Raw genomic sequence first — 72089 nt, 5'->3', positions numbered from 1 at the left:
ACCAAGGTTCTGAGCAGCAGATCTTTGCGAACAGTGGACAACCGTATATTCAAAATGGTCAAAACCAACCGCTTTACAGTGGTCAAGTCCACCAACCGTATCAGTCATACCAACATCAATTACATTATGCTGGTATGCAAAGGCCCACTGCTCAAGCAATTCCATCGTACCCTGGGTATGCTTCACCTAACCTGAATCAACAGTTACCATTCGTGGCAACTTTAGAGTTACTCGATTTACACCGGTTAACCAACAATCCGATTGCTTACGCCCCTTGGTGGCCAGCGATTCCTCACAAACTTCCATCTGACATTCCTAAATTCAATGGAAATCCAGGTGAAGACCCATCGAATCACGTGATGACTTTTCATCTGTGGTGTTCATCAAACACCCTAAATGATGATTCGATAAGGCTTCGCCTTTTCCAGAGGACGTTAACGGGTCCAGCGGCAAAATGGTATATTGAATTACCTAGAGCCTCGTTCGACAATTTCAGCTCCCTAGCCACGACTTTCTTAACCCATTTTCAATTACCGATAAGGTATGAAACGGGAACAGAAATATTAACCAACTTCAAGCAGACAACTGCCACTCATATATCCGATCATATACATGAGTGGCATCGTCGTCATAGGATGGTGAAAACGTACATTCCCGATCAGCTGTTAGCTGAATGGTTTATAAAGTCGTTACTTCCTGCTATAACAGAAGATGTGGCAAAGGGGGGAGTCGTAACAGAGGAGCAAGTTATTGCTCGTGCACAATATCTAGACTTAGTTTATACTCAGTCTGGCACGCTCTACGACAAAATACCTGACGCCCCTAGACCGGAATTCACAATTCCTCCTCCTCCTAAATCAAATAGTGACTCTCATGCCGGCGATGGTGTGATTGGCACTACAAACGCGAAATCGACAAAGGCTTTGTCTAAGAAAGCCCGTAAGAATTCGGATCAAAATGCAAAAGAAGAAATTCTTGCTTCTGAAGTAAATGTCGTATCAGCAGATAAAGGCAAAGAAACCAAACAACCAGGAAGCAAGAAGAAACAAAACAAAGGGAAGAAGAAGAAACAGGGTGAGTCATCTCCTGGAAAAACTTCTTCAAACCCTCCTGGAAATAGGAAAAATCCATGTCAAATATGTGATGAGGATCATTGGACAAGGGATTGTCCATACAAAGCTGAGCTGAAAAGGTTCTTCAAAAGTTCGCAGACCTCAGCTGTGTTAACTGATCCATTTCCCAATCCAGGTCAAAATCTGGTTGGTAGTGGAAATGCTTCCCCGTCACAAGTGCTCATGTTGTCGGTTTCAAAACAGCAGAATGATGCTTTGATTTCGACAAGGAACAAAGATTACGGGAATCCGCAGCTGTCGAACGACAAAGGTAAAGATCAACCAAGTAGTTCGACAACAACTTCGACAAAAGTTGTACCACCCATCATTCCTGAATTAACAATAAAACCGCCAAAGGGAGTAGTACACAAGTCGACATTTAATCCTCGCGCCAGAGCGGCGCAGCATTATAACATAGTGGAAGATTTGGCCCAATCGCCATCCGCTATGTCGACTCTTGAAGTACTACAAAATTGCCCATCCCAAAGGCAGGATTTGTTATCGGCTATTGGTGGGGTTGATCCTAAGGATTCCAATCTTGTATCCTTCGATCACAAAGGATACAATCCTCAGTTACCAGCTCAACTAGCTTTCCTTATTCAAGTGAAAGCCCTCAACAAAACTGTTCACCGAACAATTATTGATGAGGGGGCATCTACATGTATTATGTCGATGAGTTGCTGGAAAACTTTAGGATCTCCAACCCTGTCGCGATCTTCGACGACATTGAAAGCATTCGACGGAAGGACTTATACCCCGTTGGGTATCCTTAATAACTTGAAGGTTGAACTAGGAGGAAAAACAGTAGAAATAGATGTTGAAGTCATCGATGGGAATCTAGACTACAACATCCTACTGGGAAGACCATGGATATATGCCATGGCAGCTGTAGTGTCGACTTATTTTAGGAAGATCGCATTCCTGTTTGAAGGAGGGATTATGATCGTCGACCAACAAGACTTCCTCCCTAATGGTTCACAAGTTACAGGAAGCATTCCCATGATCCATGGAAGCAACCATTCGCTTCAAGACATCGGAGTAGGCCTACTGAAAGACCCCACATTGATGGGAACTTTCGCACTTCCACCTCCATTCTATATAGGGGAAGTAGCATTGGTAAGAGCCTGCAACATGATATCTTCCACGAAGATCTCAGAAAACGATATCGACATGGATCATGCAATGGTTTTGCCCCCAAGCCCTATTGAAATATTGTAGCAATCAATGTTTCGGGCATGGGAGGCGAACCCAAGTCAACGCTCATCAAGCGTTTGGGTAGATAGGTCTAGAGAATATGGTACCCCATTAGATCCTTGGTCGAAAGTACATGGGACTGACGAAGGAATTCTACAATCAATGTTGATTGAGGGGCACCATGGAATGATTGCCACCATCGTTCCCTTCTTCCGGAATATGAAGAAGATACTCAACATGACCTCTATCACCCTTCAGTTTTTGAATTCCTATCAAATACTGTAAATACGGTGAACTCCGAGCGAAACTTATCCAATATTGAAGAGACTATAGCCATAAATATCTCGACTAAAACAAATGTTGTAGAGAATATTTATGTCGGAAAAGGTTGTTCCCCTTCAGAACTGGAAATATATAACGCTCTTTTTCGCGAATTCAGAGATGTCTTTGCTTGGTCATATGATGAAATGCCAGGCATTGACTCGAGTATCGTTGAACATGAAATTAAGATGTATCCTGATGTCAAACCAGTAAGACAATGGCTTCGGCAGGTGCACCCCATGAAAGCCGCTGCCATTAAAGAAGAAGTTGAAAAGCTCCTCCATGCTGGTTTCATCTACCCGGTTCCTCTAACCGATTGGGTATCGAATATTGTCCCTGTTATGAAGAAACAAGGGACAATTAGAGTGTGTGTCGATTATAGGGATGTAAACCAAGCTTGTCCGAAGGACAACTACCCTACACCCTTCATCGACCAGATAATTGATGAATGCGCCGGATGTGAAGTCTTTTCATTTATGGATGGATTTTCCAGGTATAATCAAATAAATATCCGCCCACAGGACCAGTCAAAGACTGCATTCATCTGTCCGCGGGGCACATTCGCTTATCGAAAATTACCCTTTGGTTTAAAGAACGCAGGGGCGACGTTTCAGAGGGCAATGAATTATGCCTTCCATGACATCAAGAACATCGTTCAACCTTATCTCGATGACCTTCTAGCTCATTCGCAAAAGCGGACTGATCATCCGCACCATTTAAGAGCGATATTTCTATGTTGCCGACACTACAAGATAAGACTCAATCCGCACAAATGTGTGTTTTGCGTCATTTCTGGTCGTTTACTTGGCTTTGTAGTCTCTAAGGATGGGATTCGTCTCGACCCTTGCAAGGTTCAGGCAATCATTAATTTGCCTCCACCTTCAAATTTGCTTCAAATTCAGAAACTCCAAGGGAAAGCAAACTTTCTGAGGAGGTTCATTCCAAATTACGCAAAACTTGCTAAAGGTTATACTCGTCTTTTGAAAAAGGATGTACCTTTTGTCTGGGATCAAGTGGCACAAGCTTCCTTTGATGCTCTGAAAGATTCTCTAGTAAAAGCATCATTAATGTATGCCCCGGACTATCAAAGAGATTTTAACCTGTATCTGGCTGCAGCAGATACGACCATTGCGATGGTTTTAGTTCAAGAAGTCGATGGAATTGAACATCCTATATATTATTTAAGTAAAAACTTAAATGATACAGAAAGCAAATATTCTTACGTTGAAAAGCTAGCACTCGCTGCTGTTCAAGCGATACAAAGATTTCGACATTATGTCCTCTTTCGGAAAACTACCATTCTGTCAGATTGCAACCCCATGACTTATATATTGTCGCGACAGTTGTTGGGGGGCAAGTATTCAAAATGGATAGCGATCCTTCAAGAGTTTGATCTGGAATTTGTATAATCCAAATCAAAGAAAGCTTTAGTTTTCACAGAATTATTGTGCGATCTCCCATCGTCGTCCAACGATGAAACATCAGAAGAGTCAATCGTGGACGAAAGTTTGTTTCTGATATCTGCAAGCAATGAGTGGTATGGAGATATAATAATTTATCTCCAAACCCAAAAATTCAGGCCTGACACCTCTCACTCAGAACAGAAACGTATACGATACCAAGCGAAAGACTACATGATCGTCGGTGATACGCTTTACCGTCGTGGTATTGATACAGTTCTGAGGAGGTGCCTAACCCATGAAGAGGCCGAAAAAGCCCTGAATGAGTGTCATTCAGGTGCGTGTGGGGGGCATCAATCTGGATATGCTACAGCACAGAAAATCTTACGAGCAGGATACTTTTGGCCAACCATGTTCAAAGATTGCATAACCGCAGTCAGAAGTTGCCATGCTTGTCAAATTTTCGATAGCAAAACCAGAAGACCACCCGCACCTTTACAGCCAATAGTTGTTGTTGGGCCTTTCGCCAAATGGGGCATCGATTTCATGCAATGTAACCCCACCTCGACTGGGGGGTATGGGTATATTATAGTCACCGTTGACTATTTTACCAAATGGGCCGAGGCGATGCCTACATTAGATAACACTGGTGAAACAGCTGCCCTTTTCTTTTTCAATCATGTAGTCGCCAGGTTCGGCGTACCACAGGCTATAGTTACATATCATGGGTCGCATTTTCACAATCACATGATGGTGGAATTAGCTGCCAAGCTAGGGCTATCTCACGACAGCTCTACCCCGTATTATCCGCAAGCCAACGGACAAGTTGAAGCAATCAACAAGGTCCTGAAGCGTATGTTGCAAAGTATGATCGGGGTTCACAAAAGGAGGTGGCACCTAATCCTGTACTCAGCCTTATGGGCTTACTGAGCATCGGTAAAGAACGCGACCGGGTTCACACCTTTCCAACTGGTGTATGGCCTGGAAGCAGTCTTGCTGATCCAGTGTGAAATTTCGTCTCTTAAACTCGCAATTGATCTCCTCCCCGGAACTTCGGAAGAAGAGGCCCGTTTCTTGGAATGAATCCAATTGGATGAAATCCGTCATGACGCCGCTTTGGCTAACGAAGCCCATAAGAAACGAGTCAAGGCGCAGTTCGACAAAAATGTCAAACCCCGTGTCTTCTCAGAAGGTGACTTGGTCCTGCTTTATGACCAAGAATCCGATAAATTGGAAGCAGGTAAATTTAATTCTTTATGGATGGGCCCCTATATTGTTAAACGAGTGTTAGCAAAAGGAGCCTACGAGTTAATGGATTATGACGGAATTCCACTGGCGCAACCCCGTAATGGGTTGTACCTCAAGCGTTACTATGCTTAAATAGTAACCTGTATGCTTTTGTTGTATTTTGTTTTCGCTAAAGAGTTTGTTTTGGTCGAGTAATCTCCCTTTTTACATTTATTGCAGATGTCAAACCTTCTGGAGACATGTGTTGGATATGCCGACGTAGCGAGTCATAGTTCGCGGAACCTGTCCTCCGCAGCCTGGGCCATTTTTGATCCAAGCGGCGAGTTAGTAAGTTTCATAGGTGTATGTATTGGGCAATCAACGAATAACATCGCTGAGTATAGCGCATTGATAGAGCTACTCTCTGATGCCATCACCCATGGTATACGTCGACTAATCGTCAGGCTAGACTCACAACTCGTAATACTACAACTCAATGGTATATATTCCGTCCGCAACCCAGCTATTTATCGCATGTTCCTAAGGGTTAAGACTTTGGAAAGACAATTTGATTTAATTCAATACCAGCATATTTCCAGAAACTTAAACACATTAACCGACTCATTAGCAAACTATGTGTTAGATAGACATTTGCGACATTTATAAAAAGAGACACATCATCAATGTTGTACATATGGATCATATGACTCAACCAGAATAAACTCCGAAAATCAAAATATATATATATATAAGCTGTTCATCGTTCATACATAATGTTCTGTAACCAAGACAAAAATCGGTCGCATGACCCAAAAACTCAAAAATGCTAGGGGGCACCCTAGCCTAGTGATGCTCATGATAGCACGTCACGGCCTGTGCAATCATGCGCAAGAGACGAGTCCATCGTCTAGGCACACCAGTAGTATGCCGCTGCAATTGTAAAGGTAACTCATCAATCCTCACATCGGGAATGCCGAGAGTAAGGCTCTCAACCTGCTCCTGCACAGCTGTAAGGGTCTTGGTCACATCAAGGTCATGGAGAATAACCCTCCCAGCAGTCTCCCCTGCTGGGGCAGTGACTGGCGCTCTCGGGCGAACTGCTGGACGAACTGGACCAACATCTGCATGCACACAGGAGTTTGATTAAAGTCTTGATAGAATAAAGCACAAAGACATTATAAATAAGAATAGTAAACAATAATATGGTCGAAGATTTTACCAATAGCGCCCCATTGTTCGCCATCCGACAGTACCAAGTCCGGATCACCTCGGAAATCCATACCAACATATGGATACTCAGAATAGACCATCTCCTGACGCTCGAACCACCTGAAGAAGGTATCAGTGAAAGAAATCTAAGATTGACCAGCATGCCTAGACATGTGATCAACCCATCTCTGCATGCGTGGCTCAGTGGGAGAAGGCAAGTTGAGTGCAATATACTGAGGCTGCATCAGTGGTATTTTCTCCAAGGCAAAGGCAGTCAGAATAGAACCAAATCCAAAGTTCTTCAGCTTCCCGTCCTTTACCTTGTTCAACTGACTTTTCATCTAAAGAAGTACTGCATCACACCAGTTAAATACTTTCGGTTGGAGACACTCCAAGGCGTGCTGCACATAAGATCTGTTGGCAACATGTAGAGATGCGCTACCGGCCATCCTACCAATAGTATACAGAATGGACCTGAGAGACCTGTCAGTAATCTCACGGATAACAACCTTGCCGTCTCTGCTCAGCTGGGATCCCTCCCTGCAATACTGGTGGACATAATCTCTCACGGAGTCATTCCCTCGGGCCGAACCAGACAAAGAAATGGGGGCACCCCGTCTCGACAAGCCAGTCAAGAAGTAAATGTCTACCACGGTCAAAGGGATGGATTTGCTCCTGATCTGAAATACTTGGTTAATAGGATCCCAAGCATCAAGCATATACTGCAGTAAAGAGATTTGTGCTCTCATACTAGAGATACGGAAGAACTTCAGCAGGCCACAGTTCCGCAGCGCGTTCACCGTGACAGGGTCATGGAGGGCAATCATGTCCTCTTCTTCATGTTCTCGTTCTCGCCATGTAAGGGTCATTTTGCTCAAAAGTCCCTGTAAAACAAACAAGAGAAAGAGTAAGATCCTGGATTTGATGAAAAGCTGACAAAATTTCATCAAAAACTGTGCAATAGAACTGCTTTTCTATGATCAACGCAATTGGCTAGTGTCCTACCTGCGTTGAAGGTCAAACTGCCTTTAGGCAGCTTGACATTCAACGCAGGTTTCGAATGGACTGCCTGCGTTGATGGCAAAGCGCCCTAGCAAAACCCCAGGGGCTCATGGGAACAGGAAAATAGGCACATAATGGAAAAAGGAAACCATGAAAAGAAAGAGCTAGAGTTTAGCTCCTACCTGGTCCAGACGGCACCGAAAATCGTCCGCAGAATCTCCCGGAATCAGCGGGTGAAAATCAAGGGGGAAGAGGCACCTCCAAAGCTCCAACAAACCAAGTTCAAATGAAATGGTAAAATGAGAGGTAAAAACACCTTTTAATTGCTTTTTACGTAGTTCAAAGCGAAATATTAGGGTTCTAATCTCATTTTCATGCAAATGTTATTCATTTCTAACTAGTTTGATGCAGCAATTGAGGATACAATACTATCTTTGAAAAGGGCAAAGCTATTGATGGTAAAAATCAAAAATTTGACCATATAGTATCGAGCAGTTTTAGCACACAGTTCATGCTCGTTAAAAAATAAACGCAAGATCCGAGCAGTTTTAGTGCATAGTTCATGCTCGTTAAAAAATAAACATAAGATCGAGCAAATGTTTCCACCCGTGTTTAAGCTCGTTAAAAAATGAACTATCCCGGTAAATATCCGCAGTGAATGTAATATCATCAGCCATTAAAGCCTTGGCCGTGTTTGCACCGTCACCTCCACTTTTCCATTGGCCGATCGTTCACCTCCATATGTTTGTTTACCCATTTTGAGGAACAGCTGCGAAGAGTGATTTCACCTAGCCATCCTTGTGACACTGCCGTGATTGGAAAAATTCCAACCTGTACCTGGAATCAGCTGCTAACCCTGTTTATCACTCGTTCCTCAAAAGACGAGTCTTCTTTAAGCTCTTTTCAACTGACCGTAAAATATGAAAAGATTGCCGAGTCCTTGGCCTTCCAGCTCGTTAAAGGGACAGGAAGAGCTATCCCTCCTCTATATTTTAATCTTTTTGGACCTGAGGGATTATTGCACAAAAAGATCGAGCGCTTGTTTTATTCGGCTCGTTAAAACTATCGAAAACTCATCCCTTCTGTATTGTTTTATACTTTTTCGGACTTAAGGGATTAGATGACGAAAAAGAAATTTTGGAGTTGACTTTATGTATCTTTTCAGACTCTCTAAAAATGAAAAGAACCAATTTATCCTTGTCGTTAGACTCGTTAAAATCATTAAATAGCGACAAGCTTGTCTTTAGACGAGAACGAGTTTCACTATCGCTAGACTCGTTAAAACATAGCGATGGGCTTGCCCGAAGGGCAGGTTATAGAACAAGCATATGTTATCCTCCTCAAGCTTGACAAAAATAAAGAGGTATTGGTCAGCAATGACTGGGGAAAAATTGGGAGAAACTAAAGAGAACTTTGATGGTAGCAAGTCGCTCTTGAACATGACACTTTTCCTCCGTACCACAATCGGGTTGGGTTGTTTCATTCACCGGTCACATCCATGGTCTCGCCATACCATCCATATTTGGGGTAATGCTACCGATCCATCGCATCAATGTCGCCACATGTTCAAGAGAAGTCGTTCAGAAAAGTCAACCGTGTCCCATCCACTACCATACATTATCCTTCATCCTTTCATGACCGCCACCCTGAATCATATGTCACAGATCGTTTTCACCTCCATTAAAATCATTAGCTCCGTTCCGTGTCACTGATATGGGATTTATTAAGGCCCTCCTTTGACGGATCGCTTCTTGTCGACATCAGCTCATTATCCAAGAAGTTGATCTAGGAACAACCCCTTCAGTACTTTGAAGCTTGCATGCCTCAATGGCAAGTTTCTCACTTCCGGCGATAGGTATACATCAATGACCTTCGACCGAAAGATTTTGCGTGGTGTTCGACGCCAAGTCCTTTATTCACACCACGTGAATTGTACTGCAGTACCTTGGGGGTCATTATCATTATCGGTGATTCCTCTCGCGCTTGTTAACGGTTTACATCATTGACCGGTAATCAAGCGATGTCTTTCCATGTTCGACTTCAGAACAATTCTCACATGGATCGACTTGTACTTAGAGTGAAGATCGAATGAGTTTGAAGACCCCGGATCTAGTTTCATCCATCCGGGCTGCGATATATATTCAGGAAAGATAAAGACATTGACATGTACATCATTGTAGCAGATAATCATCCTACTCAAAGGATGATAATTTCATCAAAATTATCAGTCTACCATCAGACGATTGTCTGTTCTATGTACAGAAAAATGAATTTATAAAGCTGAGCATGGGAATGCCCGCCTCAGCTAGATCATGAAAGCAGTATGAAAAATAATGTATTGTATTGTATTGTATTACAGGTCTCCTCACAACATTGGATGAACTTTGGATCCCCCTGATAAAGCATTTCACCCGATAAACAGCTTCATACTTTAGGGGGCAACTGTTATAGACATTTTTGTGCTTTACAGCATTGAGCATGAAATGTCCATAATCTAAGGGATCCAAAGTCCCTAAACATGTTGTTCCTACCCCTAGAGGAACAAGGCTAACAAACCACAGCAATTCACAGAAGTTCTCCGCCAGAAACTGCTCAAAAACAAGTCAATTCAGGATCATTTCAGTGGCTACACTAGCTGTTTGCGTTGAATGTCAAAGCCAACACTGGCTACCTACGCTGAATGTCAAAGGCAACACTGGCTACCTGCGCTGAGCGAGAGTGGACATGTGGCAAGTTCATTTCTCAAGGTGTCAGAACCCAGGAAGCTTCCAAAATGACACTTGCCTCAGGGAATTCGACTGGTGATGAGTAAGAGGTTCCAAATCTCCAAGTGGAAGCAAGAACCTCCAAGTGGAATCAAGAACTGACAGAGGGAGAGGACACTAGTCAGATCTCAAGCTGACTCATCCTCTCTCCAAACATCTATATATGGATCTCTCCTCCATGAGATCTAGAGGCTGGAATTTTGTTATTGCAAAGAATTGCTGCTGGTTTGAGACTGAGATCGTTGGGTGCTTAATGCTTTGAAGGGGGTGAAGATAGGAATTCCATTTGCTGGGAAGGAGATGCTGGATTGGAGCCCTCTGGGTTGTATCTCTTCCTGAACCTTGTTATTCGTCAATAAAGCTATCTTGGTTTCTCCTATATACTGATGTATCTTTGATGTATGATTGCATTAGTGTATTTGGTTTATTTCTAATCCTGAATCAGTTATGAATGTGAATATCTGTCTTTGTGTAGTGTTCTTCTCTTGTCGCAAGTAGCTGTTCTCTTGTGACCTTGCAGGAAGTTGAAGCTGGATAAGCAAGAAGGCAAGTAGCTGTGAACACCCAAAGAGAAGAGAGACCGGATTGAGGGACAAACGGAAGACACCGGTAAGTCTATTGATCTCTCCTCTTTCACATTTCATAAAGGAAGAAACCAGCATAGCTGTACTCGTTTGTTGCTAAGGCACTGTCACACCTTAGGTGGATAGGATCGTCCTGCATAGGCATTTTTCCTCACAACAATACCCCTCTGTGGGATGGGTCCTTGACCTTGCGCTTCATCAATGTGTTTCTCTCTCTCAATATGTGCTATGCAATGGGAAAAAAAGAAAATAGAGGTTGTTTGAATTCAAGTGGGAGCTCAAATGCTATGAGACGATAATGGGGGCAATGAAAATGGTCATAGTGAAGAATCGAGTGAAAACCCTCTATTTATAACAAATTATTGGAATAGATTGAGAATTAGAAAATAATAAAAATATTACTGACTAAATCAAAATATGACTATTGTGAATACTTTATTATATTTTTTGAGAGGGAAAATATATTCAAAATGGTCAAATGTATTTATTTAGAAAGTGGCTAAAGTAATTAACAAATAAAAATGATTTATTAATCACTTTGTGAGGATTAAGAAAAATATGAATTGAAAATAATTATTAAATAACGATTTAACAATTATCTCATAAGGAAAATAGGGGATAAATAAGGAATAATAAATAAATAAATATTTATTTAATTATTCCAAGGTGATTATGTCAAAAGTGATAAGAAATACTTATTTCTAGAGAATATTATATAAATAATGATTTATTTAATTATTCTCATGCAATTTTTGGATTTTAATGAGAAATAATTTAGGAAAATGGTTCACTAAATTATTTCCTATGTTGAAAGTGGGTTTTACCATGGTAAAATTCATCTGACCTGGTGTATTTTGATCAATATAGTAAGAAATGGCTAGGTGAACTTTTTTTGGGTCATTTTCAATAAAAATGTTGTGGGAAAGTGTTTATATGCCTTTGGGCTATATGAAAATCATCATAGACATATGGCTAAAGGAATGAATGAGTCAACAAATGTTTAAGAACTTAGCGCCACTGAGTATGGAGAAGAGTCAGCAACTGTTTGAATGCACAAATTGGGCTAATAGAGTCAATGGCAATGGTGATTGTCGAGAAATAATGAGTCAAGGAAGCAAGGATCATGATTGTGCAATATAATTAATGGATCTTATTTTGAATAGAAACAATCCACCTCTGAGCCTCCTTGCATGACACGAAGAATTCAATTAAATTGAATGCTAAGTGCATAATCTCTAATCACAGACTGGGAGAGCCATAACTGCAGTACAATCTTAGCTTTGTGGGAAATTAAAGAGAATGGAGAGCCTTGCTAAAGCATGTAGTTTGATTGAGAATTAATTCTCAGTATGGAGAAATTCTTAGTAGCCCATTCCTAGTGCTTATTGTTGTTGCAATGGCCAATCAGTTGATGTAATAGTAGCATGGAGAGCCTTGCCGGAGTACACAGATAGACTGAGAACTAAGCATTAGCATGGAATAACATCATGTGCACATTCTTCTATTTAAATCAACTGCAGTGACTAATAAGAGAAGTAACAACAGAACTAGAAACCATGTGTTTGAGTACACTCCCTGGCAGTGTGATTGTCTATAGAGACAACATCGATCATTGTGTTGCAATGGAACATAACCTTGGGTTGCAATTGTGAAATGTGGGGGAATGCAACATTATTGAGAGAGCTGTGTGTATTGATGAGTTGTTGGGAGAGCTGATAGTTCTTGTGCAGAAGAAGAGGACCAAAAGTTTATATGTGCCTAATGTACGAGGGCCAAGGACAAGGAACTACTGCAGATTGGACAGAGGGTGCAAAGGGGGTTGCGTATGAGTGAAGGTTGTTGAGCAGAACCATTAGAGAAATTTTGAGGTAAAAAAATGGGCCTCGAAAAAAAAATTACAACTAAAATAAAATTTATAAGAACCAATAGGATTGAATATGATGATGTCAAGCATGGGGGGTGATTCACCATTTTTGGAGTAAAAATGTAAAAAGACTAAAAAATTAAAAAAACTACTTTTTCAACTTGTATTTTGAGCTTATCTCCCTATTGTTTTACTGAAATTTTGAGCGGGAGCACTCATTAGATGCAAAATTCAATTCCTCATCCAAGGAGTACCCATGTTGCATATTTTTTTATGGTCCCTACGACATGAAAAATGAAAAATGCATGAAAAACGTGATTGCAATCACATTTTTTCATATAATTCTCATTTTTGGTGTAGCAAGGTCCATATAAAGTGTGCAACATGCATACTCATTAGATGAGAAATTAAATTATGCATCCAACAGGTTCTCTTGCTCAAAATTTGAGTAAAACCGTAAGGAGATAAGTTGAAAATACGAGTTGAAAAAGTATATTTTTTTATTCTTTCCCTCTAAAATTTGATGATGTAATCTAATCTTATTTTATTATTTCCACTATTATTTTATAATATTCCATAGGAGGCCCATTTTACACCTCAAAATTTCTCTAATGAGATGGATGAATGCAAAGGAGAACAAAGTGCCAAGTGGATGAAAGTAGAGCTGAAAACAGGGAGAGAGGCTGTCATTTACAGTGAATAATAGTTTCCTTATTGAGTGTGGGTTGGGGCCTACATATCTTGGAGTTGGTGCTTTCATCTCAGTGGATGTATGAGGAGAGATTGGGGGGTTGGTTACTCCTACAAGTTGGTGCTTGCAACAAATCCATGAAGTTGGTGCTTCTAGTAAGTTGATCAAGTGTCTGCAAAAGAAAGAAGTTGGTGCTTCCTACTAGTGGGTTCTAGCAAACAATATAAGGGATTTTGTGCTACCTGTGAGTGGTGGATCACAAAAAAATTCATGTAATAGAGAAGGAGCTCATATTTACATCATAATACAAACAAGAATTGGTAGTTTTTCTCCCGAAAGAGTTTCCACATTAAATCTCGGTGTTCATGTGTATGATGCTCATGGTGTTTACATTCATGTGTTGATTTATGTTGCTGCAAATGATATGTTGTTGATTGTCATGTGAATGAATTCCAAGTATGACTATTGAATGAAAATTGGAATAAAAGTTTAAATTAACCTTAATACTTATTCACACCTCCTCTCAGTGTTAAACATTGTTTCCAATAGGTGGAACTCTATGTAAGAGGACCTTGGACATCAAATTTATAAAGAGATGTATCTAAATATTCGAGCATCTAGAGATAAGTTGTACATGGTTTTTCAAAAACTCCTAGATTTTGGATGTTCGATGATGGAACCCTTGCACAATAAAATTTGGAAACAAAAAAATATGAAATCTAGATATCTGAGCATTTACAGAAAAATTATGCATGGATTGTAACAAGAAGCTAGATGTTGAATGGGTTGGATATTGGAGTAATGCAAGAGGAGGAATATTGAGCAAAGGAACCTTGAAGTCAGTGGATAGGAGATATAGATATATAGTCATCTGGAAGAAATTTTTACATGGATTTTAACAGATGCTTGGATGCCAGATGCTCAGAAAGTATGCCATAAGGAGGATATGTGGAGTCCAGTGAGCACTTCTAGACCTAATGGGTAGGTTTGTGTTGACATGGCATTAAGGTAAGGAACTCAATGATGTGGAATGGTGAAGTGTTGCTAATGTGGCATATTGATAAGGAAAGGTGACATGGGTTATAGCACACAATAGTGCTAAGGTATAATTTAGGTAGTATACATTATGGAATTTCGATGAGTCAAGGATATCCAAGAATCTAGATATTTAGATATCTGGATTGAAGGTAACAGGGATACTTGCATTCCCCCTAGATTCAAAAGTTTTTTTGTTTTAGGAATGTATCTAGAGGCATAAGTGTGGCATATTATGGGATTAAGGAAAATCAAGGAGTGGTTTGTTGTATTGTTTTCTTCTCAAAGATGTACGAAAAGAACCCACTTAAGACTGTGGATAACAAACGGTCTCAATAATATAAATGCTTGCTAAACATTATAGATCTGCAGTAGTTGATAGAAACAAAACCTGCCAAAGTCCTGATTTATGCCACAACCATAGTTAAACATAAAAAAATAAACAGTAATAACTCCAATCATCTAATGGAAACCAAATATACAAAGAATATATTTTATTATAACACCTGTGAAGGGAACAAATAAATGTTACCAGCCCCTTCTATGGGATGGGTTCTTGGCTATCCTCAAACGTCTTCAGCTTTTTGATAGAGTCTCTCTCCTTTATAATGTGCAAACCCAGCAAAGGAAATGTTTGAGCTCAATGGGAACTCAAAAGGAAGAAAAATGGTGGTGGACAATGAAAATAATCAGAGTTACAGCAGTGAGTGAAACAATGAAAATGATCAAAAGTGAATAATGAATGGAAAACCCTTCTATTTAAAACAAAATATTGAGTTATCCTCGAATAATGAGCAATAATAAAATATTATTAACCCCGTTCTTGGAATAACCACTTGTAATATTTTATTATATTTGGTTAGGAGGGAAAAGTATTTCAACTTTTATTTAGAAATAATAAATAAATAAATGATTTATTTATCATCTCAAGAAATTGGTTAAGGAATAATAAACAAATAATGATTTATTTAATTATTCCTAACGGATTTAGTCAAATTTGACAATGAATAATAATTAATTAGTGATTAATTAATTATTCCTAGAGAAAAATAAGATAATTAATAATTTATCTGTTGATTTTTCATAATTGGGTCAAATATGACAAGGAATAATAATTGAACATTGGTTTAATTAATTATTCCTAGAAGAAAATCAAATAAATAGTGATTTACTTAATTATTCTTCATGGGTTTAATTATAAATTACTTAACAAATGTGGTTTATTAAGTAATTTCTCATGGTGAAAGAAATTTTACTATGGTAAAATTGGCATTACATGGTGTACTTCGATCCATCTAGTAAATTAGGCTAGATGATCAATTTTTTGGTGATAGCAAGGTTGATGTGTTAGGTTTTGACATGGCCATGTGCAATGGTGACATGTGGGCATGGATGCCACATGCTAACCACATGTTAGCTAACTAAGCATTGTATGAAAGAGAAATGGGTTCAAAATAACTACCACATGTCTATCATGTAGCCATGGTATATATGTCAATGTAGTAATTTGAAGGTGAAATGTTCAATTAGGCATACCTTTGTATCCAGAGCTTAGACTTTAATGAATTATATTTCATTGTAAAGATATTGATGATATACGAAATGACTTTTAAGGTGGTTGAAAGAAGAGGATTTATTTTGATAACTCCACCTGCTTAGGAGGAATTAGGGGGTTGGGTATGTTTTAATGCTTCTTGACTCTTTATTCAAGTGTGTTGAGATGCATAACATGTCACAAAACCTTGATAAGGTAAACACAAATAACTTTGAGACCAAATTATGCCATAAACCATCATATTATAAAAATAAACACCTCTCAACATCCTTTAACACCATTCACATTTGTTACAAACCAATATATGCATAATAAACACACATTATTAGGGGTATGGTAGAAATGGCTAATTCATTCATTCAAGGAGGTAAAAGTAAATAAGATAAAGATGTTAAAAGAATTAAAAACAATTATTAGACATGATTAAGCTCTTTTATAAATTGTATTCATCCACACAAAGTCAAAACTTCATAGTAATTTCACATAATCCATGATAACTTTATATTCTCCACCTTAAAAGAATTATATTGTAACAAGAGGAATGACTTATCTTATTCATAAGAAAACTTCCAAGGAAACTAAATTGGTATGAGAAAATTTCCTCCAAACCGTAGGAAATCCTCTATGGATGTGAGCCCCTTGTTGGGTTATGAGGTTACTAAGAAATTGATAAGTTTAGGACTTGCGAGTCAATTTTCCCATTACAAAAAACTTTGAAGATCAAACAAGAAAGCCATTGTTGAGTTGTTCAATCAATCTTTCAACTAGAACTACTTTGATGCTCACTCTACCACCTAGGAAAACATAGGAAGCCACTCATTTTTTCACTCTCCAATACCCCAAGAATACTCTTTCTCTCTATGCTCTTCAGTACGTATAGAAATATTCCAAATCAATATCTACTTTTAGATTTCATCTCTAATAAAATGTCACTTTTTGTACAATAGATTCCAAAATGTTAGAAATATATAATGATTCAAAAGGATTTATAACTACTAAATCTTAGCCCCTATTATCGCACAATATTACCTCTTCCATACCTCCATGGATCATACATGATCTAGGTTTGTTTTTATTTATGAAAACACTTACTTTTCCCTTAGGAAGTGTATTTTTCTCATTTCCATATCCCGCAATTCATATTTCCTCGTTTTCATGATTGAATGGTGGGAATTAAGTGTCTCCTCTCCATTCCATTCTTGAGTCCATAAAAGAGGGATTTGGTTTCATGAATATAGTAGGAGTTAATAACTTGAGGTCATTTAAGTATTTCGTATTCAAATTTCCCTTTCTATTAGTTAGGCTCATAGGATCCTCATATAATTAGCATAAAGTTATTCAGTAATTGAATCTGTTCCATAAGAAACACATTCATGGTATATTAAATAATGCCTCTAATTTCATTAGATACTTATAAATACCTCCCAAAATCCCTTTGTTGAACTACCTTCCCAACGCATTTTAATATTAAATGAAAAAATCCCTCTTTTACTAAATATGCTTTTTCATACCCCACATTACCTATAAAACCTGTGATGCCATGCATACCCCCTCATACCTACAATATATTGACTTCATATTTCACATTTTAAAACCCCCTTTATGAATGAACATTATAAGATGTTGGTCAACAGGGTGAAGCCCATGTGCATAATTATTAGGAAGTGTTTATATGGATTTCCTCTTTGTTGACAGGTATTCTCTCCTGTAGGATTTCCCACTGACCTATGACAAATAGATGGTATACTTCCACAATTCCCTAATGACCTACATGAAAACAATCATAAAGTAAAGAGGAGGAAGAACGGACACAACTTACTTCTTAAGGTTGACCCTATATTTTCCTTGATGAGTGGATACTCCAAAGATTTTTTCCTTAGATATTGTCATTGGTAACCTTCAAACAGAGACCAAAAGGCATCCCAAGGCATATTATCCTAATTAAATAATTGTTAGCACAATAAATCACAATATAATATATAATGAAATGCATTAATTTATATATAACAAGTAGTCTGGAAAAATGGAGTCTTTTCATTAAAGAATATGCCTACAATATTTGTAGCACCTTCAAGCCCCTTAACATAGTGCTCCTCCTCTAAACAACACTCACAGTCAAGCTCACTACAGGAACTAGTGTATCACAAGGCTGAGCTCTTGTTAGTCTAGCAACATTTCCTCATTTTTTCAATGTTTTCTCTCATTTTGATTCATGGAAGATATTTTCTTTATATTTGAGTTGAAAAGGTAGAGGAATGAATATAAACAATTTTTTTTAATTGACCTAATATGTTCATGTCATCCTTATCCTTTACTTGATCCCTTTTTACCCTTCTAAATCCTAATATTCTCACTTTAGCAACCTTATCGTCCTCAACACTCTGTATATGTTCAATGGGAGCCTTTAACTCTTGCTTTCAAGGCCTTGAAAGCGCCACAATACTCTGTATTAGCACCTTAGGAGTATTGAAAAAATCAACTATGTGAGGTACATGCCATATTTGTGGCTTTCTTCTATGTTGATTATCTAATGGACTCAAGGGAGTCTCACATTGAGCTATAATAGATGCCCCCTCCTGTGTGAGGTTAGAAGAGAAATTGATGGGAAAAATACATTACATCAAGATATCGAGTGTGGAATTGGAGGAACCCAAGGGTCATGGAACTTATCAGTACATGCAAAATTCAACAACTAGATACATATGATATCATCATCAAGGTAGGTATTTGCACAAAAATTTCCTCTTGGAAAAGGAGCTATTTCTCTGTAGATATTTCCATTAGATATACTATACAATAGGGTTAATAGCTTAAAAGACTCTTCTAGGTATATCACGCAACATGCCTTGAATAAATGAAAAGAGAGGAAGATTTATGTACATACTTTTATCCCTTCACTTATTGGTGTGAGATATGACCAGATCAATTATAGAAATTTTCCTCTAGCTCCTAGATATCTAACTTCAATTGTTACCCCATATAGCCTACACAAAACAAAGTGAAGGAAACCAAACTCTGTTTTCAAACAAAGATCTGCTAGTGCAATAGATAGATCTAATAATAATTTTCAACCAAATTCAAATACATTATCAAATTATACAACATGAGACAAATATTAGGGAGGAATTCGTGAAGTTTGCATTAACAAAATAAATTGTTTACAATTATACCTTGGTGTAGAAAAATAGCTTCATGGATACCTTGGCGTATTGTCCTCCTTGGATTGCTTTCTATGATCAGGCTCACCACAACAATGCAAGGAAGTATTCTAGAGAAATCCACCAACATAAGTGTAAACATGTGTTTTTCTATCTCCCTCTCTACTGTCAAAGGGTCTCATTATATAGGCTTATCATAGATCTAGGATGGTGAATTTGGAAACTTAGGGAAGAGAAATTAAGATAAAGGCTTAAATTAGTAGCCCCATGCTAAGTCATCTTATCCTAGTTCAAACTCATCATTTTTGGAAACCAAACTCTAGAAGTTTTGAACCAAGTTGCATTGCTCCTTAGTAACTGGGATAGGGTAATGCAATTCTCTTTTGTTGAGGACATAAAGCGATGAAGCATGAAGTACAATTATCTAGGGATATTAGAATGACATCTAAACCCTCAAATAATGTGAGTTAACACTGTTAGAGTAGGTTAATTTATTAAGTTGAAAGCCTTCGAAATATCATTTTGTTGTCTTGGAGGGGGTCAAATTCATAAATGTTTTCACTATCATAAATTTGACCTGTCACTGTTTGGAGAGTCATGTTGAGTTTGATCATTTCTTTGGTCATTAAAGTCAGTCATGGGAAGGGGTATCTGAGCATTGAAAACTGTTGTAAGAAATTGTTGAGTCAAGATGTTGAATGTTGATAGGGTGTCTACAGTTAAAGGAATCATGTTAAAGCAATACATTCATAAATGTTCCAATTTGTTCCCTCTTCAGACATCATTACTTTTCCCTCTATTCTCATCCCCTTATTCCCTTGTTATATTAAATTCCTTTATTCCTAGTAATTCACATATCCCCTACACCCTAATCATTTCCCATACTCCCTACACTCATGCCAAGCATGGAGGGCTTCTACACTCTGCAATGCAATTTCCTCTTAAATTGACCATTTTAGTCACCATTTTCCAACACTGTTTGTGACCACATGGAAGAGAATTATAGAAAACAGAAAGATGTTTTTCTTAAAAAAAAACTAGAGCACAATAATCTCTTCCATATTTTCACAGGTGTCATGGATCGGGATATTTGATTGCATCTTCAAAGTCTAGTTTTCGGACTGCACAAAAACACTCTGTTTTAGTCACCATTTTGCAGAACGGTTTCCGACCAAATGGAGCCAAATTTAGAGAAAATTAAAGAGTTTTTTTCTCAATTACGAGTCAAATAATAAGAACCTCTTCCATTTTATACACAAGTGTCGCAGATTAGGAGTTTTGAATACATCTTCAAAGCACATTTTTTGGACTACACAGGTACTCTGTTTTAGTCATGATTTTGCAGAGCAGTTTCTGAGGCTCTGGGAAAAAAATTGAAAAAACTGAGAGAAGTTTTTCTTAAAAAAAATCTCATATACAAAAACATATCTCCAATTTTATACAGGTTTTATATTTTGGGAGTTACATGCATCAAATGGTGGCCTATTTTCACAGTTTCTGCTGATAGAATGAGGCGATGCGCACTCGCTATGTTGTCTGTGCCCAGACTATCTCATGTACAATGGATGGTGGCCACCTGTTAGGTTTTGAAGATGTTGGCGTGGGGTACATGTAGTGTCTATCTCACCTCCTTTAAATCTCACCACATGTCTCTTCCAGAAGGATGAATTTTCTAGTGATGTGTAGCTGCTACATAGGCTTTTGAAGAGTTAGAAATGCAACCTTTTTTGTGCTTTTGCTATTTCAGTCATTTTTATCAGTTCGAAGAATTTTCCATGATAATTTTTATTAAAATAGTTTGTTTTGGCTTTCAAATGGACAAAAATATGCTTTATGTTTTATGTTTGGAGGAAAATCATTTAAAAAACAACAGTTTACTATGTTTTTTCAGTTTTGAATCGATCCTCTATGGGATTGAAGATGTAGTGAACCTAAACTTATTTTGATCCATGTATCTATTATATATTTTCATGAATGAAGACAAAGAAGGTTGTTGTTGGTTTCTCAATTTCTAGGGGAGTTATTGCAGTTATGCTTGTGATTTGGTTTTAATGATCATGCCTGAATGTTGAAGGGGTTCCAGCCAATTTATGGAGATTCTTATGGTATGGATGTTTTCGGAATAAGTTTTCTCTCTCAGTTTGTGTTATTCTCTTGTATGTTTTCTTCATACATATTTAAAGGTGTAGGGGATAGCTATACTTGAATTCATTTTATATGCTCATGTTTGACTGAACGGGTATATTTCAGTTGCAAATGAAATATGTATGCCTTTGAAAGTATTGTATTTTCTTCTTGATGGTCATTGATCTGAGTTGCAGTGATAAAATGTTATTATTTCTGCTCTTTTGATAAATGTCTTGATACTCTTATCTTTTCTATACTACAATTTCGTTATCCATTCCGAAGTTGTACTAATTAAGCCTCCATATATGAAGCTAGTTGGAAATACATCAGCATGTCACAATAGGGAGATCACTATTATTGTCAATATTTTTTCTTAGAATCCTCTACCACCCCCATTATCAAAATCCAAACATTTTCAGAACTAGTCTTTGTATGCTATAGAGTCAAATTTTTAGTGTTCATTAGTTGAGGGAGTCCCCTCTGGCTAGAAAGGGCAATCTTCTAGCACAAAGTGGTTTGTGGTTACCTTTGTAGCCCTTTCCTCGGCCTGAAGGGTTTTTACGGAGTGATAGAAAACACTAGGTCCCCTTCCAACCATATGGGTGACAAACGAGTTGATAATACCTAATGTATGAGTTTAAAAGAGAAATTGATGGTAAAAATGCATTCAAATATGGTGGTTTAGGAGAAATGCATGGAAGGGGCCAAGAACCAAGGAACCAATTAAGACCTGCCCAAACAAGAAAGACCCAATCATAAATATATCATCTCCAAGGAAAGCATACCTATGATCGATATAAGAAATAACTCAAAATGGTCATCAAAACTATAAATTGTGGATCCATGACATGAAATAATAAATACATGGAAATGAAGGAAGAAGAGATCCATGCTATCAAGAAAGATATCATATCCACCAATAAGTATATTGTGGATATATGTCATAGTATACATCAATAGGAAATTAGACACATAGAAGAAACATGTCCTAGAGCGGTCCTTAAAGCACATGATATGGTACATACTCCATCACAACTTGGGAGGGGCACCAGATAAGAGTTAGATTCCCCCAAGCCCAAGGTATTGTTGCTAACCCCATTGGTACAAATATACATCATGTGAATATATGAGCTAATGTTGAGCATGGTATAAACTACTTGAATACCAACCCTTAAGTTATACTATTAATAGATGCAAGGGGACCCAACAGTAATAAAAATGGACCCCAAGATACCTAGCATAATCCACTAATGGTGAATAGATGAATTGTTTTTGAAAACTCATGAACTTGAATAATCAATGATCAATAAGGAGAATCCACTATCAATCATGGGGACCACTAAGGATTACAACCTCCAAGGTACTATCGGTTTCTAAACCCCACTTCTAGTTAATGATTTGATGTCGATAGGAGAAGATTCCATTGGAGAAATTTTGGGGTCTAAAATGGGTCTCCTAAGGAATATTATAAAATAATAGTGGAAACAATAAAATAATATTAGATTGCATCATCAGATTTTAGAGGGAAAAAAAGAAAAAAACTATTTTTTCAACTTGTATTTCCAACTTATCTCCCTAGAATTTAACTCAAATTTTGAGCAGGAGCATTCGTTGGATGTAGAATTAATTGCTCATCCAAGAATTATCCAATTTGAATACTTTTGATGGACCCTGATAGATGAAAAACTAAAAAAAAAAACGTGAAAAAACTACTTTTTCAACTTATCTCCCTACAATTTTACTCAAATTTTGAGTGGCAGAACTCGTTGCAATCACATTTTTCATTTATTTATCATTTTTCATGTAGAAGGGTCCATCGAAAGTATGCAACATGGGTAATACTTGGATGAGAAATTAAATTTCACATCCAACAAGTGCTCCTCAAAATTTGAGTAAAATTGTAGGGAGATAAGTTGAAAAAGTTGTTATTATTATTATTATTATTATTATTATTTAATATTTTAACATTTTTACTCCAAAAATGGTGAATCATACCCCATGGTTGATATCATCATCTTGAATCCTATTGGTTCTTATAAAGTTAATTTTGATTGCACATTTTTGTTTAAAGGCCCATTTTAGACCTCAAATTTCTGTAATGTTTGAAGGAGGGCCTTTATGTCTCCCTCATCATTCTACATGAAACAAACCAAGAGATGATGTGAATAAATGAAGCTGCGAAGTACACCTAACACAAGGTTGGATGACACAAAAGGTCAACAACGAATGCAAAGGGTAGAATGAGGTTTAGATGTCCCTTGAACATATAGTGGTATGACACAAAAGCGACTTAAAGAATTGACTAATGAGCACAACATGATATCTTAAAACAATGAAGGAGGCATTAAAATATGATCTATAATAAATGGAAGAATAACCAAATGGAGGAGTAAAATGACTCATATGTATGGTACAACTCCTAGGAAAATTTTAACTCATCTATAATAGAATGACACAAACATGTGGCATATTCATGGGTGATGCAACTAATGTTTCCATTCTAATTTTTAAGGCTTTAAAATATTCCCCCTTACCCTCCCCCACTCCTATTCATTTTTTATCTAATTTATAAATTAATTACCACAAAAGAGAAAACAAGTACACTTGGTATTATCCTTTTCATTCAATTTTAATGATCCCAAAAAAGAGATAAAATGATTCTCGATAGGGTGTCTTTCTCAGAAGGTTTGAATGAGCCCAAAAAAGAAGTAAATTTTTTTTTTGGTGTCCTCATTATTTTAATTAGTGAGAGAAATGGAGAAGAGTAAGCTATTCATCTTTCATTCATTAACAATCAAGTTAAGAGCACAAAGGAAGCTCATATTGAAGAAAAAAGTGGTATAAATGAGAAGAATTTAGTTTTAAGTCGATGGAACAACCTTAGTAAGCATGATGAATAAAAAGGGCAGGAAAGGTAAATTCAATCATCACAGTGGTCTTGAACTAGGAAAGGTGAGGTCACAAAGTGAAGGAAAGTGATGTAGTAAATAGAAAATGGATCAAATGTGGTTGTAATGGTAGTACAAAAATTGACGGAAAATAACAACTAGGAGGTATGCATAATACAACAGTATAAACAAGCATCAATAATACTAAAGTAACATAAAGATTATTGGGATCCTTTATGGGGTGTGGACATAACCTCATAGAAGAGAGAGAAATGAGGCTAAATTCAAGTCATGGTGGGTCTATAGGAGGCACCTTGTAACTATAGAAATATGTAACATAAACACCAAAATAACAATCGGGTGTTATTCTAGAGAATCCATGAAGATCTAGGCTCTACCACACAATTTAAAAAGTGTAATAAAGAGAGGTTAATGTCGTAAATAGCTAGGATTGAAACTAAGGCACAATGAAGATGATGTATAGGATTGATAATGCAATGTGGCTAATAGGGAAAAACCTACCTCTACATTCCAAGATCAAGAAATGAAGCTAAGTTCTAGTGGACACAATAACAAAAATTCCACGCTATCTTATAAAATCCATATAGAAAGACTACATCCATGGTTATACCTGATTTCCATAACTATACTTTGGAGGTTGCTGTAACACACTCCTCTCACATTTACCCAAGTTAACTAGTCCATTGGGTTAAACATGTGACTAGAGGCTACTATGATGTGATTAAACTCCCCAAGTATAGTTAAGGAAGTGGAACCGAAAAACACAACCAAACTGACCTTCCCTAAGAGCTACAGAAAATTCAGGAGATAACCAACCCTTCCAAGTGTTTAACCCCTGAGACAACTTATCTTTCTACTATCCTAGAGCCTCACTTGCTCCCATGACTAGGTATGCATGTGACCAAAGCCTTCTAGTCACTCCCACAACAAGGCATGCCAATGACTATGGAATTTTACAGGCATTTTTGAGCCAACAACCCCATATTTTGTGCCACTTTTTTAGGGTCAGGACTCAAGCCACTACCCAAAACCTCATGAAACTTTCAGAAATGATAAATAACAATGGAATGAAGGTACTAATGAAAACACTTGATCAATGACTTGAATGGACGCCTACTAGACATGACATGCATTCCTTCAAACATGTCACAAATATGAAATCTACAGGTCATAACAACAGATCTAAGCATAGGGTCTCATACTTATCTCATATTTGTAAAGAAGCATTATTGCCATATCACAGTTTCTGCATTATCATCTATTAGGTCATGTATACATTGTACATTCATTTATTGGAAATAATACTGAGAGGGGGGGGGGGGGGGGGTGAATCAGTATTATCACATTAATAAAACTTTTTCATTTCCATAATCAGATTCATATATGCTACTTCCACAACTTCTTATGATTAAGTTAATTGATCTTCAATGAGTGCATTAGAACATTATCAACCGTATTATCAGTTAACAGATGCAGTAACATAGAGTAGATCATCACACATAAGGCACACACATGGACACCATGATATAAGGTGGAAACCCAATGCAGGAGAAAACCACCTGCTGCAAGTCATCTCAATCTTCTTCTTAATAAGAAAATCCTTTTACAATATTTTGTACTGGTGCAGTCTTATACCAGTACGGGAGCTACAACCCCCTTTACTCTTGTACTAGCCGATCCATTTACTAGTACGCAGGCTACTACCTGCTACAATGCTCCAAAGATTTCCTCTAGCTCTTGTACTAGCTTAGATACTAGTACGTAGGTGTTGACCTACAATCTTCTCTCCTCCAGGTACCACGTTTCATCAATTTTCAGACTGGATACACTGAAGCACAACACATAATCTGAAAGGCCACATTTCATCCAATTTTCATACTGGGCCCAACAAAATTGAAGCTCATAATCAAACAACCATCTGAATTACCCAAGCACTAGATCAATACATATACAAGTGAGTCAACAATCAGATCTAGTCCATCAGATCACATAAAATGAGTCAATAAGAACCTGATCCATTCATCCATCAATGTATAAACATTTAATCAATCACTGCTGTTATCAGAACTTAATATCAGAAACCAAACATCACTTCAAAACCCAAAACACAACAATAAACAGGGGCAGCTAAATAGATTTTATGAGAGGTACGCAGCTTCACCCATATAACACCTGCGTAGAGGTACACACTGTTTCCAACTGCGTCCCTGCGTACCCACGCACTGTGCCTCGCCGACTTCCTGCGTACCTGCGCTCTGTGTCCAATGAACTGCCTGCGCACTTCCACACCTGCAGCGCTTCTGGTCCTGCGTATCTGCGCACCTGCAGCGCTTCTGCGCCTGCGTATCTCCGCACTTTTCTTTCACTGTACTTGCGTACCTACAGGTATAGATAATTTCAAGACTTCAAGAATGACCCAAACTGTCAGATCTACAGATCTAAACATGCGCCGAGGAGATATCAACCCATTAGTAGATCCGACTTGTAGTTCTCATGTTTCTCCTGATTTAGATCTAGCTATCTCTCACAAACCCATCACTAGAATTTCAGATCTAGCTTCTCTTAAGATCTTCTTATTTCACAAGTGTCTAGCCAAATGATCTCCTTTGCTTTATATAGGCAAGCTCTTCCTAAAATCATGGATCAATACCATAGATAACCAAAACATGGGGCTCAATAATAATAATAATAATATAAAACAATACCACGGGCCAAAACCATAGAATCAAGAACGGCGGGCTAAATACCACAGGCCAAACATAAGAAACCCCACGTGAGCGCGCTTCTCTGCCTTGAAGTGAGTGAACTGGGGGTATGCACCTCATGAACGGGATAACTGCGGGTATGTACGCACTTTATGTAAGATAGGCCTACGTGTACACACCTTCTGTACGGTGTACCTACGTACCCCTTATTTTCTTCAATATTTGAGAGCTGATCATCAATCTCTGCTACTGACCTGAAGTACTGTGATCTATCACCCATATGGGTTGCCATCAAGGACAATACTTTAGCCATAATGCCAACATCATTTTCAAATCAAAACATGATGAGAGCCATTCATTAATCTTGTCATAAAACATACTCATAACCAACATATAACCAACAAAAATAAAAAGGATATAACAGCCATAAAATCCACATATAAGCCAGTACATTTACACATACAATACCAAGGAGAAATTGTTGGACATTGGATAAACTAACACTCCCCGTGCGTTTCGTGGCATTGACTAACTGCCTCTCGTGGATCCTTATCTCTAGAGATGTGATCATTGACTAACACTTGCGGGTTTTGGTCTAACGACAATCGTGATTCCCAACAAGTGGTATTAGAGCATAGGTCATGAGTTCAATACACACTCGGCTGGTGTTGGGGGGGATATTGTTGGACATTGGATAAACCAATGCTCCCCGTGTGTTTCATGACATGGACTAACTGCCTCTCGTGGATCCTTATCTCTGGTGATGTGATCGTTGACTAACACCTGTGGGTTTTGGTCTAACGGAAATAGTGATTTCCAATAGAAAGAGCTCTTATTAATGAATTCAAAAGCCAACCAAGTTTGGGACTTCCATGAACCACCCAACCATAGATTGGCTAAACAAAATCTTTCTTTCAACCAATCACCCCCTTGCCATATTCCAAGCAAGCTAAAATGTCTGCTTTGCTATATAGTGTTGTTCATGCTCAAGCTCCCCCTGACTGTAAGCAAGGTCTGCAAAAAGATGTTCTACAAGAAGAACATGACTCTATATATCATAAATGACCTTCCTATCACCAAAAGACTCAATACATACATCCATCACCCAACCAAGTGGGGATATATCAGGAACTAAATACATTACATCTTCATCCCAGGCATAGTGGGGAAACCAACATAGGTCGTTACATGACCTGAAGAGATGACTACAATAGATAGAGGCATAATATTACATCATGAGTCGTGATATGACATTCATAACAGAGACCAATCACCTAAGATAAACATCAGCAACAACACTGTATGATCTGCTCCATAGTATCTGTCAACAGCAACTAGATCAGCAACTTGCATTAGTGCATGAATCATCAAGGTATGTCCGCATCAACAGAATTTCACATTCTATGTGAGAAACACCATAGCCATCATGATCATCATTTGGGAATATTTGCATCAATCAACATATGTACGAAACAACCTATCATCATATAGGTAAGAGCTCATCATCATCATGTCTTCAACAATGCAACTTTGAATAATCATCCCTGTATCCAGCCAACAATCCTCATCCATTTATGCCAAGAATGAAAGGAATCTTGCATCATAACTGTAATATATGATCTTTATGCATATGTCAACAGCAGCATATGAGTGACTCATCATCAAGAAGATGTGAATTTAAGCTAAGTGCATCTCCTTATCCTCATGAAAGTTACCATGTAAGCACCATTAGAGAATCAACCACAAATCTGATCCAAGAACCATGTGAACAACTCATAGCAAGATGAATCATTTATCTATGTAAGCATCATTACCAAGAACTATTACCCATAATGCCAACAATGCATTAAAAACATATGCTCCCCCTAAACTGGTGCCATCTGTCAGATCTTATCAGTAAGAAAAGTCAGCCAATAAATGCCTCAAGACAGATACACAGTTTCTCATTATATGACCTGCGTGGCTCCGCACTTCGTCTTTCGCTCCTCTGCGTATCCACGCACCTGACCTTCTATGTTTCTGCGTACTCACGCAGACAGCCTTCCACTACAGCGCGTACCCAAGCACCTGTGTCATCAGTTGGGCCGCGTACCTCACGCAGTCTTTTATTTTATCGCGTCGCGTACTTGTATGTCCCTCCGCAGGTTATCCTTCTATCGCGCCGCGTACCTTCGATCTTGCTACGCACCTCTTCTTCTGTCTCACTGCGTCCGTCCGCATGTGCCCTTTTGTTACGCCACGTACTTACGCACCAAGACCATTACTAGGCTGCGTACCCTCGCACTTTTACTGTGTATCACCTGTGTACCTATGATTAGAACCCAATTAACAGTCCTCCTCTGTGCCACTGATAGTCAGATTCTCAGATCTGATCTTGTGCTCGAGAGATCATAGCTTCACTTCCAACTTCACTTTCCCTACTGCCTTTCTTCAAACAATCATATACGCAATTGTGCAGTATCCAACTCGCGTATATACGTGACTTCCTTTTATGGAGTTTGCATATGAGATTCAAGACACTGAAGTTTTGTACTTTCAGCTCCCTCTGATTCTGGTATGTCTGTATGTTGTGCTGTGCCGCCACTTTTTGACTGAACTTCCTTTTCCTTCCATATCTTCAAGCATGATGATGTTTTCTCCTTTTGGTGTGATGTCCGTGCTTTGTTCCTGCATTCCTTTGCTATATGTCTAAGCTTGTTACATGCATAACATCTTACATGTTTCATATTCCTTTTGTAGCAATCAGCAGCTTTGTGACCATACATATTGCAAGCAAAGCAATATCCATTAAAGTACCTTGAATGTGATGATCTTTCTGCATAATGGTCTTGAACCCTTCTTCTTCTACATCTAGCTGCAACATGTCCAAGATTATGACATACATAACATTCAACATTATTCATAGGAGGAGTAAAGGATTTTCTTTGAGGAATCTCTTTCCTTGGTTGATGATGAGATTGATCTTTCATTTTTTCGTTGATCACTTTAGAGTTCCTTGATTCACCTTGTGAACTAGATTCACCTTCAACAGATTCATGGAAACCAAGACCAGTCTTTATAGCAGGAGACCTTTGACTACTAAGAATATCATCCAAGACTTTAGAACTATCTTGAAATCGTAAAAGCTTATCCTTTTCTTCTAATTTACCTTTCAAGATATTTACCTCAACCTGAAGCTGTTCTTCCTTTTCAAGAGATTGGTTTTTCATGTCTTCTTTAGCTTTTCTTCCTTCTTCCATTTATTGCCTTAGTTTGAGTATCTCCTTTTCCTGTTCTTCATTCAGATCCTGCTGCATTTGACGAATTCTGAAGGCACTTTCCAGCTGGGATTTTACGCTGATGACTTCGTTGTCTTGTTTTTCAATTGCTTGGTGTAGATCTTCATTCTGCTTCTTTGATTCTTCAAGATCTTCTTTTAGAGAGAGGATCGTGGCTTCAAGACTTTCATAATAACTGGATCAATCTCTGAGCTCCTTGATTGTTGTGTTCTTTTCAATGACTTCATTTCTTAGAGATGTTACTTCAACCTGTAACTTTTGATACTTGTCCTTAAATAACTTCCTTACCTTGCTTCCTCTCTCTTGATGAGCTTTTAGATCAGCAGTTACCCTTTCAAAAGCACAGTTCCTTTTGTCCAACAGATCTTGCTGAGTTCTAATTTTGTCTGTAAGACTTTTAAATTCTGCCTCAATTTGATATCTTTCTTGCTCACCCATAAGAGCAAATTCAGTAGTCTCACAGTCACTTTCTTCTTTTCCAAAAGGAAAGATAGCTGGAACATCAGAGGATAGCAAATTCATACCTGAAAGGTCATCTTCATTCTGAACTGATTCTGAATCTGAAGAGCTTCTTATACCTAATCCCCAATCGATTCTCCCACTGTCATAGTTCTTTTGAGATGTCTTCTTCTTCTTAGTTGCTTTCTTCTTAAGCTTCTTTCCCATTGTTCCACAGATCTCCTTCAAGCGATCAAGCTTCTACCAAAGGACCTGCTCTGATACCAATTTTTGGAAATAATACTGAGAGGGGGGGGGGGTGAATCAGTATTATCACATTAATAAAACTTTTTCATTTCCATAATCAGATTCATATATGATACTTCCACAACTTCTTATGATTAAGTTAATTGATCTTCAATGAGTGCATTAGAACATTATCAACCGTATTATCAGTTAACAGATGCAGTAACATAGAGTAGATCATCACACATAAGGCACACACATGAACACCATGATATAAGGTGGAAACCCAATGCGGGAGAAAACCACCTGCTGCAAGTCATCTCAATCTTCTTCTTAATAAGAAAATCCTTTTACAATATTTTGTACTGGTGCAGTCTTATACCAGTACGGGAGCTACAACCCCCTTTGCTCTTGTACTAGCCGATCCATTTACTAGTACGCAGGCTACTACCTGCTACAATGCTCCAAAGATTTCCTCTAGCTCTCGTTCTAGCTTAGATACTAGTACGTAGGTGCTGACCTACAATCTTCTCTCCTCCAGGTACCACGTTTCATCAATTTTCAGACTGGATACACTGAAGCACAACACATAATCTGAAAGGCCACATTTCATCCAATTTTCATACTGGGCCCAACAACATTGAAGCTCATAATCAAACAACCTTCTGAATTACCCAAGCACTAGATCAATACATATACAAGTGAGTCATCAATCAGATCTAGTCCATCAGATCACATAAAATGAGTCAATAAGAACCTGATCCATTCATCCATCAATGTATAAACATTTAATCAACCACTGCTGTTATCAGAACTTAATATTAGAAACCAGACATCACTTCAAAACCCAGAACACAACAATAAGGCAGCTAAATAGATTTTATGAGAGGTATGCAGCTTCACCCATATAACACCTGTGTAGAGGTATGCATTGTTTCCAACTGCGTCCCTGCGTACCCACGCACTGTGCCTCGCCAACTTCCTGCGTACCTGCGCTCTGTGTCCAATGAACTGCCTGCGCACTTCCACACCTGCAGCGCTTCTGGTCCTGCGTATCTGTGCACCTGCAGCGCTTCTGCACCTGCGTATCTCCGCACTTTTCTTTCACTGTACTTGCGTACCTGCAGGTATAGATAATTTCAAGACTTCAAGAATAACCCAAACTGTCAGATCTACAGATCTGAACATGCGCCGAGGAGATATCAACCCATTAGTAGATCCGACTTGTAGTTCTCATGTTTCTCCTGATTTAGATCTAGCTATCTCTCACAAACCCATCACTAGAATTTCAGATCTAGCTTCTCTTAAGATCTTCTTATTTCACAAGTGTCTAGCCAAATGATCTCCTTTGCTTTATATAGGCAAGCTCTTCCTAAAATCATGGATCAATACCATAGATAACCAAAACATGGGGCTCAATAATAATAATAATAATATAAAACAATACCACAGGCCAAAACCATAGAATCAAGAACGGCAGGCTAAATACCACGGGCCAAACATAAGAAACCCCACGTGAGCACGCTTCTCTGCCTTGAAGTGAGTGAACTGGGGGTACGCACCTCATGAACGGGGTAACTACAGGTATGTACGCACTTTATGTAAGACAGGCCTGCGTGTATGCACCTTCTGTACGGTGTACCTGCGTACCCCTTATTTTCTTCAATATTTGAGAGCTGATCATCAATCTCTGCTACTGACCTGAAGTACTGTGATCTATCACCCATATGGGTTGCCATCAAGGACAATACTTTAGCCATAATGCCAACATCATTTTCAAATCAAAACATGATGAGAGCCATTCATTAATCTTGTCATAAAACACACTCATAACCAACATATAACCAACAAAAATAAAAAGGATATAACAGCCATAAAATCCACATATAAGCCAGTACATTTACACATACAATACCAAGGAGAAATTGTTGGACATTGGATAAACTAACACTCCCCGTGCGTTTCGTGGCATTGACTAACTGCCTCTCGTGGATCCTTATCTCTAGAGATGTGATCGTTGACTAACACCTGCGGGTTTTGGTCTAACGACAATCGTGATTCCCAACAAGTGGTGTTAGAGCATAGGTCATGAGTTCAATACACACTCGGCTGGTGTTGGGGGGGATATTGTTGGACATTGGATAAACCAATGCTCCCAGTGTGTTTCATGACATGGACTAACTGCCTCTCGTGGATCCTTATCTCTGGTGATGTGATCGTTGACTAACACCTGTGGGTTTCGGTCTAACGGAAATAGTGATTTCCAATAGAAAGAGCTCTTATTAATGAATTCAAAAGCCAACCAAGTTTGGGACTTCCATGAACCACCCAACCATAGATTGGCTAAACAAAATCTTTCTTTCAACCAATCACCCCCTTGCCATATTCCAAGCATGAACGTGGGAATCACAAGAAAACCAACCAAGGATTCCTTAGGCTTTACTATAATCCCCACTAGATCACTAGGTCTAGACCCTCATCAATACAACTAGGATTTACTGTAATAAACACCAGATCACTAGGCCCTAAACAAGTAGGATGCCTCCAGATCTCTCCACCTACACTGTGAGGAATTTGGATGCCTCTAGTCTCTAGGCTTTACCGTATAACCTGCCATTCACCAGTTGAGGATTCCTAGGCCTAATTGAGACTCTAGTCTTTAGGATTTACCATATATCCAGCCATTCACCGGTTTAGGATTCCTAGGCTTGATTAAGACTCCACCCTCCAAGATTTACTATATATCTCGCCATTCACTGATCGATGATTTCTAGGCCTCATTAAGAGAACAAACCTTTAGGATTTACATATATCCTGCCATTCACTGGTCGAGGATTCCTAGGCCCATCGAGGTACACAAAATATGACTTTACCATAATCCCACCTTCTTTAATCCAGGGATTCCTAGGGATTGTGTTATTTTTTAGAGACCACCTCACTAAACTTCAATACCATCCGACAATATAGCTCAACCAAGTAAGAGAAACCACCATCACATAATGGATATTCAGAAATGGAAAGGCAAGGATGAAGAACATTATCACAACTAGAAAAACCCATGCCAATGACAACAAGAGTACCAAATAAACACATGCATGTACCATGCATGCCAAATCTAGAAATTAAATCACACATGCAAATCGATACCTACAAATAATCCTGTTGTAGTTGTTCGATGTTCTCTTCCTTTCTTGATCCTTTCTTCACTTTGACTTCTTTGTCCTTCCTTTGCTTTCCTTCATCCAATGCTAGAATGCTCTAAGAATTCTCTAAGTGTCAAAGAGTGAGAGAGAGAGAGAGAGAGAGAGAGCTCCAAAACTGAAATGACAAAAAGGTTACCAACTGATTCTCATAAGCCTTTTTATTAATGAGGCCTCCAATTTCTTCAATTTTCCATTATTTTCCTTCATTTTCCTCCTCACATGCAACCTGTGACCTTTCACCTTCCTTTTCTCCTAATTTCCATATTTTCCATAAATAAAATGTCAATTAATGCCTCTTTCCTTTTCAAATCCTTTTCCATTGCCATTGTCAATTTCCTCTTAGCCATAATAAACCAAAATGAACACCCATTAGGATGTTTTTCCCAACATTCAGCTTGGAATTTGTGTCCCATGAGATTGGTCTTATTTTTCCTTTATTAACTTTGTTACATGGATTTTTAACTAGGGTTGTTACAGAACCCTCCCCCTTGGGGGAACATCGTCCTCAGTGTTTAATGAAACCTATAAACCAACAAAAAATTGGAAAAAAAACATACTGCTCATGGAGATTTATAACACAACTTGTTGTATTTACAATGACCATTGTTGAAACATGACAAATATACTATTTACTGGAGATTTATAGCACAAATCGTTATGGTATTTACAATAGCATCCACATATACTTGTGCACATTTTCTCAAACCAACAAATAACCATATTGTATATGGAGCTTTATAAATCTAACTCGATACAATACAATGATATACACATATATACATATGCACATTTTCTTTAACTAGGAAATAAAAGGATATGATGCATGCATCTACAATAAGGGAATCCATAGGCCCACACCTCCACCCTCAAAAGTAGTACCAGGATTTTCCTCCTTCCCAGGAAGTCTAGAATCCATTTCCAAACTCAAAGTTGCATCCAATGTCTAGTGCCACAATCCTATGCCACTTTTCCTCTTAGTGAACAGTTACCGACTCATTTTTCCAGGGCACACTCCCGATGTGCTTCTGATTCCATCTGACAATTCTAATGAAAAAAAATACATTCCATGACCTTCCCTTCTATGCTAAATTGTCCCTTAGGAAATCCGGTCACCCCCTCCCATGTAGTCACTCACCTTCCAAGTTCCCCAACATCCCCTATCTCGGGCAATCCGTCCTCATCAAAAGTTCAAAAAACCAAGTCATATCCCTACTTCAAAAACATCATACCGGTCATAACATGCTCGTGGAAATCAATGGAAACTATTGGGTACCAATATCCCAGAAAGACCCTACTCTTGAAGTTATTTACCAACACACTTCTTCCTATTCCAATTCCTCGTGTTGTTGCTACTAATTTTTGTAGCCAGTTTCAACCACCCAACTAGGAATTTCCATGCTTTCCTGTACAAAGCACATAAATTACATTAGATTCAAAATAAATTCAAATAAATTAAATCATTCCTTATTGGTGGCCCATCAATAAGATACACTTGCATTTATGTTCACTTCCTGTCACAACAAGCCAAACTAGCTCTTGAACAAATCATCATGAATAAACATATCACATCTTGTTAGCTCAAATCACAACCACCATATATCAAATTCATGAATTGCATTCCATCATCATAAACCAGAATCATAGATCACATGTAACAATCATAAATCAAAATCATAGATCACATGCATAATAAAATTGAAATAAAATATTGATATTTATCCTTTAATCAATCCTTCACTTCTACCTTTATCCTTTGTCCTTTCTGTATGCACACTAGATTGGTTTCCACGCCCAAAAATCACCCAATACCTTCTCTTCAACCACGTATAGATACATAATGTACATCATAACACATACATCCATACACAACATACGAAACCACACAATGCATACACCTACACCTGATATACATCATGACACGTTCATCTACACCCAGTGTACAACACAACATATATATGTACATAGAGTACAAAACAACAAATACACTTGTAATGATGCCATGACTACATAATGCACATACATAGTACTACATATACACAACACAACATGTATGACATGCACATAATACCACATGTACACCAGTACCACCTATACACAACACCACCTACATAACGTGCACACAAAATCACATGTACATTGATATGATATTCACCCTATGAGTGACATCAGTTAATGATTTATTAAACTAAGGTATTACAGACCTATGTGCTGGTGTGTGTTCTGTGTTATTGAAACAACGGATCGATCAGATTGCCAATACACAGACAATAAAATGGAAAGACAGTAGAGAAATACAGTAAGCAACACAAAGACACAAACAATTTTAATAAGGAGTTCACCCTATTCTCCAAGGCTACGTCTCTGGTCCAGCTTTCAGTGGTGGCCTTGTTTTATTGTGTCTTTAAGCAGAGAAATTACAATACAGGGACTCAATGTGAGTTCTCCTGAAGCAGATTTGCTTGGTAGGGTGGTTTCTTGGATTCCCCAAGCCACTGGAGTACACAGACTCTTCTTCTTCCTACCAGCTCTGTGACCTTCTGGTCTACAGTGGAAAGAGCCAAATGTGATGCTCAGTCTAGATAGATTACTCTATGGAAGGCATGAATTTTCAATCTCTCTAGTGCTCGATGCTGCCGTTGGTCAGCTCAGCCCTCTGTCTCTTCTGCTTTGCTTTATTGTTCTCTTTGTTCAGTCCTCCTCTCTGGGTTCACTGTTCTCTGTCTCTTCTCGTCTCTTGGACTCTACTGACTTCACTGATTCGATTGTCTCTGTTCATGGCTTTAGCCATTCGATCCCTATGCCTGTTCGGTTCCTCTTTTGCCTCTGTCTCTTCACCTTCTACAACTGCACTTGGAGTTCCCTGTGTTCGGCGTCATCATGAATGCTCAGGGAGTGGCCACTTGTTCTCCTCTAAACGGCACTAGCATGCTTCGTTGGTTCATTTCTTCAGTTACACCGTGGATGCGTTCTTCCTCCACCGCAGCGGTCAAACGGATTCCAAATCCCTTTAATACGTAGCTTAATTCTCTATCAATTTCGCTTCCTCCCATCGGGCGCAATCTCAGCCGTCTGATCTAGGACCTCTAGATTCGATGCCATGCGCACGTTTCGCGCAGTTGACTTTCTCGATTGATAGCACGCGATCAATAACGGTTTTCTCTCACCTCTGCCTGCCACGTGTCGATCATTGTATGGAATCACTCGCTCTCATCCAAAACCTCTTACCGTTTAAGGGTGCCTTGATCAAAACCACCGGTTTCTATAGCATGAGTCCCACCTTATACATTTAACGCTTTTTCCTTTTTCCGCCCATGGTTTTCTGGCTCCCAATGCGACCGAGTGCTTGCGCTTCCCCATTTCAGCCTTGTTCGCCTAGCGATGCGGGATTAGTGCTAAGCGCATCAAATTCCACTTCCTTTTCCTGATCCGAGGCTCCAAGGGGCTACTTTGGCCTCCTACGCGGTCTCCATGGGCCTCGATCAACGCGCTTTGACCGAGGTCCTCATCGTTCCACGTTGGTGACCATTGCCACTGGTTCAGGGGTGTTTTTGATCACTGTTATGGAATTCTTTAGAGATTTTTTCAAGTTGATACAGTCATGGTTCTTTGACAGTCTTCTATGGATCCAATTCGGATCACGAACTTCCCACTAAAAAAGCTTTTGGACCACCAAAAGTTGGTTTTCAAGCATCGACTATGTGAGGGTATTGTTTTCTCACTTGTCCAATCTCAATCCACTTTACACTGCTCGGCTTTGAACCTTTGAGCCCAATCCTGAGGTACTCAACATCTCCCCTGCACGTTGTCCTCACCTTCCTGTCCAGCACTGTGTCTTCCTGCAACTCATTGAGGTATTCACGTAGTAGGTCATCAACAGAAGGCAATTGACTTTGCTCTTTAGGGTCCTCAATCATTGAAGGTTCAAACAATCTCAAGCAATCTGCATTTATGACTAGGTAGATGTGCATGTAAGTTGGTAAATTAAGGCGAAAAGCATTTTCACCAATCTTCTCAAGTATCCTAAAAGGTCCATACCTAATAGGCTTTAGCTTTTTACCTTCACCTTGCATCATGTCCTTGTTGATATACAGCCAGACTTGGTCTCCAACTTGAAAACTATGCTCCATCCGATGCTTATCATGCCTAGCCTTGTACTTGGCCTGGCTCTTTTCCAGCTGTTCCTGTACTGCTTGGTGGATCTCATGGATCTGTTCAATGAACCTAGTTTCCTTGTCCACATCACTATGTCCATCAACCATGGTATCTTTACCAAAGACAAAATCCAAAGGAGACCTTGGTGTGAAACCAAAGTAGGTCTCAAAAGGAGATCTCTGTGTAGAAGAGTGTTTAGCTCTGTTGTAAGCATGCTGCACATAAAACAAGTGTTCATCCCAAAGCTTAGGATGTTTACTACAATATCCTCTTAGTAACTGGATCACTGTCATGTTTACTACTTCTGTCTGGCCATCTGTTTGTGGATGAGAAGCTGTGCTTTTCTTCAACTTGGTGTCCATCAGTTCCCACAGACTAGACCAAAACTTCCCCACAAATCGGGTGTCTCAATCAGATACAAGGGAAGTGGGTAATCCAAAATGAACCCATACATGTTCAAAGAACAATTTTGTAGTCTATTCAGCTGTGATCTGTTTACTACAAGGTATCAAAATACACATTTTGCTGAACCTATCCACAACAACATATAGGTAATCATGACCTTTCCTAGATTTGGGCAGTCCTCCAACAAAATCCATGGAAACACTTTCCCAAGGGTGAGAAGGAACTGGCAATGGAGTGTACAAGCCTAGTTTTCTATTTTTGGGCTTGCTCTTAGCACACATGGCACACCCTCTTACATATCTAGAAACAGTCTCATTCATTTTCGGCCAATAGCAGAATCTTTGCAGCTGTGCAACTGTTTTACTTACCCCAAAGTGACCTGATATCAAAGAAGTGTGTGCTTCCCTAATTATCTTTATCCTCTCAGTTTGTGGAATGCAGAGTTTCCCACAATGGTACAAGAGTCGGTCCTTTATATGATAGTCCAATTCTTCTATTCTTTTGCCTTGACTCAAAGTTGCATATACATCTTTAAAGTCCATATCTTGAGAATATTGTTCTATGTAGCTTTCATGTAGCACAGAATTATGCTTAAGTATGGTAGATGCATTTATAATGGGTCTAGATATCATGTCTGCAACCTTGTTATGTATGCCCTTTTTATATCTAATGACTAAGTGAAACTGTTGAAGAAAACCCATCCACCTGTAATGTCTTGATTGCTGCAATTTAGTTTGGGAGTGTAAATATTGAAGTGGCTGATGATCAGTATGTATTACGGTCTCTTTTCCCATTAATTAATGTTTCCACTTTTTCACACTCTAAACTAATGCATACAATTCTTTATCATATGTACGATAGTTAACTACTGCAGGATTAAAAGTCTCAAAATGATAATATATGGGTTTACTATGTTGTGTCAACACTGCTCCCATGGGATAGTCACTGGCATCAGTTTGGATTTCAAATGGTCATTGTAGATCTTGCAGTGCTATAACAGGTGCTATACTTATTTTCTCTTTCAAGGTGTCGAAGGTTTTCAGATGTTTGCCTCCCCACTGAAACACGTTATTCAATCCTGTTAAAGCATGTAAGGGAGTTGCAATCGAGGAGAAGTTAGAAATGAACTTCCTCCAATATTGTGCAGCTCCTAAGAAGCTTCTCACTTCTGTAGCAGACCTGGGTTTAGGCCAGTTCAAAATGACTGCCACTTTATAGGGATCTATTTTCAATTCACCTCCCCCTATTATATGACCCAATAAGTTTAGAGATGTTTTGCCAAATTCACATTTTGAGAGTTTAACATAAAGTTTTACTCTTTTCAAAACATATAGTGTCTGCTTAACATGCTTTAAATGTTCTTCCCACGTTTTACTAAAATTCAGAATGTCATCCAGATACATAATAACAAAATCATCAAGAAAAGGTCTGAGTACATCATTCATTAATCTCACGAAAGTTGCAGGAGCATTAGTTAACCCAAAAGGCATAACCAGCCATTCATACAATCCCTACTTTGTTTTGAAATCAGTCTTCCATGCATCTTGCTCTGTAACTCTGACCCAATGGTATCCACTGTGCGAATCCAGCTTGGTGAAATAAACAGCTTCTTTCAATTGATCTGAAAGATCATCTATGCAAGGAAGGGGATAACGATTTTTAATTGTTATCTTATTCAATGCTCGGTAATCAATGCACATTCCCCAAGAGCCATCTTTCTTTCTCACCAAAATGATTGGTGACCCACATGGTGATGTGCTAGGCCTAATGAAGCCCTTCTCGAGCAACCCCTCCACCTGCTTCTTGATTTGAGCATTATCTAAAGCAGACAACCTATACATCCCAATGTTAGGCAATGGAACATCTTGCTGCAAAATAATATCATGTACTATTCCCTTTTTGGGTGGCAGACCTTTAGGTTCTTGAAACAAGACATCATACTCTGAAACAACCTTTTCTATATCAGCTTGTTGTTCATCATTACAGCCCTCAAATACATTGGTTTTATCAGGTTTCTTTTCCTTTACAATCATCAGTAAGAATTGTTTACATGAATTTATCATTCTTTTCATTTGTCCTAAGTTTATGAGAGTATAATTATCCTTGAGCTTATGATCTCTTACAAAGTATTCGATTCCTTCTTTAACCAGTATATACTTGTTCTCAGCTCTATAGAAAATAGCCTTTCTATCATACAAGTAAGGACTTCCTAAAACAATTCCACATATATCCAAAGGAATTATGTCTAACTCAACCTCATCTACAAATGTTGACCCAAAAGAAAACTTGAGTTTGCACTGTCTAGTCACTTGTAGTTGTGCTTTATCACTCAACCATCCTAATGGGTATGGTTTATTGTGAGGTGTAGTTGCTAATCCCAATTTCTTTACAATTGCTTCAGAAATCAAATTTACTTGTGAGCCACTATCAAACAAAGTATCAATCTTTTGGTTTTTGGAAATAACTCGAATATGGAAAAGATCATGTATTTTTCTCTCATTTTCTTCATCAATAATAGATTGAGCAAAATTACTAGTAGATGCCTCAAAATTCTTACCTTTTATACCTATGGCTGCTATAGTTGTTTCATCTCCCGAGTCTGACCCCAAATCTTTCTGAATAGTTGTAGCTGTCTTCTTCTTCTTACCCTCGGACCTCTTAGGTCTCAGCTCTGGATGCAGAATCCAACAATGCTCATCATCATGCCCCTCCTTTTTATAGTGAGTGCATGAAGCTTTGGCTTTCTTTGCAGTGTTAGTCTTCCTTGCTTTCCACTTATGCTTTCTTTTCTCCTTGCTCTAGCTTACAGTGGGTTGGGATGGTCCCCCAACTTCTGGATTGCCATTCTTTCCTCTAGCTTCTAGATGAGTAGCTTGTACAGATACCTCATCTATACTAGTGGGATTAAACATGAGGATGGTATGCCTCATGTAGCTATGTAGACCACCAATGTACTTCAAAAGAGTCTCTGGTGAGTCTAGTGAGATACCCAACATCAATGCTCTCTTTCTGAACTCTTGAGTATACCCTTGCACACTTTTCCCTTTCAACTGCCGAAGAGTTTGCCAACTCATCATGGCTTGTTGCATGTAGGCCAATGGATAGAACTACTTTTTGATTGTAGCAACAAATTCACTCCAAACAGAGATGGTCTTGCCATGTCTTTTCATATCAGCTTGGGTTCTACCTTCCCACCAAACCAAGGCAGTGCCTCCTAGGCGTAGGCTTGCCAGCTGAATCTTACTCTTGTCCGAGTTTATGTTTTGTACCCTGCAATACACATCAATTTGTCTAATCCAATTGTCCAATTTTTCAGCATTTAGCTGTCCATCATATATAGGCAAATCAAATTTAACATCTAGCTTAATCAAATATGCTTTCTTATTATGAACAGGGCTATTAGGGGGTGTGAGAAATTTTTCCTCTTTCACCTTTCCTTTGGAGTGGTCATGGAAGTGAGACTCATCTTCTTCTTTATCTTGTTTAGAGCCTGATGCATCTTCCACCTTTTGCTTTCTAAAGTCTTTGTACATTTCTTCAACCATAGACTTTATAGCTAGGAAACTCTCTATGAATTGAGGGTCTGGCCCTATAGAACCTTCCTCTGACATTGTCTTTCAAGGATAGACTCTCCCAATTTCAGGATTAGTTTCCACCAACTCTCCTTCTCCTAATTTGAGCTTTGATCTTGTGAGCATTCATAGCTAAACCAACACAAGCTTGTCTAACCTTACAACCTAGAGCTCTGATACCACTTGATCTGATATTCACCCTATGAGTGACATCAGTTAAAGATTTATTAAACTAAGGTATTACAGACTCATGTGCTGGTGTGTGTTCTGTGTTATTGAAACAATGGATCGATCAGATTGCCAATACACAGACAATAAAATGGAAAGAAAACAGAGAAATACAGTAAGCAACACAAAGACACAAATAATTTTAATAAGGAGTTCACCCTATTCTCCAGGGCTACGTCTCCGGTCTAGCTTTCAGTGGTGGCCTTGTTTTATTGTGTCTTTAAGCAGAGAAATTACAATACAAGGACTCAATGTGAGTTCTCCTGAAGTAGATTTGCTTGGCAGGATGGTTTCTTGGGTTCCCCAAGCCACTGAAGTACACATACTCTTCTTCTTCCTACCAGCTTTGTGACCTTCTGGTCTACAGTGGAAAGAGCCAAATGTGATGTTCAGTCGAGACAAATTCCTCTATGGGAAGGCTTGAATCTTCAAGTTCTCTGGTGCTCGATGCTGCCGCTGGTCAGCTCGACCCTTTGTCTCTTCTGCTTTACTTTACTATTCTCTGTGTTCAATCCTCCTCTCTGGGTTCACTGTTCTCTGTCTCTTCTCGTCTCTTGGACTCTACTGACTTCGTTGATTTGACTATCTCTGTTCATGGCTTTAGCCATTCGATCCCTATGCCTATTTAGTTCCTCTTCCACCTCTATCTCTTCACCTTCTGTAGCTACGCTTGGAGTTCCCTATGTTCGACATCATCATGAACACTCAGGGAGTGGCCACTTGTCCTCCTCTAAACAGCACCAGCATGCTTCGTCGGTTCATTTCTTCAGTTACGCCGTGAATGCATTCTTCCTCCACCGTGCTAGTCAAACGGATTCCAAATCCCTTTAATACGTAGCTTAATTCTCTGTCGATTCCACTTCCTCCCATCGAGCACGATCTCAGCCATCCGATTTGGGTCCTCTAGATTCGACACCATACACACGTTTCGTGTGGTTGACTTGCTCGACTGATAGCGTGTGATCAACGGCGGGTTTCTCTCACCTCCGCCTGCCATGCATCGATCATTGTATGGAATCACTCCACTCTCGTCCAAAACCTCTTACCGTGTAAGGGTGCCCCAATCAAAATCGCCAGTTTCCAGAGCGCGAGTCCCGCCTTGTACATTTAGCGATTTTTCCTTTTTCCGCCCGCGGTTTTCTAGCTCCCGATGCGACCGAGTGCTCGGGCTCAGCCCTGTTTGCCTAACGATGCGCGATTAGCGCTAAGCGTATCAAATTCCACCTTCTTTTCCTGATCCGGGGCTCCCAGGGGCTACTTTGGCCTCCTGCGCGATCTCCATGGGCCTCGGTCAGTGTGCTTTAACCGAGGTCCTCGTCGTTCCACGTTGGAAGCCATTGCCACTGGTTCATGGGTGTTTTTGATCATTGTTCTGGAATTCTTTAGAGATTTGTTCAACCTGATATAGTCATAGTTCTTTGACAGTCTTCTATGGATCCAATTCGGATCATACATGACACCACCTGCATAATATGTACACAATGCCACATGTACACTGCACCACTTGTATAATGTGTACACAACACCACATGCACTACATGTATGCGAAACCATATGTACACATCACCACATGCACGACATGTACACAACACCACCTGCACAAAACACCACATGCACAACATGTACACAACACCACATGCACATAGCACCACATGTATAATCATGCACACAAAAACATATGTACATAGAACCAACTATACCCAGCAATGCATATGCAATATACAAACAACACCATATATACAATAAGAACATAACATCATATGTACACAATACTACATATGCAACAATAACACAACACCAATACTGCACATCCTAAGACCGCACTTTCCTTACCAAATGACCTTGCTTCTAGTGTCTTATCCATGCCTGTCCCACCATGTCGCAAAGCACATTGATTTCATTCCATTGATGTATCTCTCAACATTACCTCTCCATAACATAAACATAGGCATAGTACAAGCATATAATATCAACCATATCCACAAGATACTAACCTCATATATCTGTCAGAGCTACTCTTCCCTCTTGATTCCTCATAAACTAGGAACCTCTTCATGCCATTCACCTACATAAGGAATAATTCCTCCACAAGAATGATTCTTGACAACCCCATCAAAAAATGATATACATACATAGATATATACATATAAACATCTGCATAAAAAAATCATGATTCTTGATGGCCTTGTCAGAAAACAACATACGTACATACATATATACATATATTGACATCAACACAATCATGATCACAGCATAATTACCAGATACCATAAGGTCAAGGTTAAGAGAACTCCCTTTATCAGTGCACAACATGCACAACATTGAAAACAACAGTTCCCAACTTAGCAAAGGCATCTATTATCTTATATCCATTTACTTTACCTTTCCTGTTACCTTTCTCGTGATTGTCCTACCATCATCCATTTAAACCAATGGACCCAACCATTCCAATCCATTATCATACTCTTGCCTTCAATTTCCCTTAATCATGCACCAAAATTCATCTGAGTCTTCCATCATGTATTGGGCTTCATTCATCTCTCTCCGAGTTCCATTAACTTTCCTCCTTCCCAACCAATTCCCAAGACCCTCAAAACATAAAAGGCAATAACAAGAAACAAACTTGAAGAAAACCATGAAATCCAATAGCAATATAACACCACAAACAAAGTGGCAAGTCCTTGCACTAGACATAAAAAAACCGCACATCAAACACAACAAATCACAAAAGACCAAAAGCACAAGACCAGCAACAAACACCATGACTCAATCCCCATGGTTCCTAGTGCTTCCAAAGGAAATCTCAACCTGAGCCTTCTTCAAGATTTTATGGATGTTCTTTTTCGATGCAATCCCCTGTATCATACTTTCATAAACACATAATTGTTAGTTCTTAAATAAGTATACAATATACTATCTATCTTACCTTGTTGTGCCAAACATGTTGCCTTGTAATTGAACACACATGTCAGCCACATGTTCCAAAGATAAAGACAACATATCTATTAATTTGAAATCAAAATTTGTCATGTCTAACAACAATGGCATACTCAACAATCAACTCAAATTCATCAGTCATAATACATAATGCTAGACCTATCACCTACTTACACTTAAGTACATATCAACTATCTCAACACATAATGTGTTGACACAACCATCTTAAAACAAGATCATTACTTCATGCAATCTTATAGACGCATACTCATCTCATGCAATTAATCAAACATTCAAACAAAAAATAGATGACATAATAGACACCAAACACTAGATAGACAACATGATCAAACACTCAAACACAAAATAAACGACATAATCAAACATCCAAGCACCAAGTAGACTACATAAGCAAACTCATACCTTAATGTATCTTAGGGGAGGCTATCTTTTCTGGAAAATCAATCTAAATTAGCACAATATAACTTCACAACATATCAACTAAAACATAAATAAGGTCTTGATATCCATAACAGTAACTAGCTAACATGTTCACATCATAAACTCAATAAACAATCCTAATTCATGCATAACAATCACAGATGCACAGTCAGTCTAGATTAATACAACATAATATCACAATGGGCCAACTCATATCTGAATGTCATAATCCTAACCATTTGCATAGGCCAATCCGATTTAGCATGATACACATAACATCAAGATCCTAAGTACAATGACCACAACCATCATGCATATGACCACAATACATAAACGAACAAGTTACTATCCTTCATGATCATTTGACACATGTGCATATGACTACATTGATCAACTAGCATTTATCATACATGTAACCACAACAACCATAGACTGACAGATATGTACATAACCCTAATGCTCATAACAACCATTAACCAACATACCTACATACCCACCAAACAAACTTGTATGATGATATGCTCTTACCCTAAGGTCTAGTGTTGCAACCTCACTTTGATAATCTGCATCTCCTGTTCTATATTAGCCAACACATTAGCATCATTATGACACAACCTACGTACAACTACCTCATAATGCATGTCTAACCTACTATACACACATAACTATAACCATGAAAATACATGCATAACAACATATAGACACTGACATGCATAACAAATGCATATACAACCGACATGAATTCATGACAAACACATCCCAACAACAACATCATCAACTCCTACATGGAAACACAACTGTAACAATGACTACCACCATGCATACATAACAAGCACATATTCCACAAACATAAATGACACATATGCAACTGACATGTATGCATGACAAACACATTCCGTCCATCCAGTCCAAGTGTTGAACCATGCTTTGATACCACTCTGTAACACCGTCCTCCCACATTTACCCAAGCTAACTGGTCCACTGGGGTAAACATGTGACAAGAGGCTACTATGATGTGATTCAACTCCCCAAGTAAAGTTAAGGAATTGGAACCAACAAAACATAAGTAAACTTACCTTACCCAGGAGCTAAAAATCCTTAGGAGATAACCAACCCTTCCAGGTGCTTAACCCCTGAGACAACTTATTTTTTACTGTCCTAGAGCCTCAGTCACTCCAATGAAAAGGCATGCATGCAACAAAATCTTTCCAGTTGCTCCCACAACAAGGCATGTCAACGACTGTGGAATTTTCTATGCAGTTTTGAGCCAGTGACCCTAGATTCAGTGCCACTTTTTCAAGGCCAAGACTCAGACAACTCCTTAGAACCTGATGAAACATTCAGAATTGATAAATAACAATGGAACAAAGGTACTAATCCAAACACTTGATCAGTGACTTGGTTGGACCCATACTAGCCATGACAGACATTTCATCAAACATGTCACAAATATGCAATCTATAGGTCATAACAACAAATCTAAGCATAGGGGTCTCATACTTATCTGAGATTCATAAAGAAGAATTGTTGCCATATCAAAATAGTTGCATTATCATCTATTAGGTCATGTATACATTGTACATTTATTTCCAAATCAAAACATGATGAGAGCTATACATCAAGTTTGTCATAAAACATACTCATAACCAACATATAACCAATAGAAATAACAATGTTATAACAACCATAAAATCCACATATAATACAATACATTTACAAATGAAGTACCAAGGAGAAGAGTTCTTTAATGAATGAAAAAGCCAACTAGGTATGGGACTTCCATGAACCACCCAACCATAGATTGGCTAAACCAAATCTTTCTTTCAACCAATCACCCCCGTGCCATATTCCAAGCATGAATGTGGGACTCATAACAAAACCAGCCAGGGCTTCCTAAAGCTTTACTGCAATCCCCACCGGATCACTAGGCTTGAAGCCTCATTAGGCCCTAAATAAGCATCGATGCCTTTGGATCTCTCCACCTACATTGTGAGGAATTTGGATGCCTCCTAGTCTCTAGGATTTACCGTTTATCCCATCATTCATCGATCGATGATTCCTAGGCCTAATCGAGACTCTAGTCTCCAAGATTTACCATATATCCCGCCATTCATCGGTCGAGGATTCCTAAGCCTAATCGAGACTCCACCCTCCAGGCATTACCCATGGGGGCTTCATTGTGGGAGAAACACCATACCACATGCATTCATATTGAGGGATATATATTGAGGAAAAAATGACATAATATATTGAGCATATAATAGAGGGTAAAGAGTTTTTATATGTTGTGTATAAAAAATGGAGCTTAAAGTTAATGAAAAAATGTAAAGGGTTATAAAATATGTCAATGAAAAAATGGATACCTACAATATCTAGTGAAAGTAGGGTTTTTTTAAGTTGGGAAGGTGTATTGGGTTCGTATTGGTAGGGGGTTAAATAAAATGTTCTTTAGAGGTAATTTCCAATATGTAGTCAAATTAAGGGTATTTTTTAGTATGCCATGAATGCACGTGCTATGTCATAGGTTGATTGAGTGAAGCCCCCATGGATTTACCCTATATGTCTCCATTCATCGGTCGAGGATTCCTAGGCTTGATCGAGCGCACACACCTCTAGGATTTACTGTATATCCCACCATTCATCGGTCAAGGATTCCTAGGCCCGCTGAGGTACACAAAATCCAGTTTTACTGCAATCCCACCTTCTCTGGTCCAGGGATTCCTATGCCTTGTGTTCCTTTTCAGAGACCACCTCACTCAGATTCGATACCATCTAGAAATCTAGCTCAACCAAATAAGAGAAACCATCATCACACCATGGCTATCCGAAAATGGAAAGGCAAGGCTGAAGAACACTGTCACACCTAGAAAAACCCATGACAATGACAACAAGAGAACCAAATACATGCATGCACGTACCATGCATGCCAAAGCTAGAAAGGAAATCACACATGAAAATTGATACCTGTAAATAATCCCACTACAGCTTCTAGATGTTGCCCTTCCTTTCTTGATCCTTGCTTCCCTTTTCCTTCTTTACCCTTTCCTTGCTTTCCTTGATCCAATGCTAGGATGATCTAAGAATTCTCTAAGTGTCCAAGAGTGAGACACAGAGAGAGAGTAGAAATAGAGAGCTCCAAAATTGAACTCACAAAAAGGTTACCAACTGATCCTCAGAAGCCTTTTTCTTAATTAGGCCTCTAATTTATTCAATTTTCGATTATTTTCCTTCATTTTCCTCCTCACATGCGACGTGTGACCTTTCACCTTCCTTTTCTCCTAATTTCCATATTTTCACCTTCCTTTCCTCCTAATTTCCATATTTTCCATAAATAAAATGCCAAGTAATGCCTCTTGCCATTTCAAAGCCTTTTCCATTGCCTTTGCCAATTTCCTCTTAGCCATAATAAACCAAAATGAATACCCACTAGGATGTTTTGCCCAACATTCAACTTGGAATACGTGTCCCATGACCTTGGTCTTTTTTGCCTTTATTAAATTTATTACATGGATTTTTAACTAGGGCTATTATAGTCGGGTCATCATATTAATTGTCTCATTTCACCTTTACTATGGTCTATGGGTGGTAAGGAGTTGTGTTACATGTATCTTATGCAACTTTGAGCTTATTTAGCATGTCTTTCCATGTTTTTGGCCTAAACAATGTAACAATGCAAGAACTTTGTAATATGAATAAAGAAGAACCACTAATGAAATTTAATAGGTTTTCATTGGCCTTAAGTCGTAAATACATGATTATTTCACCACTACATTGGTATAGACACTTATGATCTTGATAGTACTTGTCATTAAAGTCTAAAAAGATTGATGACACCCAAATCTTTGTTGAACATATGTGGCAGTTAATTTCATTTAAATGTGAAATGACCCCCAAGCTATGCTTTAACCACACTAAAATTGACCACCTTTAATTACCAATGTTAATTCTTAACGTACATGGATCAATGCTTTAATTGCAAGAATTAAAGCTAATGTTACACCAATGCCATATCTCTAATTGTGTATGAGAGGTTCCATTAGAATGATGCAACACAATGGGAAGATGCTTCTATTATATAATGTGGACAAACGATATGGATAAGATATTAACATGTAACCCTTGTGACAGTGACACATGCTAAAGTTATTGATTCAAGTGAAATGAAATGATGATGGACATTGTATATCAGATGTGAAATAAGGAAATGATTAACTATGCAGAGTGACCCAATGGGTCATCTATTCCCCACCACAATTTTTGACATGGTTTGGCCATATTTGATATCGGGCTCCAATATACATATTATTTAAACATGATACCATTAATCATATTTAACAACTACATCTGCTATCAGATGGTAAATTCTATGGATATTGACAATTGTATAGCTATTCAACATGGTTTGAGGTTTCTGATTTGACAAATTTAATGGGTTGTTCTCATAAGAGAACAACCTCGCCATTTTGTATGGGAATCCATTTCCTATGTTAGCTTTCATCTCTTTCCTTTTCCTATCTTCAAAACCCTATATTCATAATCCCTTTGAAATATTGCAAGTAGGCATCATCACCTAACAATGTTTCTCTCACCTTCCTTGACATAAATTACTTATGTTCCATTAGAAGACACAAAACAAACTTAAAAATCATGTCATCAACAACATCTCGCTGTGTGACAGGAAAGTTCCCAATAGTTAACATATTCAATTATCGTCTCTTGCCTCTATCACTCATGCCAAGAACTCGCAAAATACATTATATAATCCATGATAGTAAAATCATTGTTACTTGTCGTAATCTATTTCCCATCTCCCTATCCTCATTACTCACGCTTTGCTACTATTATTCTTAAGACTCGTGTTAATTAAAAGGTGCAAAAGGTCAATTTTCATGGTCATTGACACACATATTTTCTTGTCTTCTAATGAAAACACTATGAAACTTAGTCAACCTCCTAGACTGCGGATTCATGTTAATTGATTTTTAATGTATATTAAATAAGTAATTAAGGATTAATCCCACATTTAAAAAAAGCTCACCTTTTGGTAAATGTAAGTATTTTCAACATTTATTAAATCAATAATTAGGGGAATTTTGAAGTAAAAAAGGGGCCTCAAAACAAAAAATGTACTAAAAAAAAAACTTTAAAATAACCAATAGGATTCTAGATGATATCATCCCCAAGGGAGAATATTTTAGAGGGAAAAGAAGAATACTACTTTTTAAAATTTATTTTTAGCTTATCTACTTGTAGGTTTACTCAAATTTCAAGTGTAGACACCCATTGGATGCAAAATTAAATTTCACATCCAATGAGTATCCAATGTGCATGCTTCTGAGTAGACCCATATTGAAAAAAATGAAAATCCATGAAAACAAAATGTTGAACACGTTTTTTTCATGTATTTTTAAATTGTTTTTATGTGGGTCTACTTAGAAGTATGCACAGTGGGTACTCGTTGGATGGAAAATTTAATTCCGCATCCAAAAAGTGTCTACACCTGATATTTGAGTAAACCCACAAGGAGATAACCTGAAAATACAATTAAAAAATGGTAGTTTCATTTATTTCCTTTAAAATTCATAACTCTTATTTTATGATTTTAACTATTATTTTATTATTTTCCTTAGGAGGTCCATTTTAGACCTCAAAATTTCCCTAATGCAACGTGCAATCAAGACATTATTCAAGTGTTTGATAAAAGTTACTCTCAATATTGAAGTAAAAGTTGTCATCACAATGCATAGGGCTCCACAACTAGTATCTCTCACAACAAAATGCAAATATGGGAAGTGTCATCACATAAAATTAAAGCTAATTTAAAATAAGGAAAAAATGTGGGCCCCACACTACCTTAATCACACCAACAAACTCATAACTACCAAAAGTGTTAGAGATTATGCTCCTATGCAAATATCCCACTTTTTTAAGTTTTAGTTATAGAGCAACATCTTGAAGTTGAGATGGTGATGCATTGTGGATGTGAAACAATTGGTCACGGGTATAATTAATTATTTCCTTCAATGTTTTCAATTAGGATTTTCTTTATTCCATAATTATATTGATAGGTGTGTCTATTTTGGAAAAGGGTTTCCATAATTTTAATTAAATTATCAATAATTATTAGGTAGATGGTAGGAATTTAACCAGGGCATTGAGGGGGAGAGGGCTCAACAATTGGAACCTTGGCCATCACCATGGTAAATTTTAGGGGCGAATTTTAGCCCAAGGGTGAAATTTAAGGGGTTTTTCATTTTAGAGAGGCGAATTTTTTATAAAACACCCATTTCATAAATTTAGCCCAACTTTTATTTAAAAAAGAATTATTTTTTTTCATTTTAGCCAAAAAAAAAAGGGCAGATAAACTATGAAAAGACCCATTTGACCCAATTTGCCTGGTTTGGGAGTTTATATTCCATTACAATCGCCTGATTTTCTACTTTGCATTTCTAAATTCGTTTGCAATGGCCCATTTTCTGGTTTGGGAAGTGGTTTGGGAGGTTGTATTTGGTCCCAATATATAAAAATATAAATAAAGTGGAGGTATGGTAAATAAATAAACCTCTTTTTATACCTACTCCAAAGGTATGGTAAATAAATAAAAATATAAATAAACTACAGGTATGGTAAATAAATAAAACCCCTTTCTATATTTAGTCCATAATCCTCTATCTATTTAAGAAGGCTAAAAAAAGATGTTTTATTTAAGTGAATCTTGTGGGCCAAATACCATATTTATAAAAGAGGTATTGTAAATTAATAAAAATATAAACAAACAAGAGGTATGGTAAATAAATAAAACATTTTTTTATATTTACTCCATAAGTCACCTTATATTTACGAACACGCAAGGGTGTAAATAAAAAAAAGCATAAATAAAGTGGAGGTATGGTAAATAAATAAAACCTCTTATTATACTTACTCCAAAGGTATGGTAAATAAATAAAAATATAAATAAACTAGAGGTATGGTAAATAAATAAAACCTCTTTTTATATTTAGTCCATAACCCTCTTTCTATTTAAGAAGACTCAAAAAAGAGGTTTTATTTAAGTGAATCCTATGGGCCAAATACCATATTTATAAAAGAGGTATGGTAAATTAATAAAAATATAAATAAACGAGAAGTATGGTAAAAACATTTTTTTGTATTTACTCCATAAGTCACCTTATATTTAAGGACACTCAAAAAATGCGTTATATTTAGGTGAAGCCTATGGGCCAAATTATTATTAATACCATGCAAAAAACATTATTAACCCTAATATTAGTATTAATAAAAATAAAGATGGCACATGGTATTGATCCATGGTATTCAGGTGGAATGTAGCATATTTAAAGGGGGAATTAAATACATAGATCCATCTTTACTGTGGATCTACTAAGCACCAAGAGGGATCAAATATCGTGATATGCAAACTGGCATAGAGTGAAAAAATATGTGATCCTTCTTCGAATCACTCTCGGAGAGGGATCAAATATCTTTATATGCAAACTAGCATAGAGTGAAAAAATATTTGATCCCTCTCGGGGCTTGGTAGATCAATAGTAAAAATGGATCTTGTAATTTAATGTCACTTAAACATTTTAACTTGGTTAGAAACAAAAAAAAAAAACAAAAACAAAAACAAACAAAAAAATCAATTTTTAATTTTATTCATTTTTATAAATTACTAATAGTAGTTTTTAAGCTCCAGGTTTATGATAACCCATGGTATTGACGCATGGTAATACCATGGTATTCATGTGAGCATAGAGTATTTAAAGGGAAAATTCTATCGGCTTAGATCCATCTTAATTCCGGGTCTATCAAGTGCTGAGAGGGATAAATAGATTTCATCCCTCTAAGAGTGGTAGATGTGGAGTTAAGATGGATATAGGTTGGTTTTTATGATAATAAAGATATTAAATAGACTTCGGAAATTATATTGTAAAAAACATCTTAAGGTGAATGGTTAAAGCTACTTTTAGCCACTTCACAAAATTTAGTAAAAAATACCAATACCTCCATTAATATTGGTTTTTCTTATTTAACAAAAAAAAAATCAAAATAGTGAAATCTTATCACTCTTTCCGCATCACCCTCGCAGAAGAGAGATAGTCACTGCCCATATTTCCCACCATTTTTCAAACGTTCTCAATATGATATCTTCGTGAAAAAGTTAGGGTATTGATGTTGGATTAGTTGTTTGAAAAATATGCCGATTTGTACAACTTTTCATCTTCTCTGTTATTCTTCGTTTGCCGTAATGATCTGTAGGGGTTGGGCCACTGCACCATATTGTCCTAAAAGGCGGAGATTGTGCACCAAAAAGGAAATTAATCCACATGTTACAACACTGTTAAAAAATGCAAGACGTATGAAGGTAGTGAATTATGCTAATAAGAAATTTAGATTGGGAGAGACATAATTAAATTTTATTATTTAATTGAAGATTTCAAATTAAAATAATAATAAATCTACATTTATATATTTATATATTGATTGGAAGGCGTCTGACAATGGTCACTTCTTTCCATTAGATGCCCTTCAGGCCTTTGGGATACCTACTACTTTCTTATATTATATAGTTGGGGCTTGCTACTTGTTGGCATGTTGGGGTAAATAAACTTGATGTGTTCTTTTTTATCTCGCAGTTGGAGTCTATGGAATAAGAAAGAAATTTGATAACTTGACAAAAGTGGTAGAGAAAATATTAATCTCTCCTACCTTGATAGAACTGGTGGCCAAGATCAACGCCTACAAGAACTTTGTTGTGGGATATTGTCAAAACTAATAAAAGGATATGAAAGAGTGTACAGTAAGAACCTTGACAAACACGACCACTGAAACTTGCAACATTGTTTGTAGGAAGAGAAAATTATGTTTCTTTTTTCCAAACATGTATGTTAGTATATTACAGTTTAATGAATATGTTTTCCTATTATCATATACCATTTCATACTTTAACAAAACATTCACCAAGACTTCACAATGTTTTATTATTCAGTGAAAGATTTGCCAAGATCTTATAAGATTTTATAATTCAGTGAAAGATTCACCATGAATTTACAAGATAATATAATCGGGTGAGAGATTCACCAAAAAATTATATATACATATTATATTATTGATAAAATCGCCTCCCATTTTTCCTATGTATCATGGGGATTCGTCCATTGATTATACATATAAATTTACGGTGGTTCTTAAAATTTTCCCTGGCCATCACAACCCTGTTTTTCATGTTTCCTTTCCTATTGCAATGGATTTCCTCCACTTCGAGTGTCTGTTCAATGCAAATAGTTCCTACTACCATTGTTGGATGGGAGTTGCTCGTTCTGTTCTTTCCCGGATACACGTCCACTACTACTACCTTTTGGTGTTGGTTCCATAACTCAACTTTTTTGGGGTTCTGGTGGTTCCACTACCCGTTTTTACCATGGTGTCAAAGGGTCAACATGTTGTCGTATTTCTCATATCCATCATCGTCGCTTGTTTCTCCGATGGTGTTTCTAGTTATTTCTTGCTTCGGTGGCACTACAACATTTTTGTTAAGTAATGTTAGGGTTTGTCACCATGTCTTGTAATATCTTATGCCCACTTCAAGGCTTGTTATGGGAGCTCACTTCTGGGCCCTGTTTTATTTTTCTATGGACTGTTTCTTTATATGTTTATGTCTTCGAGGGTTTCAACCTTGTCTGTAGGGTTTTTGTGTGGACCCCTAGGGTCTTTCATGTAATTCTGTAGTTTCTCTGTTGGGGGAACTGGTGCTAGGTGTTGGTTTTTTCTTGAGATGTTATTATTGGAGCCACTGAAGGATCTCGGAAGATACTGTGAAATACACTTTTATAAAGTATCTATGCAAAACACAATTTTGTTTATGAATCATAAATAAAGTTATAGCTTTTTCGTTAGGAAAAGGATTCCAAGAATTTAACTTCCATGTAATATTCTATAATATTCTTAGTAGTATTCACAAATCAAAGGTAGATATTCATTTCCAAAGTATTAATTCAATTTTTTCCTAATTAAATTAATTTAAAAAAATGCCAAACATGTTATAGTTTTTTTGGGATATGGTATCGATAAGCGATGTTAATTGGCTCATGGTGTTGTAACAAAACCTATTTACACATTAAATTTATGGTAAAGTGGGGGTGAATATGCATGTTTAAGAATATTTTCACAATTTTTTTAAATTTATATATGTTTGACTTATACATCATTTTTTTTAATTAATAACAACAATAATAAGGATTTAAAATAAAGCTAAAATTTATTTTACTTTTATGGTGTTTTTAATTTTAACAACATGAAATGTATCATGAAGTAATTGTTTTGATGTTTATCATGGATTGATGCTTATCAATGTTTACCAACCATTTAATTTATATGTTTGTACTAGAAGCAATCACAACTTTAAATCACCTCAAAGAACCATTCTACATAATGATCATTGCATGAAGCAAAATGATAATTCACACCATGTTAGGTTTTGGAGCCTTCCCACTCAATACAACACAAAAATTAATATTATTGTAAATAATTTGTTTTCATGAAAGTGTAGATGTTGATAATATGGTTGCAAAACTTTTCCTTATTGTTTCATATGATTTTCCCCTTTATATATCAGAAATATTTTTCTTTTCTTAAGATACATTTTTTCACTTTGTGTATCAAAGGATTCTTTATTTCCTCATGACATAGGTTCCTCTTCTACATATTACATACCCACAAACTTTCATTAGTGATAATAAAGACAAATATTGTCTACTTATTCTCCTAAGAAAAACTTCCATTATCACATTTTTAAAAAGTTTCCTTCCTTGCACTGTATCACATTGAAAAATGTTTTAGTCACTACACAATGTATCATAGGGAATTTCCTCCGTGTGATACATCACATCACTTCGATGTCCCTATCTTCTTGACAATGAAAAATCTTTATTAGAAACTAAACCATGAATCTAACACCATCAACAAAACCATAGTCCCTTGATGAGCATCATAACTTGGAAAACATAACTTGATATTAAGAAAAGTCTTCCGGTAGAAATTTGGTCCTGATTATGAACCACATTTGTTGGTTTGAAATGCGTCGGCCAAAAAATTCTCTTATCTGATTTCTACGGAAAGACTTTTCTTAATTCATTATGGATCACAAAAGCTTGAATTCAGAAATAACTTGATATTGCAATGTGATGAACATAACCCAACAACATGTTGTGATAAACATAACTTGACATCTTGAACTGTTGAATAAAACCTCACTTTGCAATGTAAAAAACATAAATCGACATTACAATGTTAATAAACATATCCTAATATTGCATATATTTGACAAACATAAATTGGCATTACAACGTGATAAACATATTCTAATATCACATACTAATATAACCATTTACCAATACCACATTATGACTCAATGCATCATTATTAGCCCAAGATTGCAATGTGATGAAAATAGCTTGATGCAATAATGTGGCAAACATATCCCAACATCACAAATGAACATAACCCTTCACCAATGTCTCATTCTAGTGCAATCCAATCAAGGTAATGTCACATTGTCATGTAATCTAAACATAGAATAATGTGATAGAGATTGTTGGTCAAACATGCTAAAATGAGATCAAACATTATTAAACACAGTTAACCATATTTAACATGATCAAATGTGGTTAAACTTATTGAACCATAACTATCCATATGTTGACCATAGTAAACCCTCGTCAAGAAAAGTTGAGCAAGGTCAACAATAGTTAGTCATGGTCAACCTAGGTGATCATAATCCAATGTCATACTGAAAAGGATATGCTTATCGTCATATATGTCACAATGTGATGAACATATTATATCATTAGCTTGATGTCACATTTTGGCAAACATACACCAAAATCATAATAAAAGATAAACCTTCACCAAAGTCACATTATGATGTAATCCATCCTTACCCTATTCTAGCGTTGCAAATTGACCCTTTACCAATGTCATATTGTGATGCAATTTAACCATAGTAAACTATAGTTAATAATGGCCAACTATACTCAAGGATAATCAATCATATGATCAAACATAGTCGATCATGGTCATACATAGTTAACCATAGTGACCCATGGTCAACATGGTCTTCAATAGTCAACCATGGTCTACCTTGGTCAACCATAGTCAACCATTGTTAGCCACAGTCAATCATGCTCATTTATAATCGACCATAGTCAACATGGGCAACATGATCACCATGGTTAAATGTTGTCAATCATAGTAAACCAATAACTATAGCCTTTCATGATCAACCATAAGCAACCACAATTAACTGTGGTCAACCATGGTGAAGCATAATGTACATGTTCAACCATCATCAAACATGGTCAAACATTATTAAATGTGGTCTATCATAGTCAACATGGTCAAACATGGTGCACCATATTAAACATTCATCCATATGTCAACCTAATAACTCTTCATCAACCATAAGCTGGCCATATTTAACCATTGTCAACTAGAGTTGACCCTAGTCAACCAAGGACAACATAATTTAATGTCATTATGTGATGAGCATATACGAATATTGCAATGTGTCATACATGTATCGACATCTCCATGTGATGAATAGATCTTTGTCATAAAAAATCCATGAATGTAACCCAACATTACAATGTGACAAACATATACCAACATCATGATTGCACATAACCCTTCACCAATGTCACATTCTAATGTGATCCAAGCCAACCCAATGTCAGAGAGCGACAAACATATCTTGACATGTAATGTTTTGGACTTAGCTTGTCGTTGCAATGTAATGAACATAACCCAACATCACATGTGATGATCATAAGCCAACATTGCATTATGATGATGACCATAACTCAATGTTGCAATGTGATGAACATGATGTAACATCATAATCTATCGAACAAAACTCAATGTTGCAATGTGATGAACATAATGGAACATCATAATCTGTCGAACAAAACTCAATATTGCAATGAGACAAATCAATGTCACAATAAGATGTACATATCACGATGTCATAATCAAATATAAGCCTTCTCCAACATCACACTGTGATGCGATTCAACCATAGTAAACTATAGTCAATCATGGTTAAACATAGTCAATGATGATAACATATTGTTGGTCAATTGTAATCAACTATGGTCAACCATAGTCAATAATGGTAAACCATAATTACTAATGGTCGTGGTTTTCCATTCATAGTCTAGCTTGGTCAACCATTATCAACCATGGTAACTCATGGTCAAGCATGGTCAATCATTTTCAACTATGGTCTAACCATAATTTACTATGGTTAACCATAGTTGATTGATATCAAATATAGTTTACCATAGCAAACTATGGTCTTCCATAATCTATCATAATCAATCATACTAAACTATTATCAATAGTATGGTAGAGATGTTGTAATGTAATGTTTAACATTTTGACTAAGTAAAATTACATAAGAATAAAAATTAAATTGAATTAAATTAAAAAATTAATGTAATGTAAACATTTTTAATGAGTAAAAGAAAAAGTAAAATTAAAAATAAACCTATAAAAATAAAATAAAAATGGTCCATGGTATTTACCCATGGTATTGACAATTTATGGTATTGAATGATGGCATGCAAGTGGAATGTCACCTATTTAAAGGGGGAATTAAACCAACCTAGATTCATCTTAACTTCGGACCTATCAAGTGCCCAGAGGGATCAAACTTTGCATATCAAGAGATTTGATCCCTCTGGGTGTATCAAGAGATTTGATCCCTCTAGGAGCTTGGTAGATCCGGAGTTAAGATGGATCTAGGATGGTTGAGTCGAGCGGCTCATCATTCTACAACCTAGTTTAAGATTCTATAACCCAGTTTAAGGGCATGTGTAAGTTTGTCCATCACTTCGAATTGACATGTGCCCCTTTAAAATAAAAATAAAAATTATGGTCTAAATAAAAAAATAATATATTAATAATAAAAAAAACCATTTTAATTTACATTTCCCAGTTTAAGGCAGGTGTAAGTTTGTCCATCACTTTGAATTGACATGTGCTCCTTTAAAATAAAAATAAAAATTACGATTTAAATAAAAAAATAATATATTAATAATAAAAAAACCATTTTAATTTGCATTATGAAATGTATCGATGTACATGTTATGTGAAATAGTTTAATGTCAATTATGTATATATTATAAATCAATTTGAAAACATTATGTATATACCATGAAAAAAATAAGTTTTTATGGTTAAAACATATATTTGGTCCCGTATATACTTTATATAGCATTCAAAAATACAATTTAAACAATGAAAAATAACATATTGTATTTTATACTCTTAAAAAGTTTGTATATGAAGAAATTTGATCCTCTTCTGTTCATATTAAATTTGTACCTAAATGAATCTACACATTTACTATACAGTCAACCATAGTCTACTATAATAGACCATAATTAATCATAATCAACCATAGTCTACTATAATAGACCATAATTAATCATAATCAACCATAATCTATCATAATTAATTTTATTTAATTAATCCTTTCAAAACATATAAATTATCAACTAACACAACCATATCAATATTTATAAACCACTTAAAAATATATAGTTTTAATTTTCCTGATTTGTATGATTTCGAACACAAACCATTCAATCCTACGGATAAGTCTTCCATGGCATGACTCACTCGGTTAACGGAGAGGTAAATTCCATCTTCGAGTCTGTTTAATCAAGGCGATTGCGATTGCGTTTTTATGGGCATTATCTGTACAAAGACTTTTTCTTAAACGATTGGCAATTACTTCCCAGACATACACAACCACTGCCTCTGCATCATGTCGATTATGCATGTGCCTCTTGGTGCGAAGACACTCTGGGCGTCCTCCCGGCTGGAGTTGCAACCTTTCATACGGAAGGCGAAGATTAACAGTCGACGTGGAAGTGTTAAAAAAAAGAAGCCAACGTCGAAGTATTCAATAGGACTTGTATGATTAAGAAACGGCTCTTGAGAAACTTTGACAGTAAATTTTGAATGCAGCAAGGGAATTCTCAGAACGATGTGAAATTGAAGCAAGAGTGCTTTAGGGCGGAGACAATTTTAAAAGGTGGTGACAATAAATACTTCATATAATATCCAAAAATCAAACGTTTAATACAACCATGGAAGAAAAACAATTTTCCAATCTTTCAGCGATTTAAATTTATATAGCGTTTCTATTTCAGATTTCAGAAACATTTAAATGCATCCGTTCACTTTCTCATTTTGGAAATATACCAATATTTCTCCATTTAGAGTTAGTGAAGTCTATCCATCTACATGTAACCATCACAGCATAACTGATGATCGGAGGTAAGCTTTCGTTTTTTCAATGCAGAACCTATGAAAATTGCAATCCATTTCGCATTAATCAAATATTCCATGGTATTGATTAATAACTTATTAAATTACAATAATTCAATTGCAATCACTTTAAATTCCAAGTACAATAATATATTTATTAAATTACATTCATAATTACTTAATTTTTCAAAATCTTTTTAAAGTTTAGTAAGATTATATCTTTATCATGTCTAATATATCAGTCAGATTTAAATAGAGAATTGAACACGTAACTGCACATCAAAAAATACTTGTTAAAAAACCAATCATTCAATACACTTGAAAAATATATTTATTAAATTACATTCATAATTATTTAAAATTTCAAAATGCAATTGGATGTTAAATTTTATAAATGAGATGGTTTTCCTCAAAAATCATATACAATGAAAATTTAGGAGTTAAATCTGTAGATAGCTAATTTTTCATATTTTTTACTAAAAAAATTCCCCGGCTTTCATTTTTTTCCTATAAAAGAACTCTCTATAAAACTATATAAATTATTAAATGTGAAAATATTTTTACAAAAATATTCACAAACTTTTCACAATTTACTTATTAAATACACAGTTTTAGCTAGAAATTTTAGACTTCAAATAAATATCCACTCTTAAAATTTTGCTTCTACTCTCCTTACTAACCTGTGACAATATCGGAGACCTCATCTCTGCGATTGTTCCAGGTCTCCTTGACTACATTGAGAACTTCTGCCATGGGAGGCCTATCGTCTCTGAAAGGCTGAACGCAGCGATAGGCTATATCTAGCACCCTTTTGATGGACTCCAAATCACGAGCATCGACAGCCTCTACGATCCTGGGATCCACGATCTTCTTCACGTCCGGGTCTCCGCCTCTCATGAACATATGCGTCGAGTAAACAACCGACTCGGCCCCGCCGGAGGGCGTGTTGACGACTGCCTTCTGGCCGGAAATCAGCTGCAGCAGAACGATTCCGAAGCTGTAGACGTCGCTGGCCTCGGTCAGCTTGCCGCGCGTGAAATACTCCGGGTCGAGATAGCCCGTCGTCCCCTTGATCTCCGTGGAGGCGTGTGAGAAATCCGGGGCGATGAGCTTCGAGATTCCGAAGTCCGACAGCTGCGCCTGCCCGGACTCGTTGAGAAGTATGTTGGTGGGCTTGATGTCGCGGTGTACGACGGCGCCACCAGGAAAGAGGTGGAGGTATGCCAGCCCCTCCGCGCAGTCTAGCGCGATTCCTAGCCGCCGCTCCCATGGCAGCACGGGATTCTGCTGTCTGTACAGGAGACACTCAAGGTCGCCTCCGGACATGTATTCATAAACGAGCATGTACTCGCCCCTGTGTCGGCAGTAGCCGAGGAGGGACGTGAGGTTGGGGTGCTTCAGCCGGGACAAAAGCTCCACCTCCTGGTAAAACTGGTCCAACTTTCTTTTCTGCACGATTCGCTTGATGGCCACTTGTTTTCCACTCGGGAGCTTGCCCAGATAGACCTTCCCTGAGCCTCCCATGCCCAGCAGGTGACATTCGCTGAAATTGTCGGTCGCCCTCTGCAGCTCCCGCGTCGTAAAAATATACAACCCTTCGGTCGGTAGCGGCTCTCGTGCAACGGTCTCCGGCCTCTTGCCTCCGCCAATAAGGCTCCGGGTGAGGGCCTGCAATCATAGTGTGAAATTTTCAGTTTGTGTTCAGAAATTTATAGGAAATTTTTATAGAAATCGTAGATTTTAAGAATATTTAAGAATTTGATTTTCAATATTGAATTGAATTGTTTTACATTGTTGCTGTAGGTTAGATTTTGTAGTCTATTGGTTATGGATGATAGGAGTGCTTGAATCATGTTTTTGATGGTGATCAAAATAGATTAGCATTGTCAAAAAATTTTGGGCCACTCAAAATCTTGAAGCTTGATAGCTGTAACAAAGATTTCCAAAAGTTTATTCAGGATTTTATCAAAATTTTGAAAGAATTTCAATCATCTTTTGGGAAAAATTGACACCTCCTTACACTACATGTATCTGTTATATGTTTTGGAGTTTTCCCAAACATATCCATTATTTCCATTATTTAAAAAAAAAAAAATTAACACCTCTTTAGACTACCTAAATCTGTTATATGTTTTAGAAGTTTTCAAACATATGGCTCTTTAGACTAAGTGTATCTATTATATATTTTGGAGGTTCTCCCCATATATGGTTTAACTTGCACAAAATCATACAATAATCTGTGGGAATTTAAATTGTGAAATAAGATTTTTTCAAAATGCTAAATTCATATATATATAGACAAAAGCCTATTTTAAACCATAAAAATAAAAAATCTAATAAAAAAATTAGCTCAACTAAAACTCCATGACCTATAATTATTAGCCCACCTAAAACTCCATAACCTAACCTATAATAATGAGACAAAAACCTATAATTATTAGCCCAACTAAAACTCCATAACCTAACCTATAATAATTAGACAATGCAATTCTAAAATATTCTAGAAATCTGCAAGTTAGATAAATTAACATGTCATAATTCAATACTACCTTGAACGAGCTGCTTGCAGTGGAATCCTCCAAGGGCCCGTTCCTTTTCTTGAATTTCACCACAATTAACATCGCCAAAACCAGCAGAACAACCCCGCCACCAGCACTGCCCGCACTCTCGGCGACAAGGACACGGCTGCCTCTCCTCGTCTTGCTGCCACTCCGTTCACGTGAAACAGGTGGTGGTGGGTTTGGTGGCGGGGGCGGTGCCGGGATGAGGGACGACGTGCCCAGGCCCCCAATATTCCCCAACACCTGCAGAACACACCCAACATACAACTCATACCTCCCCTCCGACGGGTCCCTTCCCCAGATCCCAATTGTCGTCATCAGTCCGCAGGGAACGAACTGTTTAGATTTTGTGAGATTCAGCAATTCCAAGGCGATGGCAACGACCTTGTTCTGGCATGTCCCGCAGGCTTTCGAGTCCTGCAGGTTCGGTCCGTCGCAGGCCTCGAAAGCGTACCTGAGATCGACCACCTTCCAGATATCGCCAAGGGTGGCATATCTGCAGGGCCCCGCGTTGGCCACGAAGATCGAGGGATCCATAGCGCAGCTTGTGTTGCTTCTGAGCATCGCGGGATCAACCAGGCCCTTAGAGTGGACGAAGCGGACGAATTCATTCGTGCAGTGCTTGGAGCCATTGGCGTCCAGCAAGACGGTGCCGGTTCGATTGGCGTACCGTGAAATTGAGAGTACATAGGACGCGAAAACAGACCAGCAGCAAGTGTTCTTCGCGATCGTTTCATCTGTGTTATTTGCATAGCAGGACGGGGGAATCAGACGGGAGGCTATTGAAAGATCGTAGGGACATTTTGATCTATTCTTCCCCACGATCCCCACCACCATGGTACCTGAAACAATAATGATAAAACCTACCAGTAGAATCCAGTGGCTTCTCATTTCTTCTGATTACGGAAGCTTCTGCAGTCTGAATTCATTTCTAAAGATTTTCTCGGTTGGATTTTTTTAATATCCCCGAACACCACTCTGTCAACGCGGGCATCATGGTTTCGATAATATATAATTTCGACACCTCTGAAACGCACCCCATTTTCAACTAAATAATTCATTATGAAAACCAGGAACGGACCCCAAATTCAACTAAACAATTCATTATGAAAACCAATGTCAAGGCCCAGGGGGTCTACCGCGAACTCAATCGTGGCGGCCAGTGCCAAACGGAGTAGGTGGATTCGTATTATATCTCCCCAAAAATAAAAAAAAATTATGTCAGTCATTTCTGATATATAAATATTTTTATTCATAATTTTAAAAAATGTCATTTCCATATTTTCGTGAAGTCTCGTATTTGATTTGAAATTTGAAATAATATCTGAGATCTTCGAATATATTTCATATCATCATGTTCAGAATTTTAAAACACCCTGAAATGGCACATACATATATTTTTATAGGGTCAAATTACATACATATATTTTTATAGGGTCTTGTATTTGATTCGAAGGCTAAATTGAACCTTCACCAATCAATATTGCAAGACTAAAATTAATTTGTATATGTTAACAAACTGAGAGCAACTTCTATATATAACGTGGATTGCCAGTGATTTTAACTATACATCAGGGATATTTTTTTTATATTTGTTTCACTGATTTTCTTTAAATCTATATTAATTTGGCAATTCACACTGGTTACACTTACCTATCAATTCGTTGTAACTTTGACCATAAAATTGGTATTGTACTTCATGTTGGGTGCATTTTTTCTACCATTGTTATTTTTAAATTATTTAATTAATACAATAGTAAATTAAATATAATTTAAAATTATTATATATCATATTTAAAAAGAATAATTAATAAATAAAATATATATCTATATATCTATCAAGTATTGAGATTGACCAATTTTTCAAAATATAAATTTATTATAGAGCTTAAAAATTTAAAAAAATTTGTATTTGGAAAGATACTCTAAATTAAGATAGATATATACTAAATTTAAGTAACACTCTAATAAAATATTTTAATTATACTTTCTTTTTTTCACTTGTTTTATATAATATATACTTGGTTTTTATTGAAATATTTTATTTATGATCCACAATTTCCATATTAAAATTAAAATTATATATATATATATATATATAACAATGAAATACATAACACAACACATCCATCTCACAATAGATGTAAGTTTTTTCTTTCTTTAGGCTAGCACCTATGGCGGATTTGAACAATGACTTATCCCAAGGAGTGATAATACACCTATTCACCATCAATCCAAAAACACCATGGGCATTTTGTCTATATAAAGTTCATATAAACTTAAGTTATTTAATATGGATATTTTATTTTTTATTTTTAAATTTAAATATTTACATGTCAATTATACATAAAATAAATTACATATCATGTAATATCAATAATATTATTTATTTTTACATGTCATTTTTCAATTCCATATTAAGTTATAAAAGAAATACATATTTTCTTCTTATTATTAAGTACATTATTTATAATGAATATTATTTATTTTTGCTATTGCTAGTTTTAAATTTTTGTTATGGCTAGCTTTTAACTTTTTTGATGTAAGTATTTACATATCCCTCATATTGGACTATTGGAGATTTTGAGAGCATCTCAGCCTAATAAATATTTATTTCCTAATCAATGTATTCCTTTTAAAGTATATTTTATGATAATTTTGAATTAAATTTCATTTCATTTATTAAGTGGATATGTATGCCTATTTTAGAATAGAATTTCAAGATTTTTAATTTAATTATCAATAATTCAATAATTTTTAGATGGATGGTAGGGATTTAATTTCCATACAATATTCTAGAATATTTATAGTAGTATATGTAATGCTCCCTCCTACCCCCTTAGACTTTCTAGGTTGGGCGGGAGGTGTTACTTTGAATTGACCCAACTTCCATAGTTGTATTATGGGAATGGGGATACAAAAATCCTCAATCTCAAAAGTTCTTAGAATCAATTTATGATAACATTGTTGAATTTGGCGCATTGAGAGATTTCTGACTATATAAATTTTATTTCGATCTAATACTTGGATCAAAAGTTATTCTCATTCAAATTTTAGACATTTAAGCCCTACCACATGGCACCCACGTGGTACCCACATGGTAACCCCACCTCACAATCGTGGTTGCATGTCATCCTGGCACCAACGTGACTGTGGTTAAGTCCATGTGGCACCTACCACATCTACTATATCATGGGTCCCATGAGTCTAGTCTTCACATGTAAATCATTTGTTTTACATGTATCTGGTTAATGGTGCAATCCAAGTGTCCCAAGTATTATCACACAAAAAAGGTCTAAATCCTTGGATTCGCGAAATCATTTGGACGAGTCACCACATCCAACATCATGTGTATCTGGTGAATCTGGTGCCTAACTTTTACATCACCTTGGATATGCATCTGACGGAGTATTAATTTGGCCCTCTTCATATTTAACCCAAATTGGGCCCCACCCCAGATGGTGTGTGGCTCTATCCTAGGGTCTTCTAACAGATCTATTTCTTTGGAATTTAAATGCAATAAGAGGCAATGATTTACTTTCTTACAAGACTTTTTAAACAATGAAAATTTTACCATTTACATTCTAATCCCTATAACTTATAGTGAACATTTCATTTCAATAAATTTACATGAGTAATCTATAGAGGAATACCTGTACCGGTGGCTAGTGGAGATGCCCTTGAGCTGTTGCTCCTGCTGAACGCTCCTCTTGACTAACCCAACTGGATTTACCTCCCAACCAACTAGGAAATAATTCCTAGCCCAGGAAACGTCCATAGGTTCCCTAGCCCTTCGAGCCCAAGTCCAACTAGAGGTATTGTGTGTCCAAGATGAATAATCCAGACCAAGATGAACAATATTTTCCTCCTCTCAACAAACCCCAGAAACCTCCACAGGTTCCTTGGGTCTCCAAAATCATAGCAAATCCTAAAATCATAGCCAACTCAAATCACAGTCAACCCAAATCAAAGCAAGACCCCACATGCCCTTTTCTCCCTTCCTCTTTCCCTTGTATACCCTCCCTCTCTTCTCCATCTCAACCACCTCTCATAAATGTCATTAACTTCTCCATCCTTATAGTTGACTTCTCTTATCCCAATTAAATCTAGGTGAACATTTGGAAATGTGATATGAATATAAAATTGGGAAATTAATGGGAGAGGGCCATGTCTTCTCCCAAGTAAATCTGAGAGTATATTTGGGAATGTAAGATGAATATACATATATAATTTGATATAATGGAAGGAGACCATATCCCACCTAAGATTCAATTTTAGAAGGCAATAATGAATTTTATATTAGTAAATAAATTTTTAGTTTCCAAATGAAGGTATTCACCAATATTTCTCAATATTTTCAGGTAATGTAAACATTAATAAAATTTGAATGATAATATTTAAGTGGGGCATTACATACACCCTTCCTTCAAAAAACTTCATCCTAAAGTTAGAATGAAAAGATACAAGGAGTTTGAAAGCATAGCAAACTAGAGAGAGTTATAGTAGTAAAATTTGATAAGTCAAACAATGACATTACTTCCCATCAAGAGTCTCCAACTAATCTATATCATCCTATCCATCCTAACCTACTTTTGTTCCCACCATATCCATCCTCTGTTGCTTTATCAGTGGCAATAGCCATTCTAACCACTGATCAAATCGACATGGTGGAAGCGTCGACTACATCGACCTAACTTCCCCAACAGGCAACTGGAAATCGTCATCACACATCTAGGGGAGAGTGTCCACCACTGCCCTCCCACGATTCTAGGTTTCGAAGGATACACAATGGGAAATGCCTCCACCCCTCCTTCACAACTAGGGTCAATGCCCTAACACAGAACATGCTACAGAGTTGGTTGGACTTGTCATCAAATAATCTAGTCAGGTAGCCTTGCCACCTGTCATTTTCATTTTACTCATGTCATAAGAGTGCATATCAAGTAGATACCAAATGTAATAGAACAATGTGCATTATACCTTCCCCATGAGATGTCTCGACCTTCCCTCAATGGAAGAGTAGATCTTGGCTATCATATAGTTCTTTCCCCCTGTGGGTTAGCTCTCATTCATGCATTTATATAACAACAAGACATATAATCATCACATTATTAAGTCTAGTATCCACGTGTCAATTTTGTAGTTCATACTAGAAACAAATCATAATTTCACTAAGTCATTCATTTAGATAAATCATATCCACTTAAGCCATACATGAAACAACAATAGCTCTGATAAGTCATGCACTAGATACATCATCACCAAGTGTGTCATACATCAGGTCATACATCAACATCTCCATCATCAAAATCAAACCTATGTAGTTTCACGTGTTTAACCAAATGCATCAATATTACATAATGTTCATAAATAAATAACATGGAACTACAAAATAGAACCTTAACATAGGTAGCTATCTAAGTCAAAATAGTCATCACAGATGCTCAAAAAGTGAGGGGTAGTCACGACGCATAGTCTCTGCATCCTTCCAGGTAGCAGATCTTGGGCTATACTTGTCCCACTAGACCTTAGCTTGGTCCACCGTGCGACATCTGAGCTATCTAACCCTACAGTCCAATATGTGTAATGGTTCGAACACTATGGTTCCCATGTCTGAGACCTGCAATTCCCTCCAATCTAGTTTGTGAGATTCATCAGAAACATAATGTCGTAGAATAGATACATGAAAAACATCATGAGTTTTATGCAAATGGGAGGGCAGTACAAGACGATAGGCAACTGGTCCAATCTTCTCCTTGACCCTAAAAGGTCCTACAAACCGAGGTGACAACTTCGTCCCCTTCCCAAACCGAATGGTGCTTTTGTTGGGCCGGATACGAATAAAAACTTGGTCCCATAATTCATAACTGTGATCAATCCTATGTGAATCTGCATAACTCTTCTGTCTATCCTATGCTTCCTTTAACCGGCGTCGAACCTTCTTTACCTGTTTCTCCATTTCTTGAACTAATTCAAGGCCAACTATTACTCGGTCCTCCAACTTTTCCCAACTCAATGGCGTCCTACAAGGCCTTCCATATAGAGCTTGATAAGAAGGCATCCCGATTGAACTGTGACAACTGTTATTATAGGCAAACTCTACCAATGGTAAGTACCTTTCCCACTGAGTTTGATTATCCATGACGTACATCGTAAGCATGTCCTCTAGAACCTGATTTACTCTTTCAGTCTGCTCATCTGTTTCTAGATGATATGCAGTGCTCAGGTTCAACTGAGTCCCTAGTGCTGACTGCAAACTTGTCCAAAACCTAGATGTAAATCGAGAGTCTCTATTAGAAATGATCTTTGTGGGAAACCCGTGTAGTCGAATAACTTCATTTACAAACACTCACACCACATTCGTAACATTGTAAGTGTCTCTTACTGGGATGAAATGGGCACTTTTGGTCAAGTTATCAACTATAACCAATATAGAATTGTGCCTCTGTGAAGTGAGTGGTAAACCCACCAAAAAATCCAAGGAAATTACCTCCCATTTGGATGTAAGGATGTCATGTGGTTGTAGGAGTCCTGTTGGATAGCGATGATGAGCCTTCACTTGTTGACATTCAAGACATTTGGCAACAAATTGGACAATGTCGTGCTTCATGCCTGCCCAAAAGAAGAGTTTCTTTGTGTCTGCATACATCTTCTTTACTCCAGGATGTGCACAATAGAGTGCTCTATGAGACTCTTCGAGGATGGTTTTTCTTATTCCCTCTTCCTTAGGTACGTACATTCTCCCTTGAAATCTCAATAGCCAATCTGGTTCAAGGACATATCCCTCAAACTTTGGTTCTATCGGTTTCCCATTCTGGATGGCTGAGATGACTTTTAGATACCAACTATCTTCAAAGAGTTTCTTCAATACACGCTCCCTTAAATTTACCTTTAAGGCTACTAGGGAGAACGTTCGTGGTCTCCTGCTTAGTGCATCAACCACTATGTTCTCCTTTCCCTTGATGTATGAAATTTCAAAATCATACTCACTCATGAATTTGCTTCACTACCTTTGTCTGGTGTTCAAATCTCTTTGAGTGAAGAGATGCTTCAGGCTTTGACTATCAGTTCTTAACTCAAATCATCTTCCAATGAGGTAGTGTCTCCACAACTTCAAGGCTAACATCTCGACTGCTAATTCTAATTCATGGGTAGCATATAACTCTTCATGTTTCTTTAATTTTCTAGATGCATATACTATTACTCCGCCTTCTTGCATCAATACTGCACCTAATCCTTGTGCCGAATTATCGGTGCAGACAGTGAAGTCTTTTCCCATGTCTGGTACTTGAAGGACAGGTGGACTAATTAGTAGCTTCTTTAGTTCTATGAATGCAATGTCACATTCATTTGTCCATTCATACTTGACCCCATTTCTTTGTAATGTGGTGATGGGTTTTGAAATCCTTGAAAACCCTTCCACAAACCTGCGATAATACCCTTCTAGCCCCATAAAACTATGTACCTCATGGGCATTTTTTGGTATTGGCCAATCCATTATGGCCTTCACCTTTTCTGAGTCAACTGAAATCCCTTCTCCTGAAATGATGTGCCCAAGGTAATGAACTTCCTTCTGAAAGAAGGAACATTTTGACAATTTCCCATACATTTGATTTTCCCTTAAGAAAGTCAACACCACTCTTAGGTGCCTTTCATGCTCTTCTTCATTCTTGGAATACACAAGAATGTTGACGAGGAAGACTTGCACAAACTGGTCCAAATACTTCCTGAACACGCCATTCATGAGGCTCATGAATTCCACTGGTGCATTGGTTAAACCAAATGGAACAACTAGAAACTCATGGTGCCCAAACTAAGTTCAAAATGAAGTTTTTGGATATCCTCCTTAATCCTCAATTGGTGATATCCAGATCGTAGAGCGATCTTTGAGAAGATTGTTGCTCGCTTCATTTGATCAAATAAGTCATCTATTCGAGATATAGGGTACCTATTCTTTATTGTGGCTCTATTTAAGTCTCTATAATCTATGCATAGCTACAAGGAACCATCCTTCTTCTTGACAAAAATCACTGGTGCACCCCAAGGTGAAATACTAGGTCTGATAAATCCCGTCTAAGAGCTCCTTTAAGTGCATCTGTAACTCACAAAGTTCTAGAGTTGTCATCCTATAGGGTATCTTAGATATGGGTTTTTCACTTGGTTTTAGGTCGATTGTGAAATCAATCTCTCTTACAGGATGTAATCCAGGCAATTCCTTTGGAAAAACATGCTTGAATTCTGACAAAACTGGATGTTGATCTAGGGAAGGTCCTTTTTGGTCACTTACTGCCTCGACCAAATATAGTTGGCAACCTTGTCTGAGACAATGTTTTACCTTCATGATGGATATGAATTGTAGGGACACTCCCCTCTTGATTCCAAAAATCTCAATTGGCCTACCTTCATCATCTAAACAGATCACTTTCTTCTTGAAACA

General features: G+C 37.4%; 1 protein-coding gene across 1 annotated transcript; it reads right to left on the bottom strand.

Annotated features, from left to right (window-relative positions):
• Nucleotides 1-61663: 61663 nt before the first annotated feature.
• LOC149160445 (receptor-like protein kinase FERONIA) lies at nt 61664-64719 on the bottom strand. Its single transcript, XM_089434488.1, has 2 exons — nt 63641-64719; nt 61664-62759 (listed from the first exon to the last, which is right to left on the bottom strand). Exons 1-2 carry the CDS (start codon nt 64541-64543, stop codon nt 61767-61769), a joined length of 1896 nt encoding a protein of 631 aa, XP_089290614.1. The 5' UTR covers nt 64544-64719; the 3' UTR covers nt 61664-61766.
• Between the last annotated feature and the right edge of the window lie 7370 nt (nt 64720-72089).

This window comes from Pinus tabuliformis, chromosome 5_2, assembly GCF_031772625.1.
Source record: "Pinus tabuliformis cultivar Carrire ecotype Pingquan chromosome 5_2, CPIR1, whole genome shotgun sequence".
Taxonomy (NCBI): domain Eukaryota; kingdom Viridiplantae; phylum Streptophyta; class Pinopsida; order Pinales; family Pinaceae; genus Pinus; species Pinus tabuliformis.
The sequence above is the reverse complement of the archived record's forward strand: the minus strand, read 5'-3'. Positions and strand labels throughout refer to the sequence as shown.

Excerpts from the sequence above, each read along its gene's own strand:
- LOC149160445 (XM_089434488.1), bottom strand. The coding sequence starts at position 64,543 with ATGAGAAGCCACTGGATTCTACTGGTAGGTTTTATCATTATTGTTTCA. Across the intron at positions 62,760-63,640 it reads CTGCAAGCAGCTCGTTCAAG|GCCCTCACCCGGAGCCTTAT; the intron begins GTAGTATTGAAT and ends CTATGATTGCAG.